At 38.5% G+C, this 72,089-nt stretch overlaps 2 protein-coding genes across 2 annotated transcripts; both read left to right on the top strand.

Annotated features, from left to right (window-relative positions):
• The first annotated feature begins 34,294 nt into the window (after positions 1–34,294).
• Positions 34,295–42,332, top strand: LOC136229051 (zinc finger CCCH domain-containing protein 3-like). Its single transcript, XM_066017601.1, has 7 exons — positions 34,295–34,821; positions 35,497–35,666; positions 35,812–35,865; positions 38,255–38,371; positions 38,502–38,813; positions 41,100–41,360; positions 41,672–42,332. The coding sequence occupies exons 1-7, from the start codon at positions 34,725–34,727 to the stop codon at positions 42,026–42,028; spliced, it is 1,368 nt and encodes a 455-aa protein (XP_065873673.1). The 5' UTR covers positions 34,295–34,724; the 3' UTR covers positions 42,029–42,332.
• Positions 42,333–43,268: 936 nt separating this feature from the next.
• Positions 43,269–58,498, top strand: LOC136229759 (uncharacterized). Its single transcript, XM_066018653.1, is given in 14 exon segments — positions 43,269–43,534; positions 43,804–43,876; positions 44,732–44,796; positions 45,040–45,149; positions 49,142–49,253; positions 53,505–53,544; positions 53,547–53,614; positions 53,697–53,837; positions 53,927–54,037; positions 54,458–54,563; positions 55,461–55,477; positions 57,248–57,655; positions 57,817–58,065; positions 58,403–58,498. Coding segments are annotated over 14 exon segments (1,713 nt in total). The 5' UTR covers positions 43,269–43,417.
• The last annotated feature ends 13,591 nt before the right edge of the window (positions 58,499–72,089 follow it).

Raw genomic sequence — 72,089 nt, 5'->3', positions numbered from 1 at the left:
TTCGCCACTACTTCAGGTTTGTGAAACTGAGCTATTAATAGGTCCATCTTCTCAGTCAGTGCTGTAATCTGTGGATCAGGTTCTGCAGATGTACTTGGGGCAGCGACTGCAAACACTCCCCTCCTCTGACTTGGCTTCTCTATCTGCCAATGTGCACTTCTCTCGGCCAGCTCTTTTACTAGACTGTAAGCTTGAGTTGCCGTCTTGTTGAACAGATTACCTCACGCTGCGGCATCCAGTGAAGCTCTGCTAGCAGAAGTGATACCTGAATAGAACATGTCAACAAGATGGTGCACCTCGAAACCGTGGTGGGGGCACTTCCTCAACAACTTTTGAAATCTCTCCCAGGCCAGATGCATGTTCTCACTCTCAAACTACCGGAACGAAGTGATGTCGCTCTTGAACTGTGCAGTCTTTGATGGCGGGAAGAATGCGGCCATTGTGACATTCCAATCCATCAAAGAACCCGGTGCTAGTGAGCTCAGCCAGTCTGCAACATCTTCCTTCAGAGAAAATATGAACAGCTTCATGAAGACTTGTTCAGGTGTAACATCTTTGTACTTGAAGGTGCCACAATACTCCATAAATTTGTTGAGGTGTGCGTTGGGATCTTCATGGTAATCCCCACCAAACTGACCCGAGTTCTGGATCATCTGTATCATCATCGGTTTGATCTCAAAGGAAGCCGCCGTGATCTCGGGATCAAGGATGCTTGAGGTCGCAGCCGGCCTCTATGCCTTGAGCAGCTGCATAATCGACCTATCTGCCATTTGTTCCTCTTCACAAACCTCCTCTGGGATTGTTGTGTTGAATTTCTCGCCGGCTCTTTGTCTAAGCAACGCTGCCTGGCGTTCTTTCCTTAACATGCAAGAAAGACGATCTATATCAGGATCAAACCGTAATTGAGAATGACTCCGAGAACGTCGGTTCATGGTAAGCTAAACACACAAAATATACCAATCAAAAGTAAACTAATCAAAATTTATAGTAGTCCCCGACAACGGCGCTAAAAACTTGATGCTCACAAAAGATATAACAATAAATAGGACAAGTGTATCCTATCGCAACAAGTAATACAGTGCTTAAGCACGAGATCGAACCACAAGGACTACTAACCTAATTAGTTTAATTAATTGGCAATCTATCTGTTTAGCAAGGTTAAAAAGCAATTTGGAGTTTAAAACTAGTAAAATAAATAACTAAACTAAGAAAACAGTAAACAGAACTAGCCGCAGGGTGGATTGTGGTTAATGGTAGGCACAACCTAGAAAGGGGAATCCATTGGTTAATCTCTATGAATGAGCTTATAGGGGTTCAGGTTCAAGTTCGACTAAAGATTGAAGGTAATTGGCCTAAGTGAAGGACTAATGTGATCAGTATTGCCATTCCTATTCATATGCATTCGGGTGACGGCTTGATTAGGCATATACCCTAGGTCATGCAAAGCATTAGGTTTATTGGCAACAAAGGCTAAAGTTGTAGCCCAGCCACAAAGCCTCATTCCTAGTGGTCTCTAGTGAAGTTAGGTTAATGCAGATTCGGTATAGATTATTCCATGGTCAAGAATCCATCTATCTATTATCTAGCTAATGTCAGGGTTACAGGCATTAGGCACATTATATACATAAACATGCTAGTTGATCATTATCAATGCTCATTCTAGCGATTAATCCTGTTCCTAACATTACCTAGGCATAAAGCATGCATAAACTGATCGAATCAAAAGCCAATTCTCAAAGCCTAAACCCTAAACATTCATAGCAATTAAACCAATTTCATCCCCATCCTAGATTGGATGGGGATTAGTTCATAGACAAACTCATCACAATTATAATGCAAAAGGGAATAAATGAAGGCATACATTGATTAATACGTAAATTGAGATAAAGGGAAGGAGAAAGAAATTCTAAAACCCGTTTTCTGATTACAGTATAACAAAGCAGGTAGACCCTCCACCCGTTGAGCTGTTCTTCAACAAAATTAAATCTAACTACGAAGTTTAACTGAAATCTAAAGCTAAAACTATGTAGAACTGATACAAGAAAATAATACGGTGTGTAATCCCCAAAAACTGAGTTAAGCTGCCTATTTATAGTCGCAGGCAGCTAACCTAGGTTTTCTGGGGGTAAAAATGTATTTTCCCGCGCTAAATAAATGTAAATAGGGCTTTAAGCTCGAGTTTCCAGCTGGGGAGAGGCGTTTTTGTGCCTCTCCCACCTCGTCTCGTCGAGACAGAGGCTGTGTCTCGACGAGACAGGCAACCTGAGGGGCAAAAAGATCGGCTTTTCTCTGTTTTGGTCCTTGGGCTTTCGAATTCCGCTCTAATGGTCTCTGATGAATCCCAAAAGTGCTCCGACGGTCCTTGATTTGTCCGAAATTGCTCCATAAGGCTCGGGTCTGGTTCAGGAATACTCGAATAAGCCTAAAAACACCTGAAAACACAGAAAATGCCATAAATACTCGAAATTACGTATTTTAACTAAAAGCTAACAAAACGATAAGAAACCCAAAAGGAAATAAAGCGAAAATAAACTAAAAGAGGTCTAAAAACCCTATACAAATGGGAGCTATCACTACCCCAAGTCCGTCCTTGCACGATTGTTTTCACATCCGGTTCACAGTATTTGGCTTGGTCTGGGTGAAGTTGATCATGAATAATTAGAGAAATATTACACATAAAGGTTTGGTCGCTTTTATCAACCTGATCAACCAAAGAGTGGAAGTATCTCTAATCCTTATACCCCTCCTGATACTGTATGTTGTCATCAGTGTCAACACAACTAATGACAAATGTCTTCCAAAAGACATGGATACTCTCAACACTGATCGGGGTACGAGAATCTATCGCTTCTCTTATCTCACATGCACATGGGATCTTATGAGAGGTTCTCAACATACAACCACAACGTTCATACACTTCATCACTCAAAACCTGTTATGCGCTTGTACTCATCACTAATCAACTACAAATAGTGGTGGGACACTTTTCACATCAGGTAGTTCAGTGGAAATTCGGAGTACATGACTCCTTTACGGTGTCTTGACTCTTTAAAATTGTACATGATAAGAAGAAAAACATACTATCTGTCAAAATATATATTAATAAATACAAATTAAATAACAACAGTAAAAAAATTGAATAAACTTATACCTGATCTTAGTTAATTGCGATTCAATTTCCTTGTGAACCTTCATCCAGACCGTATCGAGGGCTCCAATGGAGGAATTAAGCCATTGCTTTAATTGCACATGTTTGCTCTCCACTCTACAAGTAGTTCTGTTGCCAAAATGTAGGACATTCTTCGTCCATGCAACAATGAACTTCTCCTTCTGGATAACCACGTCTCCTCAACATAAGAGAACATGATGTTGCCTCCTCATCGTATCCTTCATCTTGCTCACATTCTTCTCATATTCAGCTACATTTTGGGCTTCTATTATCATTCTCCATTTTCCATTCTTGAATTTACTAGCATATTCCTTAGCTTTACCTATTAGTATGTAGACTTTATCTTCTACATCCTTGTTTATATGCCAAGTACATAACATGTGTGGTGTATATGGAAAAACCTCTTTGATCGGCCTCATCAACCCCAACTCCCGATCAGTCACAATAGCTGTTGGGTTCACATCAAACTTGATCAAATTTCTTAGCCTCTCCATGACCCAATGATAGCGCCACTCAGTCTCATCTTTAATAATAACATAAGTTATCTTGCCGTTGTTGTTACATGGAGTCATCCCAACAATTTCGACAAATGACATTTTGTACTTGTTAGTTTTGTACATTGAATCAATGCTAATGTACCAGTAGTAGGTCCTCAATAATTCCACTGAGTCTGGATGTGCCATAAATGCATACATCAACACACTAGACTCCGAATCAGCAAGGGTCGAATGAACATACCTGTTCTCGATAGCTAGATGGAAGAATTGACTAGCCATGTCTCTACCCTCAAACCCATCTTTCTTCAACCGATCCATGTAATTGTACACATGTTTTATTATTGGGTTGTCTGCTGGATCCTTTTCCTGAATTGATGCCAATATAGCACACGACTTTGCTTGAGCCGAACTCATGTCGCACACAATTTTTTTAAATATGGGACTGACTTCGCTTGTTTATCGGTATCCCTCCAGATAAACAGCCAAATGCATGATTGTGCATACCCTTTACCCCTTCCTTAACTAGTATCCCCCAACCAGAAAAGTCTTGATATTTAACGACTTTAAGCTGGAATTTACAATCACACGCTTTAGTTTTACTTTTCCTTCTTAAAGACTCTTCAACAATTTTCATAACTCCTCTATAGCATTCACTACGTGAACACCTCAAGAGCTTTTGCTTTCCTCCATGTTTGTACGAAGAAATTATAAGCTCCAAACCATTTTAAATCGCAACGTTTTTAGCCTATGCAATTGCTTCGGAACTTATCGGGAAAAGGGTGTTCGTAATGAAACGGTTATTTTAATCAATCCCGTCGGCAACCCAATCTTCTAATGGCTCCTAAAAATAAATGAAATTCATAAGAATTGTTAAAAATGCCAATCAAATGACATAAAACATGCAAAAAAGTACGTTTCAGCCCCCCGTAAAGGGAGGCAGGTCAGTCACCCGCCTGCCCCAGGACAAACGGGTAGAATACCTGTCTTTCCTATAGGCAAATGGGTGAAATGCCCACCTACCGTTAGGGCAGGCGGGCATTTCATCCTGCCTGCCCATAGGGCAAGTAGATGAACTACCTGTTTTCCCCTAGGGCTAAACTGGTTCTTCACCCGCCTACCCTATGGGTAGGAAGGATCTTCACCCGCACAGTGTATATTCATACGAAATTAATTTTAAATTTACAAAAAAATCGGTAATTTCAGTTGTTCTCGGGTTGATTTGTTACCTCGTGTTCGAAATCGTCTATTTCCGGAGTTCTCAGGTCCATTTTTTTAGAATTTCAGCTTCTTGCTTGGGAGAGCGAGGATTTTAAGTTTTTGTTCAAAATTCTGAAAATGGCGAAAATGTCCAAGAGGGGGCGATGATAAGTAATTTAGGAGCGGTATTTAGCAACTCTCTAAAAAACCCAGTGGCTTCTCAAAATGCATTTTTTCCTAATAATATTTTATCGGTTTGCATAATAATATAAAATTAATTTCTAAGATGATTTGCAAAGCAAGATTGATTTTAAGGCTAATTACAAGTAGATGAAATGTGGTCAGACGGATTTACAGATGGATACCTATGGTATTTTTCTTTACAAACGCTATCCTGTCGTTTGCAAAATTTTGCATTTTTTTACTTTGCCAAATTTGGCCGATAACGACCTCAAGATGAAAATTTTCAAGAATTAAATTTGTTTAGTATAATAACAAAAATGCTTGCAAATCGATTGAAATTGGTTCTAGATACTTTGGTTTCACAAGCACAGAGTGCTTTTGTACCCAAAAGATCCATCACGGATAATGTAATGTTGGCATTTGAAGCGGGTCATCCTCCCAGACTTGGTAAGGGAGGCAAGAAAGGCTTTGCAGCTCTAAAGATGGATATGTCAAAGGCTTATGACACAATTGAATGGGATTTTCTCAGGGCCGTTCTGGTTAGAATGCAGTTTCCCAGACATCTTGTAGATTTAATCATGCTCTGTGTAACATCAGTTGAATATCAAATTCTGAATAGAAATGCCTCTTTTCCTTCATTCAAACCCTCAAGAGGCCTCAGACAGGGCGATCCTCTCTCCCCCTACATATTTATTCTCTGCACCGAGGTTCTCACTTCCCTTCTCAGACAAGCTGAGGAATCAAACAGTATTCATAGGTGCCGAGTTTACTGAGGAGCTCCAGATATCTCTCACTTATTATTTGCCGACGATAGCTATTTCTTCTTCCGAGCCACTGTTGAGGAATGTGGAGTAATTTGACATATTTTCCAGGTATATGAAAGCGCCTCTAGATAGAAGATTAACTTTGAAAAATCTAAAATTATGTTCAGCGCTAAAGTACCCGCCCCCCGCATGACAGAATTAGCACAGCTACTCGGCGTTTAGATGGTAGACTGTCAAGATATCTACCTAGGCTTACCGTCAACTGTTAGGAGAAGTCGCACAACTACTTTTTCCTATATACTTGATCATCTGCGGAAAAAATTGAGGGGGTGGCAGGGGAAGAAGATATCCCAGGGTGGTAAAGAGATTTTAATCAAAGTGGTTGCCCAATCGTTGCCCTCATATATTATGTAGGTATTTTCTTTGCCAAAATCTGTCTATGAAAAAATGGAAGTGCTTCTGAATGCATACTGGTGGGGACGTGGTATAAAATGGAAAGCTTGGAAATTTCTATGTAAAAGAAAGGTGTGGGGTGGCATGAATTTTTGACTATTTCATGAGTTTAATATGGCTTTTCTAGGCAAACAAGCATGGAAATTCATCACCCGTCCGGAGACCTTAGTGTCACAAGCCTTTAAAGATCGATACTTCCCCAATACGGGCTTTAGAGAAGCGAGCATCGGCTACAATCCTAGCGTTATTTGGCCAAGCATCTTCAAAAGCCGAGAGCTTCTCATTGCGGGTACCCGTAATCGAATTGGAAATGGTTGTCGAACACATGTATGGCAAGACTTGTGGTTCGACTCAGAAGTGGGGGGTCCTAATCGTGTGGCAGTCACGAATCTGACATGGACGGTTGATAGACTAATGCACGAGGGTCAGTGGAATTAGAACATCATCTCTGAAGTTTTCTCACAAGAGGATTGGTTATGCATTCTAAGCATTCCGCTCCCTTTGAGTGAAAGAGAAGATAGAGTATGTTGGCGGTGGGAGAAGAAAGGTAATTACAGTGTAAAAATGGCTTATTACGCCTTAACGGATTCTCACCCTAGAGTAAGCTATGACAACTGCCTTGTCCCCTGAAAGTTAAAAACTTCCTATGGCGTGCAGCATGGAATATTCTCCCAACAACTGATAATCTTCAACTTCATAAGGTTAGTGTCGATCCTATTTTTCCTCTCTGTCAAAATACAACGGAATCTATCAGCCATTTATTTCTCGTATGCCCTGCTACTTCAGACATAAGACGCCAAACTACTGCAACGACATCTATACATACCCTGGAGGAACGAAACTTTCATGGAGAATGGCAAAGAATTCTCCGCGAGCATCCACCCGAGACCGCGAGTCACTGGGTCATGCGTCTTTGGTACTACATGTTTGGTAGAAATAAACTGGTTTGGGAAAAGTTACAGTTCACAGCGGCAAGTATTGTGTCTAGAGCAGACATATTTCTAAACGAGTGGAAATAGGCACAATTACAAGGAAATTCAGGTTGTCTGCCTTGGGTGAGTCGACATAGCCGCTGGTCGCGTCCGGATTCAGGTATAAAAATCAACTTCGACACAGCAGTGAACCTGGTCAGTAATCGAATGGGAATTGGCGTTGTAATTAGAGATTTTATGGGTTCGTTTGTGGCAAGCAGATTTACTGCAACTGAAGGTTATTTTACTCATGTCCTAGCCGAAGCCATGTTCTTCCGTGAGGCCCTCAGTTGGATCAAAACCCGTGGTGATGATTGTAAGCGTGGAGGGCGATTCACAAACTATCATTAACGCGTTACGAAGAGAAATTGAAGACGGAGAGGAATAGGATAATTCGGTTTTAGGAGTAGTGTTAGCAGATTGTCGTGAGCTTGCTAACTTCATCCCATATTGTAGTTTTCTTTTCACCCCGAGAGAAGCCAATAAAGTTGCCGACGAGGCTGCTAAGTTGGGCCTTCGGTCTGTTTCTTTAACTGTAACCGATCTTATTCCTCCATCGTTTATAAGCCTTATGGCTATTGATTAAATTTATTCAATTCATTTTTTCATTAAAAAAATTGTTTAGCATCATATTTACTAGGGTAATTAGTATAGATGGACACAAAAGTTTGGATAATGTCCTTAAAAGGTCACAAAAGTTTAAAATATCTAAATAAAATCACTTAAGTTTGCTTTTGTTCCAATAAAATCATTTTAAAGATTTTTCAGTCATTTTTCATTGAAATTGCTGACGTGATATCTCAACATTACGTCAACACAATCTGACATTAAAAAAAATGTAACTACACATTTTAATTGACAATCGATATGCCACGTGAGTTAATTTATAATTAAAATTTTAATTGAAAATTCTTATTTGCTTGAATTAATTTATGGTTAATTTTTTTTATTATGCCACATAACGTTGAGACATGTGATTAGATGTCACGTAATCAATTCCGATGGAAAAAATGATCGAAAAACGTCCAAAGTGACTTTATTGAGACAAAAGCAAACTTAAGTTATTTTATTTAGACAAATTAAATTTTGGTGACATTGTCCAAACTTTTATGACCACCGGTGCTAATTTTTCTATTTTTTTTTTTTTGGTAGAAAAGGAAAAGAAAAACGAACAACAACAAACTACCCAGGAATTAGCCTAGGGAAGCTAACCCCAATCCTATCTTCTAAGAGAAGATGACAGATGAAACTAGGGGAAACAGGAAGGGTAGTAACGCCTAACGTCCCTTCATGGCCCGCCGCCGCCAAGCGATCAGCAACACGATTCTGCTCTCTAAAAATGTGTCTGAACTCTACGAACTCAAAGGAGGAGCAAAGCCTTATAATAGCTTTGATGAGGTTGCGACTGTTAAGACCCATAGAATGATTCTCAGAAATCATTTTGATTGCTTCCAAATTATCAGACTCCACAGAGAGCCTCTTAACACCCAGCCTTTTAGCAAGATTGATTCCAGTAAGAATAGCCCAGAGCTCCGCAGAAAAGGAAGAACCCAACCCTAAATTCTGGGAGAACCCAGAAAGCCAGACGCCCCCTACATCTCTAAGCACACCTCCAGCCGCAATCTTACCGTTACTGAGGCAGGAACCATCAGTATTCAGCTTCACAACCCCCTCTCTTGGCCTGCTCCATCCCACGAGATGGACATCACAACACTGAGAGGCTCTGGCAAGGGACTCTCCTTTGAAACTATCGATAATAGAGAAAAGTTTTTTCGAGAAGAAATCAGCTAAGTTTGTCATAAAAACAGTTTTATCTCCAAAAATCTCCTCGTTTCTCCATTTCCAAACTTGGTGACAGATAATAGCAAAGAAAATGTCACCATGCTCCATGTATGGAAGCAACTTTCCTCTAACACCATCAGAGAACCAGTCGACCTCAGAATGTGCCATGAAGGAAGAGAAAATATGGTGTGGGAGAATTTTCCTCCAAACCTCTTTACTATTAGAGCAATCTCTAAGAGCATGGCACAAAGTCTCAACATGGCCTCTGCATCTACTGCAAGCTCCAGAATCAGCCAAGTGCCTTCTGTGCCTATCCGAATTAGTAAGAAGCCTGTCCTTAACGCCCAGCCACAGGAAACTCCTAATACGGAAAGGAACTTTAAGGGTCCAAATCGACTTCCACACATCCGAGGGAGGATCAGATCTAAAGAGAGAGAAAGCTTCAAAGGCCGATTTGCAAGAATAAACTCCATTGTTAGTCAGCGCCAACAGTGCCTATCCAAGTCTTCCTCTTGATTACTCACCTTCACTCCCCGCATTCTAAGGAGAGTCTCAAGGCTAAAGAAAGTATCAAACTTTGACCAGATCCAGTCCCCTTCCGAGTCAACCACATCGGCAATCCTCCAGTTGCGTATATCACTAGGCGGGGGGGAAGAACACACCTCAATTAACGGTTTATCCCCAATCCAGTTATCAAACCAGAAACTAATGGACTTACCATTCCCCACCTCCAGGCCAACTCCCGAGCAGAACTCATCAAACACAACACTAAGTCCTTTCCAGAGGAAGGAACAATTAGCAACTCTCTCTTTCGGGCCCCCGAAGATTTTGTCTTTCCGATACTTACCACAAAGGAGGCGAACCCAAAGAGAGGAGGGGTTTTGCCACATACGCCAAAGGAGTTTCATTAATAAAACTTTATTATTGTCCTTTGCTTTCCTAATACCCAGACCCCCAGAATCTTTAGGCTGGAAAACCTCACTCCAAGGCACAAGATGGATCTTCCTGCCCTCCGCAGCTTCCCCCCATAGGAACCTACGGTTAATCTTGTCAAGATCATTAAGCACAGGATCCGGAAGCTTACAAGCCTGCATGATGTGATTGGGAGCAGCACAATTAACAGATTGAATTAACGTGAGGCGGCCAGCGAGAGACAGAGTCTTGGCTTTCCAAGTGGCACACTTCGAATTAGCTTTATCCAAAGTCTCTTTGAAGGAGCCTTTAGACACACGCTCACTATGGAGGGGAACGCCCAAATACTTCCCAAGAGAATCAGTAAGAGGAATACCTGAGAGATCACTTAATCTCTTACAGACTCTCTGATTCATATTCTTAGAGCACATCATCCTAGATTTCTGGATATTAAGCTTCTGCCCAAAGGCCGAACAAAAACAATCCAGAATATCCATAATGACTCTCAACTGCTCCTCATTACCCTCAAGAAAGATAAGGACATCATCTGCAAAGAATAAGTGAGTCACCTGGGGACAGAAGCTGTTGATCGCCACAAGGTGGAAACTCCCATTATCAATCGCATCCTGAATCAGGTGAGAGAGCCTCTCCATAGCAATAACAAAAAGGAAAGGGCTCATAGGATCCCCCTGATGGATTCCTCTGCCCGGGGAAAATTCCTCCGACATATCCCCATTGACCATAACTTGAAACACAGGAGAAGAAATACATACCTTAATTAAACTTCTCCAGCTGTCCGGGATTCTAGCTCTCTCAAGGCTCTCCATCAAGAAATCCCAATTAATTCGATCATAGGCCTTCTCTAAATCCAGCTTCAGAGCCACAATGCCTTTCCTCCCCTTCCTAATCTTCATCGTGTGGACCATCTCTTGGGCGATCACCACATTATCCATCATTTGTCTACCAGGCACAAAGCTACCCTGATTCTGACAAATGATCGCAGGAAGAATGCCACGGATTCTATTAGCCACAATCTTTGTAACAGTTTTGTAAAGAACATTACAAAGACTGATAGGTCTCATATGCAAAAAGGAAGAAGGCTTATCAATCTTAGGAATCAGAACCAGGAGGGTTCTATTAACCAGCTCAATATCCTTCGAACCACTGAACACCCCCAAGACAAAATTATAGATGCCTTCCTTCACGACATCCCAATGCTTATGGTAAAAGCCCGCCGGAAGACCATCAATCCCAGGAGCTTTAGAAGCCCCAATGCTGAAGATAGCTTGGTCAATCTCTTTTCGGGAAATAGGTTGAAAGGCCTCCTGACTACAATCCTCACTGATTAAAGGAAATGTAGCAATAGAGTGAGCCCTCTCCAAAAGAACAGGTTCCTCTTTGAACAGCTCTCTGTAGAAATCCAGGGCTAAGTTCCGAATAACCTCATCTTCATAAACCCAATCACCATTAGAATCCTTAATGGCCTCAATTCTATTTCTCTGCCTTCTGATCAGGGTAGAGAGATGGAAGTATTTGGTATTACGATCCCCATCTCTAATCCAGGACTTCCGAGACTTCTGGAACCAAAGGAACTCCTCCTGCCTAAGCACAGCCTCCAGCTCCTTCTGAAGGGTTCTGAGGAGGCCCTCAAGGCTATGATCAAACCTCCCCTCCAACCTGCGTTGAATGCCCTCCATCCTCTTTAATAACTTGTTCTTCCTTCTGATAATATGCCCAAACACATTCCTATTCCACCCCTGCACCTTATTCCTGAACCCTTCAGCAGCTTGCAGTACATACGAATGAGGTCTCCAACTCTCATGAACGAACTCTTTAAACTTAGGATGGGACTCCCAAGCCAACTGATACCGGAACGGTCTCTTACCCCTAGGATGCTTACCTCTCAAAAGTCTAAACAAAATAGGACAATGATCCGAATGACGGAACGGGAGGTTCAACACAGAGCACTCGGGGAAGGAAGTTAGAGCTAAAACATTAGCGTAGACTTTGTCCAATCGAACAAAAGTATTATTACGCTTCCAAGTGAATTTATGACCAGAAGCCCCCAGATCGGAAAGCCCACATAAATCCATACTATTCTTATGATGCAGACAGCGATTAACATAATGATTGGATCCCCCTCTCTGATCACTCATAAAGGCGATATCATTGAAGTCACCCGCCACAAACCAGGGCTCCGAAATGCTGACACTCATAGAATAGAGAACCTCCCAGAGCCGTTTTCGATTAGACAAGATAGGGTCAGCATACACAAGGGTAATAAAAAAGGGAGTATTGCCGGAAATACTCACTTTACAATGAATGAACTGCTTATCCATGCTAAGAATATCAAAATGAATCCGATCTGGCCTCCAAAAAAGCCAAATCCCCCCAGCCCGGCCAGTTGCCTCCGATCTAACACAGTGCCAGTTCTTAAACTTCTTAACCACCTCATCTGCTTTCTCACCACTAATCTTAGTTTCCAAAAGAGCAAAACAAGATGGATTAAACTGCTTAATAAGATCATTAATATGGATACGGGTAGCCTTGCTAGCCGCACCCCTAACATTCCAAAATAACAAATCCATAGAAAGGAGGACAACTGACCACACCCCTACCCTAAGCTAGGTATTTACTAGGGGCTCCTGAGAGCCTTACCGAGGTACCCCCGGGCCCCCTCTTATCTGGAAACGCCAAAGTGTTAAGGCCACTTTTTTGTTTTCCTTTAAGCTTTTTCATATTAGTTTTGTTAACTCCCATAGATTTCCCAATCCCAGGATCAATACCAGGAACAGGAATACTAACCTCATTTGAATTCTTCATCCTTCTAGCTGCAAGGGTCAGGGTCCCCCCCTGGGCTTCATCCTTAGAGACAAAAAGCGGGTTCACATATTCAACCACCTTCTCGACTGGATCTACAGACTCCAATCCTGGAATACTCTCATCCATATGATTCTCATCTTGGTCTGACTCTTGAACTTCCTCAATCATCAGGGCCCCAAATCTGGACCCAGGCAAGGCTACTGAAGAAACCCCAGCCTCCTTTCTAGCTTTGAGGACAGGCTTCTCCTTGACATTTGGAATAACAGTAGCTTTAGGAGAAAGGGACTTAGAATTTGTGTTGATATCAGGAGGACGATTGTGAACCACTGCAGGTTGATTCCTACGTCTAGCGGGCCTCTTTGCCACCATCCAGGGACCAAAGTTCCCTTCATACCCCTGGTTCCCTCCAGTAATCCGCACACTACTCTCAACCCTCTCTATAACAACCCTCTCCCTTTTAGGGCAACCCTCCTGAGAATGACCATACATGCCACAATCATAACAGATGTTATGTAAACCTTCACACTCAATAAAGAACACTTTATCCTGAACACAGAACTTAGAAAGTAAAGGTTTAGCCAGATCAACATCTATACATACCCTAGCAAACTTACCCCTAATGGCCCCAATTGTAGTCTTGTCCACATGGTGGACCTTACCAACCAAACCTCCTATTTTACTCAAAAAGTTTTCACTGTAGTACTCAATGGGAAGGCCCGGGAATCTTACCCAAGTCAAGATCCTGTTAACCGAACAGTCGTGAGGATTAAAATTAGGAACCCAAGGCCTTAAGGCCAAAACATGATTGGAAATGATATATGGGCCTCCCTTGATAACCGAATTATAATCCTCAACCCTAGTAAATTTAATGACATAGTAGTCATTTTCCAGGTCAGTAATACTGACTTTACCTTTCCTTGCCCACTGCTCTTGTATTCTTTGGGCAAAATAGTTAAAACTAATTCGCTTACCCAGGACAGTAACAATCAAAGACACCTTCCACTTCTCTCTAAGCTCACGCTTCTCTGGAGCGGAAAGTCTAATGACCGGACAGAGAGGATCCTCCTGGCCATTATCTTCCTCATCAGAATCCGAGAACATATCATCAGAATCTCCCACCATTAAAACTTCCTCTAAAACCGGCTCTTCCTCAGCCACCCCCATGACCGTGTCCTTCCAAGAGTTTTTACCAATCTCGCTCATCTGAACCCTAGGTCTGGGGGAGACCGTCTTCCCATGAGCTACTCCTACAACACCCACCCTTCCCGAATTATTAGAAACATCCAGACTCGAGGCAGCCTGCCTCCCCGTCGTAGCCCCTGCCTGCCCCTCACAGCCCGGAGGAGAGGATCCCGCGCAAGGCACTGCGCCGACAGCCCCAGCCCACTGCCCGACCGAGGAGCCGGCAGTGCCTGGGCAGTGCCCGGCACTATCGGCGCATAGCCCTGCGCCAGGCACCCCCCGCCCCACTTCTCCCCCCGAGATTGGGGGAGCCTTACCCCCGGCATCAGAAAACCCAGCCGCTCGTATCTCCCATTGATCCGCACCCAGCCGCGACAACCTTGTCGAATCTGCCGCCTGTGGATCGCAAAGATCCGTCCCCAGCCGCACGGGCGGCGCCCGCGAGAACCCTGCCGACGCACCATCCATGCCCACGAGATCCCTACCGACGCCCCTGGATTCCCCTGCCTCCACCCCGCCAAGCGCCCCGCCCCGATCTACACCAGGTGCACGCTCGCCGCCAACAAAACTTGCCTCACCCTTCTCGCCCCAAACCACCAGGCCACCGCCCCCTTCCTTGCCGCAAATCCCCTCCAGATCCGACCCCCCCTCGCCGGCCACAGCCCCCCTCTCCCTAGATCTATCCCTAACACGCTTTACCATGAACCCTAGCCGAGAGAGAGAGAGAGAGAGAGAGAGAGAGAGAGAGAGGAGATAGATCTAAAAGAGAGAAAAAGATCTAAAAGAGAGAAAAAGATATAAAAGAGAGAAAAATGATTATAATATAATTTTCTAACTTGCTTATATTAGACTTTGAATATGTGTGAATTTGGGGTTGCTAATTTTTCTATTTACTATGGAACTATATTTTTAATTTTTCAAAATCGTATTCTTTTCGGGTCTAAACATTAACTTTCTTTCTCATAAAAAACAATACCTAAATGACCTCAAACCTAAAAAATTAAAGAATTAAACTTGCTTAAAATATCATTTAACTCTTGAAAGTTTTCATTTCGGGGTTGTTATCGGCCAAATTCTGATAAAGTGAACCCAAATATAAAATATTGCAAACCATAGGGTTGCGTTTGAAAAAAAAAAAAAAATATCACAAATACCCATATACAAATCGGTGAAACTACATGATGTAATTAACCCTTGATTTTATCCTTATGGTTTGATGTGGGGGTTAACAAGTGAAAAAATACATGGCAACTTTACTAATTGAGAGATGATTAGGAATGTAAATATCTGGTACTCTAATTCAAGTATTGATATCTGGATTACCATGCCATTAAATGAATCCTCTTTGTTTAGATCAAATGTTGAGTTCGCCATCTAGAAACGACATTCATTCTCGATTACTTCAACTCTAATTAAGATGTTGGGCAGGTGTAATTATCTACTATAAACGCGGAGTACTATCTCTTTAAGGATTCTTTCTAGATAGATTACAGTCAATTCATTCCTATTTAAAGGATCCTACTCCCTTAAAAGTTACATTTTTACACACATTACTTCTCGCATAATATTATTCTTGTTATTGATATCTACTTTTCTTTACTTTTTAAAGTAATATGTTGGAGAGTCTAGACAAACTTTGTCTGTATCTTACAGGAATGCGATAGTAGCTTTCAACTGGATCTTCCACGAAGGTCTGTAAGGAAATTTTACACTTGTTTATCATTAATATATAGTGAGCATGGACCTGAGAAGTCAGAATGAGTTCATCCGGTCTCTTTTCAAAATAGAATACTAATGTTCCAATTGCAAGCAAATTAAAAGATGTAGCTGAACAAAAAGGATTATGTGCCACCACTAAGGATCCCTAGATAAGAAGACTAGAGTGAAAGAGGGAAAAGAAGTCACCTATGAATGGCACGATTCTCTAAATCGCCTTTTTCTCATCTCTTAATCCTATACTTGAACCACATACAAATGCTTTGGTCATCAAAACAAGCATGGAAAGATGTCTGGTTAAGAGAATCTTAATAGACATTAGAAGCATGGAAAGATTTCATTCGAAAGATTAAAATCAAACCAAATAGGATAGGATAGACCCTCTCTCTACAAATACATATGGTGGAATGGAATTAGGTGGTTGGAGAGTGCGTGTAAAAGGTCAAGTTAGCCTGAGCTAAGGATCACAAGTAGCGTGCGGTTTGTGAGTTCATAATGGTAGACATGGCTTTAGTTTATAATGTTACAGTGGGAAAAGAATTCTTATCAGCATCATCTAAATCCGACATTTGGCCTTGTGAATCATAGTAGGCAGTGACTGTATGGGATCCACAAGACCCCGAGGAAGTCTATGTAGCCGACCTACAAAGGGAAGCTAAAAAATATGACGAAGAAGAACCCATGGGTAAGATTCAAACAATTGCCGTGCCCGTGGGAGAAGGACGAGTCATTTGAAAAACCTAAGGAGAAGATAGAGCAAGAAACTATTGAGCTCTTGAGAAAAAAGCATGATGTATTCACTTGGAAAATGGGGGTATCTAAGGGGTATATCCTAAAATAATCCCCCATAGTGTTAACTTAGATCCTTATATGAAGCTAGTGGTATTGAAGAAAAGAAAATAGGCTCCAGATAGATGGTGGAGAAAAGAAAACTTCATCCAACAAGTGCATTACCCGGAATGACTGGAAAATATGATCTTGGTAAAGAATCCTAATGGGTCCTACCAGATGTGTATTAACTTCAAACAATTCAACAAAGTATGTTCCAAGTATTGGTAACTTCTACCCAATATTGATCAAATGGTGGAATCTACCGCGGGCCACGAGGGTTACTCTTTATATAGATGTGAAAGTCGAATGTTATCGTAATTCTTGATGATCGATCATTGGCTAATCTTTCGGTCACCTGAAAATCACAATAGACGTCAGAAAAGGGACCGGAGTTCCGATGAACCCTCTTCGATACTAAAGTCAATGATATTATGGAGTATATCGGGCTAACAAACTATAGAAATAGATTTCTGATCATTAAAGTTAAGATACATGGGGTTTTGGAATGCCTCTACTATTTATAGATAATTTGAGATGCACTTTGGACACGTGGCAGCTCGTCATAGGCCTTGAGACCCTATCTTTGCGTGCCAATGTATTTCTGAAAGTGAGGATCGTGTGTTTGGAATCCAAGATGTTGATTGGTCCATGTGTCCTCAAATATTCCTCCGAAGACGGCCTTCAGCCCTTTTAAGATGCCCGAAGCTTTGACCTTGGTCAAGCTTCGACCAAGACTAACCATTATAACAATCTTGAATGGGCCAAGGCCCCTCTGAGGTCTTCGGGTCATGATAGGGATTTCTAATAAAAGCCTAAATGACTTAATACCGTATCAAATGTCCCCCCCCCCCCCACAGTGAAATTATGAAACGCCTTTAGGTTTTTCCTGAATGACACGCGGAGTGTTCCTTCTGCAGAAATGATGTCATCGTCACTATTACAGAGCCGTCATATTTAAAAACTCATAATAATGACTGACGCGTTTGCTTATATTCCCAAGATAACGCTTGAACTGCTTTTACTTCTGAACTTATAAATCATTTTCATACTTCAAGAGCTCGTCTTCTCCGATTTCTTGCCATCCTTGCCTTTCCTGCAACCTGTAAGTTTCTTAGTCTTTCTTTTGAATTTAATTATTTTTCTTTGAAATGACTTCCTCCTCTAAGCATGGGACCATGAATGTTCGTAGATCCCTTCATTGTAGTACCAAAACCCTTCATGAACCTGTAGAAACTTCTAATGAATCAACTGAATCCGTAGAAAATCCTCATAGGAATAACGATACTGAAATGGTTGAAATTCCAAAAAATTCAGATGAAAACTCCGTTGATGAGGAAATAGCCAAACCTAGGAACATTAATCCCAAAGTTTTTGACTAGCCCTTCTTAATTTTTGAATATCGTTTGAGAATTCTTCCAGACATTTATCCATGGCTTCAAGAGATGACTCTTACATTGCCTGAAGAGAATGAAAAGGCACATCTTCCCCCCTATCCACCAAAATAGGCATATTTACCCAATTCTTAGAATGGGAGATGAAATTCCCTCTTCCCCCCTGGCATATTAGCCGTCGTGAATGAGTTTAATCTCTGCCCCTGCCAAATATCTCGAAACGCTTGGCTAGAACTACTCACTTTTGATAAGATCTGTAGTGATCTTAACATTCGGCTCTCAAGAGCTCTATTCCGACATTTCTAGCGTCCTGTGAAAAAGCACGAAGAAGACTTCATCTACTGGATCCAATCAAAGAAAAGACGCCCTTTTCTAAAGAAGAAAGTTCAGAGTATAAAAGATTTTAAACCAACAGTGGTTATAGATAGAACCTAATAGAGCGAACCCGAATCACACCTATGCCCGAGGATTTCCCTTTGCTAACAAGTGGATTGAAGAACCGAAAGAATCCCAAACATGGAAACCTGCCCGGGTGCTAACCCCTAAAGAAGAGCTACGGGCCCACCAAATAAGCTTCTATGAGTTTGAATGGCAATATCCAACGTTTATGAAAATCTTCTGAAGCGGAGGATGAACAAGATTCTTTAGCAAAAAACATGGGATTATTTATCCCAATGCTAAACATTTTACAGGTGTGTCAGGTATTTTTTTTATCGTTCTTGCATTTATACTTCTCTTTCTTCTTGCAAGCATTTCTGATCATGTATTTTGTTCGTGATAATATGATAGCTCAACTGAACAAACTGAAGCAAGAACATACAAATCCGAAGACGAAGACAAACTCAACCATTCTTATTGATGTTGAAGATGACTCCTCTCAACATCCCTCCACCGAAGCCACAACTTCAGTTGCTGCAATTCCTTCCTCTGACGCCCCAACTTCGAACGAAGTTGTGCCTTCGCAAGAAGAGGATCTCCAAGTTGAGACAAGTCTTTGAGCTCATTCGCCTAAGAAAACACCAAAACCCAATGCTCACAATGAAGAGATTCCTCTCTGCTCCACCACACTTGCGGTGGAGATTAACTTATCGGCTGATGGTGACATTTCATCGCCAGGTGGTTTTGGTCTTAACGCTGAGGATTACTTTGAAGACAATTCCAACCAATCTCCAACTCCATCTCTATCCTCATAGAATACTAAACGGCCCGTAAACCCTAACTCATATAAGGTTACGGACATTAACCTGTTTAATCCATTAATTCCTACAATTTGATATATTATGATCATGTTTGGAAAATGTCTATTATCTGTTAGTTGATTACATTAGTTGTTCGCTGATTACCTTTTTTATTAGTTCATTCGACTAGCGGATTTGACTAAATGTTTGTGTTAACTTATTTGGTAAAACTTAGCTGATTGCTAATAGCTCTTTGCATAAAATGACAAATAAGGGCATTGATATTTTATGGGTATTATTTTCTTTTTTAATAATGCACATTCTTAATTACATTCTAAAAAAATGGCATATACACATACTATAACTTAGGTCTTTATAATATATAAAAATATATTTAAACAATGAAATTATTTTTAGGTTTTTACTAATAAAAGTAAGATTTTCATCTATGATCATAAATGTTTGATAAAAAAACTTAGTGTATGGATAAATAGAGTAAACGGACTTTGGCCCATTTACTGGTCCATTTATGGTTCGCCCGTAACCTAGTATGATTAAGACTAGGGTTAGGGTCAGGGTTTAACCTAGCTATAAATAGATAGCTAGGGAGGCTAAAACCCCAGCACAAGTTAAGACAACATAATAGAAAAAAGACACACACACACACACTCTCTCTCCTATTTGTCTTTGAGTTTCGTTCTTAGTTCATGAATAAAGGGTGATTACTTCTTTGGTGTGGTAACCTCCTAGATCGGTGATGAACCAAGGTCAATTACTTCCGCTGCTATTCAACGGATCTCATTAGTTAGAGAAATTCATTAGGCTTCTCCATTGAAGCTTTCACTTAGAATTAGAGTGTTAATATTAGCTTAGATCTTATATAATATATTTTCTAATATATACAAATTAATTTATAATTTAATATTTTACTAAAACAAAAACCTAATATTTTATATTCTCCTCAAAGTTTTTAATAATATTCATTAGTTTAATTATTAATTCTAATTAATATAATTATGAATAGAAATATAATTTCCAAAAATATAATAGTAAATTTAGATTTATTAATTGGCATTTACCACTAAAATATAGTTAGATGAATATGTTTATAATGTTATTAGTTTTTTTTTTGGTATAAATGAAAAAACTAACATTTGATTAAATAAAAGTTATTATAAGGCTTTGCTCCTCCTTTGAGTTCGTAGAGTTCAGACACATTTTTAGAGAGCAGAATCGTGTTGCTGATCGCTTGGCGGCGGCGGGCCATGAAGGGACGTTAGGCGTTACTACCCTTCCTGTTTCCCCTAGTTTCATCTCTCATCTTCTCTTAGAAGATAGGATTGGGGTTAGCTTCCCTAGGCTAATTCCTGGGTAGTTTGTTGTTATTCGTTTTTCTTTTCCTTTTCTACCAAAAAAAAAAATAAAAGTTAATAATTAGAGTGGTGAAGCTCTTATCCCGTTGGTTGAGAACTTACCTATGACTGTAAAGGTCATGGGTTCGAATCACTGGGTGGGGTGGGTGGGAGGTTGTAAGTTTTCTTTGTTTAAAGTAAGTGCATTACGCACGGTAAAAAGTTTTTTTTTTTTTTGATAAAGGAGTCTTTATATAAAATTAAGAGATATCTCGAGTTACAAATGGTAATAAGAAACTAGGGGTTCTTCTACAAGAATAGTAGTTTCCACTAGTGGCGGAGCCAGAGCTCAAAGTCCGGAGGGGCTCCATTGCATGGAGATTTTTTTTCTTAATAACGACTTAAGACTTTGATTCATAGTAGTTAAATCAAAATTTTCAAAATTTTGATAATATAAGGGTAAATTTGATCATAATTGGAAACATTAAGGTACAAAACAACTGAGATTCAATATAAAGTAAGGATAAGGTGCAAAAATACTCTAATATTTATACCTAAAAACAATTTTACCCCTAACGTCTAAAATGGTGCAATTTTACCCTTAACGTTGGTAGCCAAGAGCAATTTTATCCTAACGTTGACAAGTTTGGTCAATTGGAGAAATTATTCATCAAATTGTCTTCTCGGTCATGAATTTTGTAACTAAGAAAATACAATTAAAAATAATAAAGGAGAATGAGGTTAATAATGATTAAAAATTAAAATGAGATAAAAAGTGAAGAGAGGGAGATTCAAACATAGACCCAATTGGATGTAGAGATTTCTTTAATTATCACTACAACCTACTATGCAAACTTAGTTTTATGTCATATAATCACACATTCTACATTATAAGTACTAATTTTAACTCTTTTGAGGGCTGCTCGGGACTGAACCACTGTTCGTCAAAGGTGTTCCGGAGGGTCGGGAGACCCTCCCCTACCCCCCTAGCTCCGCCCCTGGTTTCCACACACCTAGATCCCCAACTAGCTAACTCATATGCATGCTTATTACATTCTATTCTGATAAAAGAAAATTGCAGTTGTTGGAAGCCTCTTCCTATTTCTAAGACATCCTCCAAAAGAAACTTCAAATCTGCCGCAGCTTCATGTCTCCCTAACAGAGAATCAATAACGACCTTCGCATCAAGCTCAACCATCAAACTCTCAAACCCGACTTCACTAGCGATTTGTAGGCTTTCCCTTAAGGTGATTGTTTCTATTGCTAGCACTGATATACATATGCTTAGTGGCATCCCAATGACAAGCATAACTTCTCCCTTATTGTTTCTAATTATTTCTCCAGTCCCACACTGCTCCCTTTCCTTTCCAAAAGAAGCATCGACGTTCATCTTAAGTCTTCCTAGGGGCGACAGATGCCACTTCTCCACCACACTGCTTCCGCCAGCACTTCCAGGATCATATGTAATCTTATCAAAGCCATGCCAATCATTCAATAGACTCCTAGCACGCTCAATTGTACTCATTTCCCCTTTAACCTCTAATCTATGATGATGTTGGTTTCGATCATACCATATCAGTTAGAGTGTGATAGTAAATAGACGAGCTTCTTCTTTAGACAGATTGTGCATCACATTTTCTATCCATATAAGAGCCTTGGCTCCCAAGATTTTATCCACACGTCTCCTATTGGGGAATTCTTTCATTGCTCATTGGCTTTCACACAAAACTTCAATGCATGAATTTCGGACTCCACCGCAGCACCACACCCATAACATCACGTCTCCATTGCCACATGTCGTTTAACTAGATTGACCACACACGATAACGTCCCTTTACAACAACGCTATAGGAAATGTTTCACTTTTGCTGGGACCAGGAGCTTCCAAACCATCTTCCATATGCTCGAAGCTCCTGTTGAGGTCGATGCCCATGATCCACATCCACGCCGAATCTGTTCTGCCAAGTGGTAGCCTGACTTAACTAGATATTCCCTAATTTTTGTGTAAGTCCACAACATGTGGGCAGATTTTGGTGGAAACCAGAAGAAACTGTCAGACAATACACTGAACTTCTTGGCAGAAACTGTCAGACAATCAAAACAGCTCATCAGATATGTTAGAATCGCTTGAGCTACCGTTTTGATCAACACATCTTTCCCCCCTTTCAATAGCATTCTCTCTGACCAGCCATTGACTTTTTTGATCAATTGATCTTTGAGAAATCCAAAAATCTCTCATTTGGACCTTCCCACTACTGTTGGAATCCACATGTATTTCGGAAAGCTCCCTACCTCTTGGGCCGAGAATATATCCTTCAATCGAGCCTTAGCCTAGTGGGGGACATGAACACTGAAGGACAATTCAGACTTGTCAAAGTTGGCACATTACCCTATAGCCTTTTCATAAACTTTTAGCAATTTCTGAACCTCTTGTCCCTCCCCCGTGTTCGTCTTGCCAAAAATAATTGCATCATCTGCAAAAAAAAAAAGTGTGAGATAGAAGAGCATGCCCAAGCAATTTTGATACCTGTAATTAAATTACGCCTCTCAACATCCTGAAGGATGGATGAAAGGCCCTCAACACAACAGGAATGAGTATGGGGAAATGGGGTCTCCCTATCTCAATCCGCGGTCCGAGGTAACCATTCCTCTCAATTGACCATTCACCATAAATGAAAAAGACACTGTGGAGATACATTGCATAATCAGAAATCGATAGAGATATGGGAACTCCAATTTTTCTATGTCCTTATCCAGGAACTACCATTCCATTCAATCGTATATCTTACTCATATCCAATATTAACGCAAAATGTTCGATTTTACCTTTTTTTTTGTTTTCATGGAGTGGAAGGTCTCAAAAGCTACCAGAGCATTATCCGTAATCAAACATCCCATCACAAAAAGCACTTTGAGAGTGGTGAATTATACTTGGGAGGACTCCCTTCAGCCTATTTGCCAAGACCTTAGAGATGACTTTATATAAGACATTGCATAGGCTGATTGGTCTGAGATCCTTCATTGAGCTAGTTTTTTAACATTCAAAATCAGCATAATAATCGTATGGTTGAGGTCTTTCGGCATGGCTCCACTCCTCAAGAATTCCATCACGAACTCCACCACATCCTCTCCCACTGTCTCCTAATTCGACTGATAAAACATACCAGTCATCTCGTCTGATCCTAGAGCCTTCGACGGATTCATGGCCTTGACAATTTCCACCACTTCCTCCCTATTGAATGGTGTTGCTAGCTTCTCAATCCCCTCAGCATCCAGCTTACAATTCATAGTCGCAAGGACCTCCTCCATCATGTCGGGTTTGAACTTGTAAACATGGATGTGAAGTATTGAGTGATTAGATCTGTCAGCTGGTCGTCCCCTTGAGTCCAACTTTCCGCTTCATCCTGCAAAGAGGTCAAATGGTTCGTTTGTCTATGGGTAGTCAGCTTTGAGTGAAAAAAATGTCATGTTGGCATCTCCTTTCTTCAACCACTCTACCCGAGTTCGCTGCTTCCACATCACTTCCTCGCGTTTTAATAACTCTGATAATTCGGCAGACAATGTCCTTACTTTCTCTTCCATCCCCGACTCATCTCGTCTATGTTTTACTTCCAATAGGGCTTGTTTTTTCTGTTTTATCAGCCACTCTACATACCAAACTCCTCTCTGTTCCATTTATGTAGTTGATTTACACAAGCCTGGATTTTGTGTTCGACATCTACATTGGGTCCCATCCATCCCCAAGCATCTTTTATTACCTCGTGACATTGTTTATCCCGAAGCCACATTGCTTCAAACCAGAATCTTCTTCTTCTCCTCCTAGCCCGCTTAGACTCCCTCCGGTGTCTAGCAGAATTGGAAGGTGGTCTGATTGGGTGCTAATCAGATGTTTTACTTCAGCTGCAAAGAACAATGCGAGCCACCTCGAGTCAGCTAGGAATCTATCCAATCGTTCCAGTACCCATTGATCTTCTTCCCTACCATTGTTATATGTAAACTTAGTCCCCGAGAAGCCTAAGTCTTTAACCTGACATGTCTCAATACATGTTTGGAACGCTTCCACACTTCTCATCTCCTTGCTACGACCTCCGAACTTCTCAGATGGAGTTAATATTTCGTTGAAATCTCCAAATTTGAGGAGAGGGAAGTTTTCTAAGTTAGCCAAAAAAGTCATCAACTCCTAGATTATGTGTTTTGATCCCCTCTCCGCCACCCATTAATCCCAATCCCTCACTATTTAATTATCTTATCCTGAAGAAAGTGGAAATAAATGCAATGTGTTGAGAAGCGTTGAATATGTATCTCTTGGGACTTCCTCCAACCTAGGATTAGAGCCCCTGCTCTTCGTACTGCATCAACCCTAAACAAATACTACTCTCCAAGTCCTCTTCCTAATTTCTACACTTCTCCTTTATGTAGCCTGGTCTCCATAAGGAAGAAGACATATGGGAAATTAACCCTTAACTCATGTTTATGGGCTCGGAACGTCATTGGATTACCCAAACCTTGGACGTTCCAACTCAAGATTTTCATTGATGGAGCCGCTATGCGGACTCCACCCACTAGTCAATATATGTCTCCATCTCCACATCCATGCAAGCCTTTTTTTTCCGCCTCCCCATTCCCTCTCACTGGCTCTAGTCACTTTTCGTTTACCTCCCATTCTTGAATTCAATTGGATAGGGACTGATACCAGATGGCCTCTGCTAAGATTTGAGGCGTTTCTTCCAATCTTTCTATTTTCCATTCGTGCTCCCCTTCTCAGTTTTTTGGATGGTCCTGCTGTAGAAGTAAAGAGGAAAGAAAGATATCATGTCGATATTGATAACTTGGGGAAAAATCCTTGATCGGAGCACTTCCCTGTGAGGCGCCGTTGGGATCGGCCGGGGACACTCCGATGCCAAAGTCAGTAATATTTCTGAGAATAAACTGTACTCACAAAAGTAGAGAATCAGTAAGTGTACCTTTGATCCTAGGAAGCTGGGGTATTTATATAGGTTTTTGTAACCTTCAGCATTAATGGGGAAGCAGGTGAAGAGTTGTGTCATTACTCATCTTTAATTGCTATCAATTCTCCATTAATCCCAGCATTTATCATTAAAACCCTCAGAGTTGAGGTATTCGAACAGTCAAGTTTTTATTCCCTTTTAATGGCTATTAATTGTCATTTAATTGTATTTATTCCCATTCATGGATGGTAATAAAGGCGCCTTTTGGTATTCTTGGATCCGTCAAGGCGTATGTACGCTCTCCTTGAGAACAATGGCGGGTCTCCATTACTCGCTCTCATCGGGCGTATCTCGTTATGGCGTATCTCGCCATGGTCCACGTGGTGTGGCATAATGCTAGAAACTCCTTCCTTTTCCTCATTATTTGCATATTCACCCCTGCATTAATTATCATTAATTCCACATTAATCATGCATAAATATCTCTTTTAGAAGAAATAATGGTTTGTCATTATCTCTATTAATTTTCCCTTATTCCTTATTCAAGAATAATTTGGGTTGTTATCAGAAGCCCCCCCTAATGGTATAAAAAGCTCTTTAGGGCTGTCTAAATGGTGTTTTATTTTTCTATCTTGGAGGAAAGTGGACCCGCCCTAGATGGGGGATCATATATGGAAATGATGCGCCTTTTGGGGCTTCCTTATGCTGGATCTTATGAACAAGATCCGCCCTATGTGGGATCCTATATGGATATGATGCACTTTTAGGGGCTTTTGCTTCCTTGTGGATAGGTGGCCAACCGTATCCATTGTTATCCTCTAGGGGCTTCTTGAGAGTTATATTTCCCTTAGAAAGGGAATAACCCGCCCTTTATGGGACCATTTGTTCCTATGACATAGGATTATGATTCGCCTTAGGGACTTCTTTTGTTCAGTTCTGCCATATTGAGGAGAATGACCCGCACTTAGGGATCAGTAAGAATGATCAGCCATTTAGGGACTTTTGTGCATTTTGTGGAGGCGAGACTTTGTTATTTCTATGATGAAGATGAGGATTCATTACGAGACTTCATTGTTTGGATAAAGACGAGACTTCATTAATTGGATGAAGACGAGGCTTCATTGATTGGATGAAGACGAGGCTTCATGAATTGGATGAAGACGAGGCTTCATGAATTGGATGAAGACGATGCTTCATGAATTTGATGAAGACGAGGCTTCATTGTTTGGAGATGAAGACGAGGCTTCATTGTTTGGAGATGAAGACGAGGCTTCATTACTTGGAGATGAAGACGAGGCTTCATTACTTGGAGATGAAGACGAGGCTTCATTATTTTGATGATGAAGACGAGGCTTCATTATTTGGAGATGAAGATGAGGCTTCATTAGTTGGATGAACCCTTTGCTTTCCAGAACTATTTTTACTAATGCATTATATCTTTTAGCAAGTAATTTTCTAGAATCTGGTTTAGGATTTCTCTGATTGTTTAGGGTAGGTGGCCAGCCGTACCCCAATATGTGAACCTTTGTGAAGGTTTAGAAGCTTTTATTCCTGGTGAGGAAGTTAAGCTGCCTTAGGCGATCGATTTACTTCCTATCTTTGAGGTGAATCGATCCGCCGCCAGGTCTTGAGACTCTTCTTTGGGAAGAGTATTTGAGAGTGTAAAGTTCTCACGTCTGAGAAATGTTTTAACTCTGTCTCTGACGGCAATCAATTGTTTCCTATCTTTGAGGTAGATCGATCCGCCGCTGAGATTATTGTCCGATTGTTTGTAAAACTTAAGTACAATTGTTTTAATCCTTATGGTCGCCATTTACTTTTACGTTTGCGTAAGTAAATATATAAGTTTGTAGGATTTAATATGGAGTAGGTGGCCAGCCATACTCCATTGTGTGAACCTTTGTGAAGGTTTGAAGCTGTTCTATTCCTTCTAGAGGAAGTAAAGCTGCCTAGGGGATCAACTTGCTACCTATCTTTGAGGTGAAGCGATCCGCCCGTAGGACTTGTGAACCCTTCTTTGGGAAGGGAGTGAGAGAGTGTAAAGTCCTTGCGTCCAAGGAATGTTTTAACTCTTTCTCGAATGGTGATCATCTAAAGATGGATCCGCCCATGAGAGTGTTCTCCTATCTTTGAGGAGAAAGTTGAGGGTGTAATGATCTCATGTTTGAGACGATTTTAACCCGCTTTTGATGGTGGTCAATCCTTTTCCTGTCTTTGAGGAGAGAGTTGAGCTCATTTGAAAGCTCTTGAGGGTCTGTGCTTCTTAGCTTTATGGAAAAGGGATCCGCCCGTGATGGGATCAATTGTCCTATCTTTGAGGTAATTGATCCACCTGTGGAACTTTTCATTCGCCAGCCACTGGGCGTATATCAGTACTAAAAGCTAGGCAAATGAATATAAGAAGTATGACGAGAAAGAATAAATTATAAAATATAGGATACTATAACAGTTTAATGCACATATAAGAATATGTAAAAATACTGATTTTTAGGCCCATGGTTCCGTCTTTTCTGAGCAACTAGAACCGCGTCCTCAATGATGTTTAACTTATGAGCAATCACATCTGGGCTTACTCCTGTGGGGATCTCATTCTCCTATGTAAATACGCTTTCAGACTCATTGAGAACTTTTTTAACATCCTCTTTGATCTCAAGTTTTAATCCTTTGGCGATCCGCACCCGCTTTCCATCAGCAATAAGGAGCGTTTCTGTGTCGGCCAAAGCTGTAGTGACAAGTTAATATTTCTCACCTTCGCCCTCTTTGGATTGTGGGCGAATTGATAGTGACGCCGAGTATAAGTCTCTTTAGCCACCTTTTGGTTCCCACTAATCATTACTCCTCCTTTGCTGGTGGGAATGTACATTGTCAGACGACGGATGGAAATTAGGGCTGCAAACTCTGGCCCTTGGTATGGATAGTGTGACTCATCACTCCAATGATGTCAACAATGGTTGTTTCTATTTGGATCGGATCAACCTTTAGTTTGGTAAATGCACCTTTGGTGATGATATTGCGAGAACTGCCCGTGTCTTTACTCGCTTTATTTTATCTCCCATCCTTGAATTTCCATTGTTACTACCAATGCATCTGCATGTGGAGAGATTACTGGACCTGTTTCTGCAAAAGGAGCAATGGAGGGATGTTTTATCCAGAGCGGATATTTTTGCTTTTTCCACGGGTGGCTGATACACTGGTCCATCTGCTATGACATTAATGACACTTTTGAATTTATTTTTGGGATCTGTCTTCTGCTTGTCATCTTGTTATTTGTTATTCTGGACAAAGCTATCTAGTTTGCCAGCTCCCAGCAAGCTTCAGTGTGGTGGCCAACCTGTAGTACGCTTTGGCGTTTCTTCCAACGGTTACATGCTCCCCTCCTTTGGGTTCGGGATATGTAATGTCCAGCTTATATTGAATCTTTTCTTTTATATTGTGGCAAGTTGGAAGCTTTAAACATTCTGTCCGCTTCGTACCCCAGGATCCGTGCTGTGAATGGCGAATTCATGTTAACTTGATGGCGTACCTTTCTGCATTGTTCTCTTATCTATATAGAGCGGTATGCCCTCGTCTTTCAATCTCATCATCCGTGTGTTCAATGTTGAATCATGATGGTGAAGCCGGCTCTTGATCTTGATCTCGATCATGTTGAGGTTATGCTTGGAGCTATGGTTTAACGCGGATGGATGTTGTCACAACCGTGGGAGCCATTTTATCTAGCTTCGAATATCTTGTCTCCGCATCCTTCAACATTTTGCTAACATAATAGATGGAGAACTGCTGACCTTCTTTTTCTTGAATAACCACGGTGCATATAGCTTTATCCATGACAGATTGATACAAATGCAGGTCTCCCCTTCAGATTGGTCTGCTCATCAAGGGTGGTTCTGCTAGGAATTGTTTTATACCTTGATATGCTTGTTGACAATCTTTCTAGTATGATGATCCGCCCGTTCAACCTCTAGATCTTTCTCACCCATTGTGGGGTTTTCATTTAGGCGCTCTTTTCACCTTTTTCCTCGCATGGCTTTTATTTAGGCGCTCTTTTCACCTTTTTCCTCGCAAGGCTTTTATTTTATCTGGATTTGCTCTAACTCCTTTTTGGCCGATGACATAGTCAAGGATTTTTCTGAAGTGACTCTGCATATACACTTCTTTGGATTGAGCTTTATTTTTCATATCAGTGTTTGCACTGGTTGTAGTATTAGCAACTCCCTTGTACCTGTGGGTTAGCACTGAAAGAACTCCAGAAGTGGGGCATACTCTGTCCATTATTAAAAGATTGTGGTAAGGCATAAAAGTTATATTCACTTACCTTGGGGATCAATGGCTTGATCCATGGAACATACTTCATAGCAAAAGAATGTTTGCATTGGCCTTGTTGGCAAATATCATGTATGATGCAATTCTCTTTATGGAATTTTTAGTTCATCTTGGAATCAACTTAATAATTCCTTCACGTTGGTCACTGCCTCTAGAATGAACTTAGTCAAAGGATAAAACCGAGTAAATATTATATGTCAAACAAATTCATAATAGAATTTTAATCGTGCTTGTTTTAGTAATAATATCACGTATAACGGTCATAACCATAAAGATTGCTACTGCACATGAATATCATAATGAATTCTTAATAAATAACCATAATGAGAATGGTTTAAGAATAATGTCCTTTTGTATTTCAATGCGCATTAATATCCAAGATAGCATATTTATTTTAAACGTCATAAAAGTTATGACATTCTATATTGGGTAAGATATCTTACATAGTTGCTATTTACTTGCAATTAATATTGTGCATCCGTACATTAATGGCATTTAGAGATCATTAATGCCTCGTTTGGATGAAATATAATTAAAGTAAGGTAAGTGATGGTTTAATAATGTAGTTATATATGAAATTACTCTTATATCATTTCATTTGTATAAATAAAATAAATACAAAGGGTAATTTTGGAAGAAAAAATACATGTACCATGATTCTCCTCCAATTCGAGGTGTATGGAAAATTACCCAAAATTCATCCTCACATACCTTCATATACCATCATCCAAACAATCTCTAAGGAATTATCATGCATATCCTAAGAATTTTACATAAATTAATGTTCTGATCCAAAACTGACACTTGCACTATTTTGTAGTTAGCTCAGGGTATGAAAGTTTTGTTTATCCAATTTGGTAATTCATCAGCCCATAATGGCCTTAATAGTTAGGGACAATTACAGGATAATTACAAATAGACTCAATATTTTCAAGTCTCTTGTGTTGGTAACAGAAATTCTAACAATGTCAAATAAACAGTTTTTATATGAATAGACACATCCTTGTAAAAAAGGGAATGAAATAACTGTTTGACAAAACAATATTCAAAAATATGAATTTCTGATATTAAAAGTACTATATAGGAGAAAAGCCATATATAGATGGTGAATTGTACAAGGAAAAACCAAATATGATTTTTTTTGTAATTTCTTCTAATAGTTATATGCATGTTCATCCAAAAGACCGACCATATCTAAATCATATGTAATTACATGAGCCCTTTTATGATATTTTAATATCAAATGACAAAATCACATTGAATGGATGAATTTTTTTTTGTAAATCCCAAGATTACGGGTCTTATACATGTGTTTTGTACTAATTCAATGATAATATCATATTACACTTGTCATGCATAAAAATATGAGGGCATAGTAAGCATGCAAGATTTAATGAAAGATTTGTGTCCATGACTTCATCTTTCATAGTTTATTAGATTTATCATAATAACATGTAACGATATTCATAGCACTTGATAAAGGTAAGAAATTTCAATTTTCTTTAATTAAAAATGGAATAAGAAAGGGTAGGAAACTTATCTTATTTATCATAAAACTCCAGATTTAATGTAGAAAACTCTTTCCCACCAATCTATAGAGAAGCCTATCTTTGGATAGATTTGATGTATTGATTGAGCCAAAGTTTGAGATTGAGATTTCTATTCCATTGACTCCATTATTTTGTTCTTTGTGAAACTCTATACAATCAAGATTTTGTGATCTTCTGTTTGTTAGAGGTCCACGTTCACCGCACCAATTGATAACTTGGGGAAAAATTCTTGATCGGAGCACTTCCCTGTAAGGCGCCGTTGGGATCGGCCGGGGACACTCCGATGCCAAAGTCAGTAATATTTCTGAGAATAAACTGTACTCACAAAAGTAGAGAATCAGTAAGTGTACCTTTGATCCTAGGAAGCTGGGGTATTTATATAGGTTTTTGTAACCTTCAGCATTAATGGGGAAGCAGGTGAAGAGTTGTGTCATTACTCATCTTTAATTGCTATCAATTCTCCATTAATCCCAGCATTTATCATTAAAACCCTCAGAGTTGAGGTATTCGAACAGTCAAGTTTTTATTCCCTTTTAATGGTTATTAATTGACATTTAATTGTATTTATTCCCATTCATGGATGGTAATAAAGGCGCCTTTTGGTATTCTTGGATCCGTCAAGGCGTATGTACGCTCTCCTTGAGAACAATGGCGGATCTCCATTACTCGCTCTCATCGGGCGTATCTCGTTATGGCGTATCTCGCCATGGTCCACGTGGTGTGACATAATGCTAGAAACTCCTTCATTTTCCTCATTATTTGCATATTCACCCCTGCATTAATTATCATTAATTCCACATTAATCATGCATAAATATCTCTTTTAGAAGAAATAATGGTTTGTCATTATCTCTATTAATTTTCCCTTATTCCTTATTCAAGAATAATTTGGGTTGTTATCAGATATTATATCCTTTATCGCCTTTTCTCTGTTGCCATCCTCCGGATAGGTCGACTCCACATATATGATTTCATGCTCATTCACCTTAGGCCCCACCACATATTCCCCCGTGTCCATCCTATTTTCATCTTCTTCAATACCACATCCTTCATGTGACCTTTCCTGGTTAATCCCTCACTTGGCGACTCCATGACCAGACTTTGTTTCGGGCCTATCCCTTCTCCATTCTCCCATTATCCTTTGCTAATCTCCACCTTCTTTGGAAAATCTTGCCCAAAGGATCGTAGTTTATATGTTGAGGCTCTCATAGCTGGTCCGTACGGCCAATCCATCTCCTCCGACTCCTCAATCTCATTATTTACTTCCTTCTCACAGTCATCGAGCATGTGGTCGATCAGGCCGCATTGGTAACAATAGTTAGGTAATCTCTCATACCGGAAGTACACCCAACTAGTCCCCGCCATCCCGGTGATAATAGTCAGCCCCATGTGTAAAGATTTTATGATACGAAGTGCAATCCAAACCCTAACATATTGGCCCATGAGCCAATTTCCCCCTCCTCTATACGAAGAGGCTTTCCGATCCGAGCAGCCAACATCCATATCACCTTTGGCATTGAGAGGAAGGTCATACCACGTGTCACAGGGCCAACTAATTGACACCGTGTGGCACTTGTTTCTTCCCCAAAAGCTAAGGCAACCAAGAGTTACACCTTACAATATCTGCAATAGGCACATATACGGGTTAGGGACATGTCATATATCAATTAGATAAAAAGGACAAGCATCACAGTAACATCACACAGACAATCCGCACCAGTCACATATAACAGTAAGCAACAATATATAGAAAGGAACACAATATATGAATAATGCACGGAGGCATTTATTAATCATAAGGCAACCATATTACACCCTCGACATCCTAACGCTAGCAGTAGAGGGAGACAGGGATATCCTAGGCCAATCCTAGTGTCAAATCTCGGGGAGGATAATCCCTCCTTCATATAGTGTTTCTTATGCCAAGTCTGGACCCAGGGGCAGTGGACGTTACAACGTCTCATTCACCACTACCCCAAATGCCTTGGCACACTCCCCCACTCTTTGCCCTATTACATAGTCACTCCCCCACTCTTTCCCCCATTACACCAATTCACTCTCACTCTCCCCATTACAACGCTTATTATTACAACAAATCCCCACATTACACTCGCTCAACTCGCCCCCTCCTAACACTCTCCCCCACTCAGAGGTTCGACGTCCCCGTTGAATGAGCCTTGACGAAGTCTTCGATCCGCACCCAGAAGTCACTATGGTCAAGTTTGACATTCGAAGGTTGTTCGCTCCCCTGGAATTTTGCAAGGATAACCAGGTTTCGATCAAAGTTCCATGGACCCTCCTGCAACACCCTCTCTCGATCCCTATCAGATTGAAACTTGACAACAAAAGTGCCATTACCATAGTCCCTCACTTTGAAAGCTTTATGAACATGCCATAATCCTTTGAACGCTTGATACAGAGCCCGAACATTAAGAGGTTTCGGCGAGAGCAGTCTTCCCACCAAAGCAAATCTATCTGCCTTAACCTCCTTCACCACCTCGCTCAAATCAACCGCAACATCTTCAGTATCTGTTAGAGCAAACTTTCGCCACAGTTGTTCCATATCACGATCCATAATGGTAGCTTGTCCACGAAGGTAAGAAACCCTAATCGCCAACGCGCGTGGAGAGTTCTGCTTGGGGTTTAATTGATACAATTGTGACAAAGAGCTTTTAATCTATCACCATATGTAATTATTTATTTTTTTTTCCGTTAATTTTTTTTTTTTTTTTTTGATAGAAATATATATTTTTTCCGTTAATTAGACGATGAAGAGTGATTTTTTTTACACATAAAACTGAAGGTCAATTCAGTAATATAAAGACAGAAGGGGTAATTCAGTAATATAAAGAAAGGAGGCAGTGTGGGGACCACAAATAGTACGGGAAAATTAAGGGGGACGGATGTTCTCTGCGAAAGCAATTAATGCAGCATTTGTTAATTTTTTCATAAAACAGTTAATAACCGAAATTAATTTTGTTAGGCACGCTTCAGGGGCAATTACGTAATTCAAAGAGTAGTAAATTATAATTTTATTTATTGGCATAGATCCGAAATTGCCCCCTTCTTCACTAGCCTCCTCCAATCCCATCCCATCCCAGTCGAGGAAAGAGAGAAAAGAACACCCCCCAAACCCAAAATATACAAATAAAAAAAATTAAAAAAAAAAAAATCGATGAATATAGGACGAAGAGAAAAGGAGATGAGAATTTAATCAAATTGGAATATTTTGCTGAGAATTTTACTATTGGATTCCTTCATCCATCTATTGCGCACATTGCTTTTCCTTTTTCTTCTCTTCAATTACACACAAATTGCCTCTGATCACATTTTCTTTTTTAACTTTTTTTTTCCCCTTCAAATCCCCTTCAAATCCCCTTTTTTGTTTTTTTATTTCTTCCTCGCTTTCATTTCTGTTGAGTAATCAACAATTTTTTATTGACTTTTTCGATTGTTGATTCCACGTTATAATCACCACCGGTTCTTATTTCGAATTTATTGTTTCCGATGCCGGATAACAGTAACAACAACAACATCAATAACAATATTAACAGGCAGCCAAAGAGCAATGCTGTGGCAAATCAGCCATCTGATAATATTGAAGGTACCATCCAATTTTTGTTCTGTTCCTTATTTCTTATGGAGCTCAGAAGATCTGCTGTATTTTCTTCTGCTTTTTATTATTTTCTCGGTTATGCTAAATGCAGATATTGTTTAATTATTTCATCATGGTTTTTTGCTTTGGTAATTGTTGATATCAAATATGACTTTGTGTATATGTTTCTTTTATTTATTTATTTATTTTTCTCTCACTGTGCTCACTGGTTTTTTAAACACCGTCTTGTTCGTGATCAATGTTGTATATTTTTAGATGTTTGATTAAGAAAGGCGGTATCTTCTTTGAATTGTGGTACTTTACAATCCTTTTTGTTGATTGTTTGGTTTCTTATTTTGAGAGCTTTCATCATCAAAGATGCATGTCAGGAAATTCGGTGGGTTAGAACTATACTGGTACGTGTTTGGACATTTGGGTTTTCTATTTTATCAGCTTTTTATGCATTCCGATGCAGTGTACATTAATACTTGTGAGGATTCTGGTTTATTGTTGCAATCAGATTTCATGATCTGCTTCTTTTTGGATGGAAATGCTTTAGACATTTGATGTTTGATCATACGTGGGTTTTCAGCTTTCAGAGCTTAACTGAATCACATGGTGCGTAGATAATATTTGGCTTTAAGCTGGTCCAGCTTGATCCATTTGCTTTATTCGTTCTTGCAGAAGCAATTTGGCGACTAAAAATCCATGATAATCAAGAGCAAGGTGGTATGGCTCCATCAAGCCCATACCCAGATCGTCCTGGTGAACCAGATTGTGTGTATTATCTAAGGACTGGACTATGTGGTTATGGAAGCAACTGTCGTTTTAATCATCCCCCTTATGCTGCACAGGTATTTTAAAAGTTATGTCTTTTATGTGCCTTTAAGTGGTTTGGTTAGGATAATGTAGAGAGAGGTGTTTGAAGTTAATAGTTTGATATTGTTTTTGTATTGTCTGCCTACCAGAGTTCTTTTCTGATTGTCATTCACTGTCCAGGGTGCTCAATTTAGAGAAGAACTTCCAGAAAGAATTGGGCAACCTGATTGTGGGGTAAAGTTTTCGTATTCTTTGTCTTAAATTATTTCTACTCGTGCTTGTGTTCTATGATAGTGGAATTTTCATCATATAAACAGCATCTTATCTTATCTTATCTAGTCTCATCTCATCTATTTATATATTTTGTTTATTATGGTATTCTCTATTTTATATCAACAAATAATGTAAATGGTAAAAAAAGAAAAGAAAACAAAAAAAGAACAGAGAAATCTGTTTTTGCAATCCTTACTAGACACATTAGTTTTAACCAGTTTAACAAAATTGAGGCAGCCATCATACTCCATGCGGACCAGAATTTGTAGAAGAATAAAACTTGTGGAAATATGCAAAATTAGTAGCACAACTAAGCAGCAAGGAAGTAACCAGTACTATGATCCAGCACATATATATTTGAGCTCTATGTCTGGCTTTCAACCTCCATCTCCCTGCCTTGCATTTGAGATGTAATCATGTTTGTGCTGCTGCTGAAGAACTAGCTGGTCGAAATACCAAACTGCTATTGTGATGCACAAATGAGAACTCAGGAGGATTCCATTCGTGGAAGTTGCTGTAACCCTTGAGTAGTCTGAATAATATAATTTGAAGATATACCAAGAGGAATTTTTCTTTTTTCTGTTTTGCTTTGCAAGGAATTAGCCCTGGAAATTTTGCTTCTGAAAATGCAGTTCAAATCTTCTTCTGATCATCTTGACAAAGATAATCACCTAGACAGGACCCTGAATGAAAGACTAATTAGTCTGCTCTTGCTTCTGGGTGATTTGTTTGCCCCTCTGAATCACTTCAATAATTTTTGGTTTGCTCAGGGGTGTCATACAGAACTCTTCTGCTTTATTTTGGAGGAAAAGGTTTCATAAGATGCCTATCATAAATATCTAAAAAGTGTTCTCTCCATCTTTTATGGAAAATAAAAGTATTTCTCTAATTTCATCTCCTGGTTCAGCGTTTTCCCTAAGCTACATACATTCCCTGGTTCATTAGGTGACTAAGAGATTTTGAAAATGCAGTATGCATTTGCTGAAGATATATATATATAGTTTGGTGTGTCTCAGCGTAACCTACTTTTGAGATTGTTGAAAAGATTATCCAAATACAGTTTTTACTACATGAGTCTTAATGAGCTAATGCAATTATTCTTTTGTTGTTATGTTTTTCTTTACCACTAATTGGTGTTAGTTCTCTGTTCTTTTTGTGGATGTGACTTTTCAAGTTCCTTGGTTTATAATGCATCTTTCTGGACATCTCATATCTATATTTGCCAATCAATTATGTGAGATGTAGAGCTGGGGTTATTGATAGCTACGAAAAGTCTTGGCTATCAAAGTTTCTAGGAATTACGATCATTTTCCACTTTCAGGTCATTGAAGTTCTCCATGGTTATTTTGGGAAATGTAGCTCCTTTACTTATCTAAATTTGTTCAATTTTCTCTTGTATTCTAATTTGGGATCTTTTAGCCCTTGCACTTTTATTTTTCACCTGCTTGAGCCCCTCACTCCTAAAATCTTAATTTGTTTCTGTTAAAGAACCAATTGACCTAAAAGCTAAAGATAATAGGTAGGACCCATGAATAGATTTTATTATTATATTTGGCACCTCCTCGTCCAAATGCCCATTGGGTTTGAAACATGCACAACACAAGCACACTTTACCATGTGCTGAAATTTAACAATAGATGGTGCAGCCAGGATTTGAACTTTCAATCTCTTGGTCTAAGAGGCTCTGATACCATGAAATAACCAATTAACCTAAAAGCTTAAGCTAATACGTGAGGCCAACAATAGGCTTTATTATTATATCTGAAAGTTTCGACTCATAAACTATCAATTATAGCTTAAAATGTGTGACCATATGTTTTCTTCTTTGAGTTGATGGGTTGAAACTGAAGAAGTAGAAGATTGCTACTATATAATTTTGACCTCCATATATGTTTATGCGATTATATCAAGTTAGGATTGATAAAAATGTTAATGAGGGGTTGGATTATGTAAAAAATAAAAGTAATAGGGACTAAAAGAGCCAAAATCAAGATATAAGGATCAATTGATAATTTATGTAGACCATATTTATGTAGACCATTTTGGTGAGTTTCTGAAAAAGAAAAGAAATTTATAAATGTGGAGATGCATAATAGTTTCTAATAATTTTCACCAAATTGCCATCTTAATTTGAGATCTGATATTTATGTATCCACCAACGGTTGGCCACTTGGCTATTGAGAAGCTGCTGATGCCAGTGCCATTTAGCACCTAGTTCTGCTGTTACAGTTGCATGTGCACATCTTTCTTTGGAATCTCTTTAATTCTTGATAGATAGCAAAGGATGATATGGTTAAAGTAAAGCTTCTGATATGGGCTTTATCATCTAATAGTTTGGAATTTGTTGCAGTATTATTTAAAGACAGGAACCTGCAAATATGGAGCAACATGTAAATATCATCATCCAAGAGACAGGAATGGTGCAGGACCAGTCTCATTCAACATTCTAGGCTATCCTATGCGGCAGGTGCTTATTCATCTAGACATCTGAACTAAATTTTGAGCTTCTTTTTCTTTTTCTTTTCCTTTTTTGTTTTTTGCTGTTTTATTAAATTCAGTTATATGGAACAAATGTAACTTTATTGTATGTATTCCAGGATGAAAAATCATGTCCATATTACATGCGGACTGGAGCATGTAAATTTGGTGTTGCATGCAAGTTCCACCATCCCCAGCCAACACCATTTGGAGCTGGCTTGACTGTAACCGGACCTGCTGCTTCTGGACCTATGGGATCACCAGCTGTGCCTTCATCGGGTCTACCTTATGCAGGTGGACTTCCAACATGGTCAATGCCAAGAGCACCATATGCATCTAGTCCCCGTGTACAGGGTCCCCAAGCATTCATGCCTGTTATGCTGTCTCCTTCTCAGGGTGTTGTTCCTGCACAAGGCTGGAACACCTATGTGGTAAGTAATCATCCCCAAGGTTTGCCTTTTGCTCTAATTTTGACATGCATGCATGAGGATGATACCATAAAGAGTATGGAAATTCATGGCAATATTTTCTTTCTATATTAGTTGATTAAGTGGATTGGTCCTTGATTAACTTGAATTGTAATTCAAATATCAAAAAACAAAAAGAGATAATTTGAATTTTCTATGAAGATATCTGTCACTTTGCATGAGATGAACAAAATTGTGGAAGCTTTAGTAGTGAATAGTTGTTACTTGTGACTCTGTTCTTCTTTCTGTTGTTTGACCTTCAAATTTATGTTCAATAAATAGTTTTCTTCTCTCTGTTTGAACTTCAAACTTGCATTGAATAATATGTTCTCTCTGTTGTTTGACCTTCAAGCATCTTTTTCTTTTAAGTATGATTTCATTGAAATTATTTATTTGCCGACTATACTATGAAATTTGAACCAGCATTGTTTGAATGTATAAAAAATATATCTAATCTTAAACTTGCATATGTTTTTTCTGCTCCCAGTTTCTTCTGTAGTGCTAAAATACTTGTGAGCTACAAAGCTGACACTTCGATTTTCTACATTGTGCACTAGCTTCCTTAAATTGGTGATGTTGCCAGAAATTTTCAGTGGTGGTAAAGTTGGTGGTTGGAGTCAGGTTTACACAACAACAACAACAACAAAGCCTTAGTCCCGAAATGATTCGGGGTCAGCTAACATGAACCATCATATAAAACCATGAAATCAAGTCATGTCAGCAACACAAATTCGCTCCCTCCATTCCGTCCTATCCACTACCATATTTTCCTCAATTCCCAGTAAACTCATATCACTCTCGATCACCCTCCTCCAAGTTTGCTTAGGTCTTCCCCTACCCCTCACCACTACATCCCTTTGCCACTCTTCGGTTCTCCTAACCGGCGCATCAAGCGCTCTACGTCTCACATGGCCAAACCACCTTAGTCGGTTTTCTCTCATTTTATTCTCAATAGATGTGACCCCTACTTTTGTCCTAATTATTTCATTACTCACCCGATCCTTTTTCGTATGACCACACATCCATCTCAACATACGCATCTCCGCCACCGACATCTTATGGATGTGGCAGTGTTTCACTGCCCAACACTCCGTACCATATAACAATGCAGGTTTACACACAAAGGAAATATTCTTTCTAGGATGAATGAAAATGTAAAAGAATAAAGGACTAAAATGTTTTGCCTGCTTTTTGTGATTGAATTTAATTTCTTTAAGATGCAAGAAGATAACAATTTTGAGATAGACAATTGCCTATGCATAATCACGAGGGAATTAAATAATTTACTGCGTATATGAATTGGTGTCATATGCTTACACTTAGATATGGTATAGAATTACGAAAGAGGAAAGAAAAATCAAGAACAGTAATGATTCAAAACTCAATATATGGTGGCTCAATTAATAATATCCCAAGTATTAACATCGAATGTTTATAGACACTGAATCATGAAAAAATAGCTGATCCATTTAGAAATTGGGGGAAAAAGAATAATGTTTAATGCTGATTGCAGTAAAGTTATAGAAATATGATGCAGGAAAACCCAAATAAAATTAACAATCAACTTTGAAATAATTTCCAATTTTCCTACAAATTGTTTGCAATATTACCTTACAGAAAATACTGGCCGTTGATCCATTTGTATTCTACATGTGTGGATAAGGCTGCATTTACTTACTATAGATTATTAATTGAAACTCATTTTGTTACCTTGCTTTCATTAGTTGCATCTTTATAGTTAGGCTTAATACCTCCGCCCCCCTGAACTTGTCCCATTTTATCATGTTGCCCCTCTACTTAGTGGCCAACCTATCAGCCCCCTCAACTCAACAATTGTCATACATTTGGCCCCTTCTGTGCCTACATGACAATGAGTACACCTCCCAAGACACCTTTTGCATCCTGATGTGAACCCTTTCTTCATTGCTTTAAAACAGACATAAAAACCTTAGGGGCACGAAGTTTTACATTTGGTGAGTTGAGGTGGCTAATAGGATGCACAAGATGAGTTGAGGGGGCTAATCAATGTCATGTAGGCATGTATAGGGGCACGAAGTGTTACATTTGTTGAGTTGAGGGGGCTGATAGGTTGGCCACTAAGTAGTGGGGGCTCAGTGACAAAATGGGACAAGTTCAGAGGGCGGCGGAGGTATTAAGCCTTGTAGTTATTACATTCTTTTTCAGTATGTGGTTAAATTCTGTAGGCAATGGCATTTTCCCTCTTACTTTGTTCACTTATTTTCAAAATAGGGAAGCTTGAGCCCTATGTCCTCTGCAAGTGTTGTTTACAACTCTAGGAATCAAAGTGAGTCGGGATCTAGTGAACAAGTACACTTACTGTCCACATCCAGCACTAATCTCCCTGAGAGACCTGATCAACCTGAATGCCGGTTTTTTATGAACACTGGGACCTGCAAATATGGATCTGACTGCAAGTACAATCATCCGAAAGAAAGAAGTGCACAACTAGCAACAAATCCTGTTGGCCCACTTCCTCTTCCCTCAAGACCTGTAAGTTTCAATTTGATTTCGTGTTTGTGTACAGATTGTCCCAATAGCATACCTTGCACATTTCATGAGTTTCAGAATTTACTTGAAGATATAATTAATGATGAAGTTCCAAATGGAGGCAACTATCTTCATTTGGATTATAGAACCCAGAAGTCCCATTGACTATGTGTGTTACCCGTAATAAATAAGGATTAAGATAATTTTGGTACTACATATTTCTAATGAAACATAATAGTATATATGGTTTTTTCCGATGTCCAACTGATCTTACTGAATGATTTTGCTATAACGTCTTGGTCTTTTACATGCAGGGACAACCTGTGTGTTCGACGTACAGTATGTACGGAATTTGCAAATTTGGGCCAACTTGCAGATTTGATCACCCTTTCACTGGATATCCTTACGGCTACGGTTTGAGCATGCAGCCTTTGTCTATACTTGATTCATCTCTCTTAACTTATCCAAGGATGTTGCCACCAGCTCTTTCATCTGAAAGTCCAGTCTCCCTATCATCAAAATATCCGGATTGGATTCGAAATTCTGATGGTGCAAGCAACAAGCATCAAAATTCAGATATAAATATAAAGATTTCTGAAGATCAATCTGAGCAGGCTGGTTCTCCACCGCCACACTCGTCACAGGATTCTTCAGAACCATCACATGATTAATTGCCAGTGACTGGTTTATTGAACATCAGAGGAGGTTTTTGTGCGATGTAGGTCCCTGCCCCTTCTTTCACCTGTGTTCGTTTTGATATCGATGAGCGATACGTTGGAGGGGTAATGGAAGCCATTTTTTTTTCCTTTTTTGGTTATGAATAAAGTGCAGGTGAAAATATGTAATATTCCTTGAATGTTCTCTCTGATATCCATTTTGTGATGAAGATTTTTCTGCATTCTCTTAGGTGATGAAGTTTCTGAAATTAGTCATACATGTCATTTGGTTTAAATCTACTGGGAGAAATTTGTTGTATTGTGCCTTGCATATGATAAGATTGAATTGAGTAGGAGAAACTCCTTTAAAGCCGGTTACAAAATGAACAAAACAACAATCTATAAAAATAGAATTATTATAAACTTCAAAAACTAAAATTTCCAAGCAGCAGATATGAATTTCATCTTAACTAAATAGATAGATCCGAATGTATTTCCGTTCGGACTGAATACAATGAAAGATAAATGTGGATCAGAGATTTAGAATTATAGTACAAATTTTTAAAAAAATATATTCATAAAATTAATTATGAGAGCATCTCCAATAGAGGGTGCCCAAAAGAGTACCAGGTTTGGCAACTTTTAAAGGGTGCCAACTATTGGAGTGATTGTGGGTGCCAAGGAAAGTTGCCAATTTTTGGCAACCTCTTGGCAACCTTGTTTAATTATTTTTTTAATATACTCTTCTAGAAATAATAAATCTGGAACATTTTATTTATAATAAAATAATAATTTGTAGGATTATAGTGGCAACTTTTCAAGCAACCTCTGTTGGAGCATTTTTTAAATTAAAGTTGCCAAAAATGATGTGGATGAAAGAGACAATAAAATACTATATTTTAGTAAGTTTTAGCACTCTTTTAGACACTTCTGAGCTACATATTTTTTGGTTTCCAAGGGTATCCCATTGCCAGCAGTGATTAGGGAAATTTCCGCGTTCCCAAAATTGAGATTTGAACCGGACCTATGGTTAAGGAAAGAGAAGCTTTTACCACTCATCTCCACCACAATGTCATGGTTAATTATCAGCTATTGATAGAGCTAAATTGAACTCAATCGATAAGTATTAAAATAATTCAGTTTTTGATCCAATTTATGTTTTTCTTTAACGTTCAATTTGAAATAAAATAAAAAAGAAAAGAAAAGAAAAATCTAACGGTGCATAATTGGTTTCTCCTTGGAGAGAAATCTGACGGCTGAAAAGCACATATGTTTGCATTCTGATACCTGTCCTGGGCTGAATTCGAAGGGAAACAATTCCCATCAAGGGCCTGTATTGCATATGAAATTCGCAAAGAAAGTCGACTACTCTGGTTGGTTGCGTCATACTGCGTAGAATGCATAATGCAGCGTCTCAGAGGCAAAGGGACCTCTCTTTTGGGTTCCTTCGCAGTTCCCCAATTGAAGAGGAAAGCTCTTAATTCATTATCTGCTGTCCAGGACTCTTGCCTCTCTGCCAAAGTAATTTTATTTTTCTATTACCATTTAGGTTTTTCTTATTGCTAAGTTTTCGTGAGTTTTGTTTGTTCCTTCCCTTTATCTTTGGTTTTATGATATATCTATGAGCTTTCTTCCTTTTGTTCCACTAGATTAATTTTTAATTTCATCCGAAGGTTTCTTCGTTTATGTGTTCTTGACTGTCTGATAAATTTGATCGGAGTCTTATTGATTTTGTCTATTTTTAATTTATATTTGTTAATTGTCTGGTTTTTCGGTGTTTCAATCTTTAGGACTTATTTGAGAGGCATAGGGTGGTGTTCACAATTGGAACTTCTGTTGCATCAGTGGCTACAGCGTGGGGTGGTAAGTTTTGTTTCCCTTTACATTTTGTTTTTTCCTTTAATATCTAAAAACCTCATCTTGGTGGTTGCTTATTTATTTATTGAAATGAGATTTTCCTGATATACTTGTCGAAAAATACATGTTACTATAATTTCACTTTATCTTACTTGTAGAAGTTAATTCACATAGATGTTGATAGTGCGAAATTAGAAATCTTTCAATGCATTATTGAGTTCTATAGGTTCGTCAATTATCAATCAATTTAAAGAGAGCTATTTGGAACTTTGGATCAAAACTTTGAGTTCAATCAATTTAGTTCAAAATTCATATTCATTTTTTTTTTCCTGTAAAGAAATAACTTGTGGTCTGTGAAGCTTCATCGTTGAAAGGCTTCTCCATTTGGTTTGGCTATATGCTTACTTTAAACTATTTTAGTAGGAATTTTACTCCACATATTTTCATTTCCCTTCTGCAAATAAAGAATTGATCTGGTAATCTGCTCAATCTAAGAATATGCCTGGATGTTTTACTTTGCAGTCCTATACTTAGGACTTCAAAACTCCTCTTTTTTTTTTTAATCCATATTTCCATCCATTATCATTCAAATCCTCTGAAAACTTATTTAAGATATAAAGCAATGCTATGTTACTGAAAATGTAAATATTTGTTGGGGTTTTTATTATTAATCTATAAAGCTATTGCTATTTGATGAGCAAAGATATGTTAATATGTGCTAATCATCAACCTTGGTGAAATGAATGTTCCACACTGTGTATTTATATTCATCTACATATAGGTTCTGCTAGTTAGTTCTATGGATTTTTTCAATTCTTTCTCAGGAACCAAAAACTTACAAAATTGAAAATGATTTTCCAGGTTATTGCTTACGTCATCTTTATGAATCAAAAGTTAACCAAAGGCTTGAAGCAATTGAAAAAGCGGTGAGTTTTACTGAAGAAATTTCAGATGTTCACGCTGCTTATATTTTCCATTATAACTCATATGTATGGTATTTACGTACTTGGTAATCATCCTGAGATGGAATGTTCTGGTTGCTGTTTTCTCCTATAGGTTTATTTCCTTTTTTGGGAAATTGTTATTCCCCATTAGACTTGGAAATGAAAATATATGTCTTACAGGATTTCCTGTTATGACTAATTGTAATGCTATGTGTAATGTGGCAGATGAAAAACAATATCCATATTGAACAAGAAGAACTTAAAAAGCTTGTTGATCCTGGGACTTCCAGTTATGCGAAAGTTTTTGCTACTGCTGGGACTACATTTGTGGTTGGGTTGGTCCCTCTCTTTTTCTCCTTCTTTTTTAATGCTTTATCCAACATTGATTAAAAAACCGGTAAACCATCTTGGTATTTTTCCAGTATGAGTGAATCTGATTTATATTTCACTTCCTAATTGGAAAGGATGAGTTCCCTGGTAATACATGCAGCTCAATTGTGAGATGATGGGCAGTTTGATATTGTGGCTACTAAAGAAATTAAATGCTTTTAACATCAATTAGTTTGCCCAACAAGATTTTTTAGCGTAATGTTGCTTCCATGAGATCAAGAAATTATGCATTCCCATGAAGTGGAACTACCAAAATAGCATATCACGGTTTATGTCTTGTCGTGGTATACTGCATCACCATCAATTAAAGAGCATGCAAGTATTGGCCCAGTCTGTCTTCAAAACATAAGTTTTTAATCAATCTTTTAACATCTGTTGATTGTGAGGAAGAGTTCTCGGCAGTATAGTTGTATATAAACTTAATTTACTTGCTTTGCGTCTTTGCACAATTTGAGGGGGGATTGCATCTCTTGTTCTGGAACTGAGGTTGGAGAGGTGTTATTCTCAATTTGTTGAGGAGAAATGTTTTTGCTTAAATCAGTGGATGGCTTACACATCCATACAACCAATTTAAGCAACCTAATGTTGACCATGTAGAAATTTTCAAGGGTTCCAAAAGTGTATATCATATGGTCCTTAGTTTTAATTACAGTGCCAAGGCGGTATGTGGTATTAAGCGCATAGAAACCGAGTAATGAGGAGAAGTGGCATTTGCCTTTCCTGAATCCAAGTAGACTACTAGCCAACTGAAACAGGTGTGTCCTTTCCATTTCTTATAAAAGTCAAACCCTAGCTTTTGTTCTTAGCAGTAGTTTTCTTAGTTTACATATTAGAATTGCTGCCTGTCGAGGCCACCTGATATCTTAGTGAATTTACATGTGAAGAAACATTTCTGTTTTATTTACTCGAGTGTGGCACTGCTAGTCATTATAAAATTGAATCTATAACTTTTAAGCCAATACAGCCTAAATAAGGATTTTAAGGTGGATATGAAACTATTAACATTGAAATGCAATGATCAATTTGTGTTATATAATAATTGCCGTTAGTAGGTTTTTATTGCAGGGGAGGGAGGAGGGTAAATAGCTTTTCCTTTTGTTTCAGTTCTTCCTTTTAAGGCCTGGATTAACTTTTAAAAATAAAAGTAACTAAAGAATTTACACCCAACACTCCCACTTAAGTTGGAGCATAGATATATATCATATCCAACTTGTTACAGATATAATTTACCCGAACCCATATAAGACTTTAGTGAAGATATCTCCAAGCTGCTCATTGCTGCCAATGTAGGCCAATGATGCTTTCTTCTAGCTTCTCACAAACAAAATGGGCAATATGCTTGATGTTCGATGCAATGTGAAGAGATGACGAATTCACATAACTTCACATACTGAGTGAGACATTGTTCAATACTCGGATTTTGCACTGTAGTGAGATACAACGTGTTGCTTCTTGCGCTTCCAAGAAACTAAATTTCCTCCAACAAAGACACAGTTTCCAGTAACGGATCTCCTATCATCCTTGTCTCCTACACAGTCTGCATTGGAGAAACATTCAATCTGAGTATGACCATGATTCTTGTAAAGTAATCCTCATCCAGGAGTCTCTTCTAAGTAAAATAAGATCTATTCAAGCGGAGTCTAGTGATCCATGGTGGAGCAGACATAAAGTGGTGACAGAACAGTTATATGAGGTCTAGTCACTATAAGATAATTCAGCTTTCCCCCAAACGCCTCTATCTTCCAGGATCTTCAAATAACTCTCCTTTCATGTAAGATGCGAATTCAGAGTCATAAGCGCACCGCTTGAAGTAACTCTAGATTTTCATGTTTCCGACAAGAAATCAAGAACATATTTTCTTTGAGACATGAAGATTCCTTTCTTACTTCTGAAAACCCCAATTCCCAAGAAGTACTTTAGAGCCCCCAGATCCTTGGTATGAAATCCTTGGTATGAAACTGACCATGATTCTTGTAAAGTAATCCTCGTCCACGAGTCTCTAAGTAAAATAAGATCTATTCTAGCGGAGTCTAGTGATCAATGGTGGGAGCAGACATGTAGTGGACACCGACAGAATAGGGTGTAGTCACTATAAGATAATTCAGCTTTCCCCCAAACCCCTATATCTTCCAGGATCTTCAAATAGCTCTCCGTTCATGTAAGATGCGAATTCAGAGTCATAGGCGCACTGGTTGGCTTAGCTCTAGATTTTCATGTTTCCGACAACAAATCAAGAATATATTTTCTTTGAGACATGAAGTATTTTAGAGCCCCAAAGGATTTTTGGGATGCTTCATTGCAAACGTCTCAACTGCTTGGCTAAACTTCCCAAACCATACTCGAGGATTTCGTTTCAATCCATATAGAGATTTGCGGAGACGGCAAACTTTGTCATGCTCCCCTGAGCAACAAACCCAAGTGGTTGCTCCATGTAAACTTCTTCTTGAAGGTCCCTATGTAGGAAAAACATTTTTTATATCCAGCTCATGCAAGGGCCAATTGGAACAAGCCGCCATTGAGATAAAAAGACGAACGAAAGTCATCTTAGTCACCAGAGAGAATAATCAACTCCATAAGTTTGAGCATAGCCCTTTGTAACAAGGCGAGCCTTTAAACAAGCAACTGAACCATTGGAGTTGACTTTCACAGTAAACACCCATCGACATCCAACAAATTTCTTTCAACAAGCAAATTTACCAAATCCCAAGCACCATTATTATCCAAAGCATTCATTTCATCTACCATGGCATTGCACCAACTCGGATATGATAAAGCCTCCGAGAAAGATTTAGGAACAATAGTAAAATCAAGTGAAGCAATAAAAGAACATGAAGGATAGGATAAATTGTCATAAGAAACAAAAGCATGACACTCAGATCTGATGGCGAAACCGTGACTAGCAGTAGATCAGTGGCTGTGAGGGTTGAGACTGAGGAATATGGTGGACTTGATAGACCATCACACTATCAACATCAATGTCGAAATTGGATGTATCAAAAGGTGGGGGATAAAAGGGAAGGCGCTCCTAAAATGTGACATCAGAAGACACAAGGTACTTATTAAGAAATGGGGAGAAACAACAATACCCTTTCTGAAGACGTAACCACGGAAGACACATTTGAGTGCTTTAGGAATCAGGATCAAGTTTGGTGACTTGTAGTCGAACATCTCGAACAAAGCAAGTGCTCCCGACAATTCGGGCTGACACAGGAACTAATGGTTTGTTCGGAAAGAGAGTACCGTAAGGAGTCTCACCTTATAAGAGGGCATGCGATTTATCAGAAAACACGCGGTCAAGATAGCTTCATCCCAAAAGTGTATAGGAACATGTGTCTGCTGGAGATCAGTTTGCAAAACATCATCGCCATTGAGATAAAAAGACGAGTAAAAGTCATCTTAGTCAACCGTAGATCGAGACGGTGGCAGATGCATCTCCATGCGCTGGCGCGTGGCAGATTAGTAGAATCTTCAGACGGTGATTGAGGATCATGCACGGCAGGAATGGCCATCAGACTTTCACGAAAATGTCGATCGGCAAAGTAGCTTCCTCCTGGTGATGGTGGTGAGACAAGGTGAAGTCTCAAACTTCACTCTAACGTCTGCTCTCAAGGACAGACTTAGGGCTAACCTGAAAAAAATGTATACAAATCCAATACTGCTCACAAGGGAAGTTATGATACCATGTAAAGAACAATAGAGTGATTGTTGGAAAATTTTGTTGTGTGTATCACTCATTAGCAATGCTAAACTAGGAAAGCTAATAAATTTACACCTATTGACTATTAACACCTATTCACACACATCTATTCAAGTCATATTTGAGATATATAACAACAATGATATTCTGTACCTATATCTTTTAACTGACGACTTTCAGTGTTAAGTTGAACGCACTATGAATTTTTTGAATACTAGTCTTGCTTTGGTTGAATTTCAGGTATGGCTTTGGTTGGCGAGGTGGAAGATGGTATGCAAATAGGAAGTTCAGAAAGGAGCAGATGAAATTGTTAGGGCAGGTGAAACCTAAAAGTTGGCAGTTGCTTGGACGAGTGAGACCTAGGGAATGGGAATTTCAATTTATTAAAAGAAGATTAAAAAGACATAAAGCACCTGAAAATGGTGTTAAAGAATCTGAAAAGGCACAGCACAATGTGTCTACATTGCAGAATCCTGGAAAATTACAGCAGTGTAGTTAGAACAAGAGTACTTACTCTTTTTAAAAAAAAAAAATTATCATGACATCCTGAAATCATGGAAAAGAGAGTATGGATAAATTTTTCATAAAGTTGTTGGGAATTGTTTTCTGTACTTGAACTTTTGGATGTAATATCATCCCTGTAGGAGGGAATTTATTAGATATCCTGGTTGTCTTAATACAAGTTTGTTTTCTTAGAATACATATGCACTTCAAATATATTTATTAATGATTTTTTCGCTTTAATCTTATTTTTTTAATAATCTAAAAGTTGTTCTTTAAGTTCTTTTTGAGGCACTAAGATCCAGGGCCGATCCTGAGATTTTAGAGGCCTAGGGGCGAGTTACCAAGTGGGATCCTAATAAACGATCTAATAAAAACATTTCATATGAAAAAAACATTTCATATGAAAAAACATTTTTTATTGCTTTAAGTACCCAAATTTTTTATACAAAATGATGTCTATGAGCATTTCTAGATGCAAAATTATCAAATTTAATAAATTATGAAATAATTCTAATAGATTTTATGCTCTTCAGGACACAAAGCATGATAACATAAAAATGAAAAACCAAATCTGAAAATCATCTCACTTAACGGGCTTTAGGGGCTAAGATTTTGATGGGTTTCTCCTAAATTGCCTCTGAAGACCAAGTAAATCAGAATCTGATAGAGTTTTTGAAAGACAAAAAAATGCTATTAGCAATTGAAAGTTTCACAATAAGGTGATTAGAGAACAAAATTGATTATATAGCTAATAAATTGAATATGAATTGAAGATGAAAGATAATATTATACCGTTCAATATTCTTTGGGATTGGAGTGTGATTAAAGAATTGGAAGATAAATTAGAAATTTTGTTATGATTGATGGGTGAGAGAGATAATTATGGAAAGACTTTGAGATAAATTAGGGAATTGATGTTCAATATTATTATTAGGAAATTTGGAAAGAATTGAGGTAAATTAGAAAATTGGTAATTATGCCCATGTTTTTAACAAGTACAATTATTATTTTTTGAATTTAATCTAATGTCAATGTTTTAATTTGGAAAGAATCTAATGACAATGTTTTTAATCAAAATACATTAAAATACATTTTAAGTATAGTTTAAAACCTTACTACAATACATTACTATAATTGGGCCCTCTCTCGTCCTGGGCAGACGCCCCTCCTGCCCATGCTCAGGGACGGGCCTGCTAAGATCTTGTCGTTGCTCTAGAATTTTTTTATCCACTATTCCTTGCTTAATATACTGAATCTAATTTGTTGTGATGGAAAAAATTGTGTGCTTAGATAAGTCAGTTGATTATTTCTGATTGGATATTAGCCTTGATCAATTGAATACTTGTGATAGTTTTGTTGAGGAGCAACAGTTTAGACATTTTCTATGCAGTTGCCGTAATAGCACCTTTAGTTTGTAATGGTGCCAATATGATCTGTACAAAGTGTTTTTTTTTTTTTTTTAATACAGATGTGCTTACGTATTGGTGGACAGAAGAAGTATGACAAGCAGTTAAGAGTAAGCGAGAATCCTATAAAATATTGGGGAAATGTAGGAGTGACGAGAACTACGAAAAATACAAAGAGGCTAAAAGGGAAGTAAAGAAGGTCATACGAGATGCTAGAGCAAAGGTGAATCGGGATCTGTATACAAGATTGGATACGAAAGAAGGGGAAAGAGACATATATAGAATTGCTCAGATGAGAGATAGGAAGACGCGAGATCTAGGAAAAGTTAAATGTGTGAAGGATGTGGACCAGAAAGTCCTAGTTGGAGATAAGGATATCAAGGAGCGATGGAGGTCCTATTTTGATGACTTATTTAATGGAGATCGCCAACAAGATGTTGGCGATATAAGTATCGCTCACGATATGATAAATCATGAATGCATGCGGAGAATTCAAAAGGGTGAAGTCAAAATGGCATTAAATAAGATGAGGTCGAAGAAAGCAGTAGGACCTGATGGCATCCCTATTGAGATTTGGAGATTTTTGGGAGAGAGAGGAATCGAATGGTTGACGACGTTCTTCAACAAAATTTGGAGAAACAATAAGATGCCATCAGAATGGAGGAAAAGTATCTTAATTCTTTTGTATAAGAACAAAGGCGATGTCCAAGATTGTGCCAACTATCGAGGAATCAAATTAATGAGTCACACTATGAAACTTTGGGAGCGAGTGATCGAACAAAGGCTAAGGAGGACGGTGAAGATCTCGGAAAACCAGTTTGGCTTTATGCCGAAAAGATGATCAACTATGGAAGCCATCCATCTAATGAGACAATTAATGGAGCACTATCGAAATAAGAAGAAAGACTTGCATATGGTTTTCATTGACTTGGAGAAAGCATATGATAAGGTACCAAGGGAAGTACTTTGGTGGGCCTTGATAAGAAAAGACATTTCATGGAAATATATTGACATCATAAAGGACATGTATGAGGGAGCATGCACGAGTGTACGTACTAGTGTTGGGAAGACTGAAGAGTTCCCTATTACGATTGGAGTGCATCAAGGTTCCGCACTAAGCCCATTTCTTTTTGCCATCGTTATGGATGAACTAACAAGTTCACTTCAAGATGGTATATTATGGTGCACGAGTGTACGTACTAGTGTTGGGAAGACTGAATAGTTCCCTATTACGATTGGAGTGCATCAAGGTTCCGCACTAAGCCCATTTCTTTTTGCCATCGTTATGGATGAACTAACAAGTTCACTTCAAGATGGTATATCATGGTGCATGTTGTTTGCAGATGATATTGTGTTGGTTGATGAGACGAAAGAAGGAGTGGAGAGGAAATTGGAACTATGGAGACAAACTCTAGAATCTAGAGGCTTTAAGTTGAGCCGAAGTAAGACAGAATATTTGGAGTGTAAGTTTAGCGGCCATAGGAGTAGGGAGGCAGGGACAATCACCCTAGATGGGAGAGTTGTTTAGGCATCGGATTGGTTCCGGTATTTAGGATCTATCATCCAAACGAATGGAGAAGTAGATGAAGATGTTGCTCATAGGATTAAATCTGGTTGGTCGAAGTGGAAGAGTGCTACAGGTTTCTTTTGGGATCCCGGCATGCCTAAAAGATTGAAGGGAAAATTCTACCGCGCGGCAATCAGACCAGCATTGTTATATGGTACGGAGTGTTGGGCAGTGAAACACTGTCGCATTCATAAGATGTCGGTGGCGGAGATGCGTATGTTGAGATGGATGTGTGGTCATACGAGAAAGGATCGGGTGAGTAATGAAATAATTAGGAGAAAAGTAGGGGTTACATCTATTAAGAATAAAATGAGAGAAAACCGACTAAGGTGGTTTGGCCATGTGAGACGTAGAGCGCTTGATGCGCCGGTTAGGAGGACCGAAGAGTGGCAAAGGGATGTAGTGGTGAGGGGTAGGGGAAGACCTAAACAAACGTGGAGGAGGGTGATCGAGAATGATATGAGTTTACTGGGAATTGAGGAAAATATGGTAGTGGATAGGACGGAGTGGAGGGAGCGAATTTGTGTCGCTGACATGACTTGATTTCACGGTTTTATATGATGGTTCATGTTAGCCGATCCCGAATCATTTCGGGACTAAGTCTCTGTTGTTATTGTTGTATGTGCTTACATATCTTACATGGTGGAATCTTCTATGTGAAAACTAGTGGCATTTCTTGTTAGGTTCTAGAATCTTCAGTTTATGTGAATTTTAAGTTTCATGGATGTGTTGCTGTTGGCTAATTTTGTAATTAGTGATCAGTTGCAAACCAGATGCTTTGAACAACCTGCTTGATTCTCATGTTCTACACCTCTATAAATTGTGCGATGAAAAAAGCATTTGGAACAGCAAAGCAAGCGCTTGAAGATGGAAAATGCGATAACCTCAATACTTGTACTGGCTCTTTTTTGTGGATCAGCATATGGAAAGAGAATGGAAGTACTTTCAGTAAAAGATCAGGATGTTGTGGCTGCATTGGCCCCATCTGCCAGTAATGAGATTTGTGCAAAACTGGTGGAGACAGAAGGCTATCCTTGTGAAGAACATACAGTAATTGCCTTTTGTTATGTAAAGTATATGAATTTATTGCTTAATTCGAGCTTATCATTGCCTATGATTGTTTTAGGTAACTACACAAGATGGATATATTCTTGGCATACAGAGAATTCTAGGGGCAAGTCTGGTAATGCTCCAGGAAACAAAATACGAGTTGTACTGCAGAATGGAATACTAATGGTAATTATTTTTGATTCGGGTAGCAGTAGTTGTTGATAAAGTAGGGAGTATGGATATACATAGCACATGAAAATTTTAGCAGGATGCAGCAGTGTGGGTGATGTTATCTCCAAGGCAATCTTTAGCATTCCTGTTAGCAGATAATGGGTATGATGTGTTGCTTCCCAATACAAGAGGAACTACATCTAGCAGTGCTCATACATCACTTGCTCCAGATAATCCGGTTATATTTCTTCTTGGACATGATGTTATTCTCTTATTTTGTTAATCGTTTTGAATGTCTTAATTATGATTCAGATTGTTTTTTCACAGGCTTTCTGGAATTGGTCATGGGATGAATTGGCAAGTTTTAATCTTCCTGCTACTTTTCAATATGTTCACAATCAAACTGGACAGCAAATGCACTATGTTGCTCATTCACTGGTATTTTCTTTCATTCTACTCGTTACGTTCTTTAAGGTACAATGTTGCCTTCATCATTTTTGCCTTTCTCTAGAGATTCCATTGGAGAATATGTTCGAAGTTATTGATTGAATCCAGTTTGAGCCATATTTACTTGAAAAAGCGCGAAAGGAGAACAACGATAACATAATAATGTAAGCATGGTATGGTCTTGTAGGTTTGTCTAGATATGTGTATTCTCCTTGAATGAAATATATATTCATATAGTTTTAGTCTATATGGTATCCCATGTTTTTCCAGTGTATTCACACGGTTTGTAACAGATAAGAGTAACATTGCACCCTCAGAAAGATTAAGTTAGTACGAATTATTTTTTACCCTTTTAAGTGAACTGTTTTACAGGGAACTTTGACGGCTCTGGCTGCTTTTTCTAAAGTCAAGCTGGTGGATGCAATGAGATCTGCGGTGTTACTCGGACCAGTTGTGTATTTGGGTGAGATAACATCTCCGGTTGGAAAAGTAGCTGCTGATATTTTTATTAGCCAATGTGATTACTAAACTTTTTACCTGTTACTCTAATCAGTCCTCAAGTTTTGTTCTGTTTAACAGCTGTTCATTTAAAATACTAATTTTTCCTTACTTCTTAGGGGTAAATTACATCTATGATACCTTAATTTTAGCCTGTTTTACATTTTGGTACGCAAACTTTAATTTTGTACTTAAAAATACTATTATTTTCAATATTGAAAATTGTTGTGATTATTGACAGTAGTTACTAACTTGAATGTATATCACATAAGTATGATAAAAAGCAAAGGTGATTTACATTTTAGCCTTCCAGTTAGGGGAGTGGTTACCTACATAAAAATAACGACATTATTGTTTGGTAGTAATGAAACAGGGTTCCGAGTACCACATTGATCAATGATATCTGCAACACCACAGGGGTCGACTGCTCTGATTTAATCTCTGCTTTCACTGGTACTAACATCACCCATATCATCTTCTCAATTATGGAATTAATTTATGTGATTAGAGGCTTTATTTATTTTTTTTCATTCAAATCAATATTAATTGTTGGGATTTATAATTGGATAAATAATTTATTGGTCTCCGACTTCTTATCTATTATTACACTAGTTAGTAGTACTCGGATTAATAAAAATATATTACAAGGTCTCTAAGCATTGTTCCCACTAACAGAGTTTAGTCACTCCTGTTCTGTTAGCCAAAGCTATGACTAACAAATTCTTCTTCTATGTTTACTATTAAATAACTTTGACTAACAAATTTTTGGATGCTTTAACATTAGTGACTTAACTGTTTACGAGAATAAAACTTAGTAACCTTATAGTGTATTTTTGTTAATACAAGGACCAACTATTATAATAGGTAAAAAGTTAGACTATGATACTCAGACTTTTCATTTTGGCTGTCATGCCAGTGTCGACACAGATATTGGTATGAAATCCGTGTCAAACACTGTTGTAGAACATAGGATACAGTTAATTTTTTTTAGAGAGCAGTTATTTTACAGCTACTTTTTTTAGAGCAGTTATTCTTTTTAAAGAATTTGAAGCGTATGTAACTTTGAAGAATTTGAAGCGTCTTGTACTTTGAGAATAAAAAAACAAATGGTAAAGTCTCTTAATTCTCCGACTCTTCCTCTTCCCTCCTAAACACTAATTGCTCTTACAGAATAAAATCTTCACCAAAAACAAAAAAATGTACTGCAGCAATTCGCAATTATCAAACCAAAAACCGTCAAACTCAATGTCACACCAACTAAGAACATGGGATTTGATGACACACCATTCTGGAGTCATGTTGAGGTTTTATGTACACATAGTGGCGGTGGAGGTGGATATAGGGCCTCTAGGTGCAAATATAGTAAGACAATAATCAGTTCTTATTCTAAAGTGAAAGCACATTTGTTGAAAATTCCCAACTAAGGTGTTCAAGCTTGCAAGTCATTGACAGATGACTTATATTGTTTTTTAATATATATATATATATATATATATTAATTCATGTATCCCCGTATCCATGTTCAAATTTAAGATTGTTTTCATGTCCAAAATTTTCAAGCTTGCCGTATTGGATACTCGGATCTGTATCAAGATCTGATATGAGTTCCAGAGACCATATAACATAGGAGTTAGAGACTAATAAATTATTTATCCTTTATAATTTGGTGCTATTTAAGTTCTAGTACTACTAGTTGATTCTCGCATTTGGTATGAGAAATTGACAACTTAAGCATTTTTTATTTTTAACTTTCTGAACTAAGCCATAACATGTTAATTTTTTTTAAGAGTATAGAACTTATCTTAAGTCTTCAATTGAACCTTTGGTTATTGTATCTTAAGACTTCACTTAATGTATGTAATATATTTTAATTGGGAGGAGAATTACTAAAGAGTGTGTCTGACCATGAATTAATTAGATTTACTTAAAAGAAATATATATATGAACAGGCCCTAGCTGCTTCTTGGACTTTTCTAAATTCGGTGTATTCATAGACCATGCGCCTCAGTCCACATCAACAAAGAATATGGTCTATTAGTCTCTGAGTAAGTTGATTTATAAATATAATAAAGGAAAATTATAAAACTGGGCTAAATTAGAGGTCCATTTACATATTAAGGCCAATTTGAAAACAACTTACATATCTAGATTGTTTCATTATGAATTATCTATAATATCTTTCATATATATATATAACAACTTAGCCAAATTTCCTTTCTTCTTCTTCATCCCTAACTTGCGAACTCAATCGATGTTTCATTTCCAATCTCTACGAATATCTAGTGTCATTGAATCTCTGCATCTCTTATCGTTTTTTATGTTTTTGCGATTTTGGATTAGAGTTTATGCTTTTGATGTGTTTTTTCGTTAGTTTATATCTACATTTTGTGAAATGAAACTTAGAAATAGTTCGAAACGGTTGTGACGACTTCATTTTGCAGAAATTACTATTTCGCACATATGATTTTGCTTTGTAGATTTCGCAATATGCGAAGAAAAATATATGTGTGAAGTAGTATTTTGTTTCGTAGATTCATAAATATGCAAAGATATAAGTAATCCGTGAATATGCATATTAGCTTCTGACTTCGCATATTGAGAATCTGCGAAGACATATGCACTAGATTTGCTTCGCATATCTTCAAATATGTGAAGTAGTATTTTATTCAATATTTGACTAATTTGAACTACTTTTTGTTGAAGGGTGATCATTCTAAAGCCGATTCCAAGAAAAGGAAGAGGACATCAAGTGAGAATAGTACCAAAAGCATCAAAGGCATCACCACTTTCAAGTACCCTTGTACCTGGAATACAAGAGCAACAATCATAGTGAGGGCTGAAATTGAGGTGACGAAGAAAGTGAAGCAAAAATTATCAACAGTGCACTTGGAAATGTTGAAGAAAATATGCTTTGCATTTGTTGGCATGGATATATGTATGTTGTCTACTCCTCTATTCCATGGGGTCCTTATGAGAAAGATTAAACCTGAAAATCTAAAACATAGAGAGATGTGGTTCAACATAAATGGGGTTGAACTGAAATTCGGGGAACGTGAATTCAGACTCATCACCGGGTTGAGCTTTGGTGATCCGGCACAAATTTTGAAGCGGGTGAGTCATTACACGAAGGCAAACAGATTGAGGAATCTGTACTCCGGAGGTAGCCCGAGCTTAACTCACAAACAAATATATGAGACATTCGAAGGAAGAAGTTGGGAAAATGAAAACAATGGTGATGTGGTCTTCATGACTATGTTGTTCATTATACATAGGCTCATATTTACCACCGATCTAGCAAAAAAAAGGTTGATGACAATATCATGTACCTCACTGATTTTCCCAAGCTGTTTGACTCGTTTCTATTGGGTGTGTATGCTTGGGATGAGACGTATAAGACTATGGCACATGCCTTATCCTCTCCAACTAGGAAGGAGGTATTTGAGGAGTTCCACAAGCAAAAGCAGGAGAAGAAGAAGAAGGCCATTTCACATCAGCTAGTTGGAATAGCACAAGCTTTTCAGGTATGTTTCGTATATTTATTTGATTTAATTGATGTTAGATTTCAACTGGATTGGTTTTAATTAAATACTTTATAGGTTTGGATACTTGAGCTATGGAGTGCCTAACACACCTAACGCATGGATGGACCAGCTTGATGCAGATGATGTGTTGATGTATGAGACTTGGAAAATGTCTCCGATGAAAAATCGTCAATATTGATTGGAAGGAGATACACTCTACAACCGGAAATGTCGTGGTTCATACAAATATAGACCACAAGTAAATATTGGGACGGAGAGGTAAGATTGATTTCAAATTAGAATTCTTATTTGTTTGTGATGAATGTCTTATTTATAGGTCTTTTTTCTTGAATTAGCACATCGATGCATTCCTTTGGCTGTTGAGGCGTCAGTCGGTGCAATCCGGATTAGCTGCGGATTGGACTACATGTGATAGCCAATTCATGGGATATGTACAATTGACAGACAATCCGGATATGAACCACGTATGCAAGATGATTAATGGTCTATAGGACATGTATATGAGACCTTGGAAGGATGTAAAGCGGGTATTCATGCCAATCAACATCAAAGAAAATCACTGGGTATTAGGAGTACTTATGACGATGAATATGCATATCTACATCTACGATAGTTGTATTCCTAATGACAATGATGAGAAACTAAAGGAAGTATTAGAGAAGCCCCATTTACACCCTTACCAAGGCCATTTCAAAAACTCTTTGGTTGGAAAGCTCACAATGCCATGAAATACCTAGATTGGACTAGGCTAGCGGAAACTCCACAACAGAGAACGGGCTCGAAAGATTGTGGGTATTTTTCTACCTTTTCACTCAACTTTCCACTTGTAGGCAAGTGTTAGCACTAATTCCAAATGATGGAGATTTCTTAAAATTTCGTGTTGTACTCAAGATTTTTCATCAAAAACTATATGTTTGATTATATACAGTTTATGTTTGAATGAATATTGTATATGATTGTATATTTTTTATATTTTTGAATGAATTTTGTATACAGTTTATGTTTGAATGAATGTTGTATATGTTTGAAGCCATTTTAACTTCGCATATGTATAAATCTGTGAAGTGGTATGTACATATACGAAATATTTACTTCGCAGATGTATAAAAATGCGAAGTGAAATGAAGTTTTGCGAAGTTCAATAACTTCGCAGATGATCATCTGTTTCGCAGTTTTAAACTACGAATTCGCATATCATGAAATTACGAATGTGGCTTACGTTCTACGAAGTGGATATAAGTTGAGATACACTACTTCAAATTTTTAACTTCAAATACACAAAACTAACTTCAACACATGAATATTGTTACAAAAACATTTCAACACATCAATATTCTTACAAAAACAGTTCAATTATTTATACAAAAACACTTCAATTATTTATACAAAAACACTTCAACACCCTTACAAACACACTCCAACACTTTTACATACACACTTTATGTCACTTGTATTTGGTAGCAGTTGATGACAACTCAACCTATTGTGGCCCGTATTCCCTCATCAGCTACATATTCTTGGACTTGGATCTTCAACTTGTGATGATCTTATGTTCTGACTTCTTGATTGCCCAACAGGTGTAAAACCTTTTATATGGAGGAGAACTTTCATTGGAGGATCACAGTTTGTCCATTCCGACTAGGGTCTGATTGAGTATATAGACTATGTGTAGGCTAAATTTAACCGCGTTGTTGGTGTAGTAACTATCCACCCATTGATATGCATTACTCAGATGATGCTCACACGTAACTTTGCATACATGTTTATAAGGAAACTGAGAAAGTTTTCATTTTCTACACGTGCAAGTGCTTGCATTTAAGTCAACAACTCCCCCTTTTATTCAATCTTTGATCTGAAATGTGTGTTCGTTTATTCCACAGAACGTACAAGGGATAGCTTTGGCAACATGACTCGTCATCTTCTTTTCAGCCTAATGCGACAAATGATGTTGTCGTGATCCTGGAATTCAAAGTTGTTATGTTAATATATTTATGTAGCATCCACTATTCAAAAGATATAATATCTAAATTTTTTACCAGCCAATTGTTGTCTCTCGTAAAACCATCGTTGGATAGTAGCTCTAATGTACTCTACTAACATTGTGATAGGTAAACGTCTTCCAACCACCATAACCGCGTTCCATGATTCTGTAATATTTATGGTTATTATGTTATACCGATGGGTATGAAAGCATGCATAAGGCCATTTCTCGATACTGACTTGCTCTAGATATTCTACTGCGGGGCCACGTAGTTGTCGAAGTCGAGAAAATGCTTCGTTCTAATTTTCTAAAATTTAGCTTTCACATTCATTCTCAAATGTTGACAACAACATCCATGTATCATATTTGGAAACACTAAATTCACGGCATAATCAATTCATTTGTGCCTATCCGAGATTATGGCGAAATCCTCTACATCCCCAATACATTCTTTAAGCTTGGTTATAAAACCAAGTCCATGTCTCATTGCTCTTATTTAGTCCAGCCCCAAAAGCAATAGGATAAATCTGGTCATTGCCATTTTTGCCAACTGCAATGTACAATTGGCCGAGATATTTACCTTTTAAGAACGCTCCATCAACACAAAGAACCTGGCGAATGTGTTCTTTAAACGCTCGAAGGAAGTGTTTGGTTGACTCATTTTTCATGTAGGAATGGGAATGTGAATGATTGATTTCCATTTTTATTGTTTGGTTTAATAAAAAAAATAGCATTAAATGGGAATCACATTCCCATACTTTTGGGAATCACTATTCCCACCTCTTTCCCCATTAATCAATATTGATTCCTCCTCTAATCCCATGAACTATTATTTTTATAATGATTTACTTACTTCACATTTGAACCCACGGTTTATCTTGCATTTATAATTATAAAGATTATTCCTACTTAAACAAAAAATTCATTACATACAAATTTTAAATGAATTAATTACTAGATAATTGGTTAGATTATTTAAACATGCGTAATTTGCGGTGATATCACGTTTTATTTATTTTATGTATACAATTTAAATTGAAAATTACTAATTCATATGAATCCAAATTTTATACCATTTCAATTTTATAATTCAAACTTGAAACATATAAATATACTAAAATAAGATAGTAGTAATAATAGTTAGCTTTGTTAAATTTTATTAATGTTATTAAAAAATATTTAATAAATTTGGTATTGATTTCGATTCCAGTTGTTATAGATCCAAACGACATTAATAGAATCTGATTCTGTTTCCATATTGAACCAAACAAAATAAATAAATAGTCATTCCTATTCCGATTCTATTACATTCTGATTCCGATTCCATTTTCGGAGTTTAAACCAAACGCCCCATAAGTGAAAGACCAAATGCCAGAAAGAATCGGTTTGAATATGTGTCACCGTACCTGGATTGCATTTTTTCAGGATCTCGAGTAGTCCGGTAACAACATAAATGACTCTTCCGATGAACCCATTGCATCTTTTAACGCCCAACATCTTGTTATCCAAGCTTGCATCTAAGACAAGTTGATTTTATACACTTTCTCAAAATCTTTCACAATGTCCTTTGGTCTATACACTCTATCCTCGAGATCAAACTTATCCGCAAGTAGTATTGCTGGCAACTTGTTTCCCCGTTTGCCTGGGATGTGGCAATATTTGATCTCTCGCACATATGTGTTTCTTCATTTCATCCATTCTTTGGAGCCTAAACATATCAGAATTGGGTATCGCAATACCTCTAACACTCTTTTTATATGTCTCATCATGCTTACATCTAACTTCAAACATGGACCTGTTAGACATGTACACTTTCTATCCGAACCTGTTCTTAACTGCGTATTTTCCGAGTGCATCTTGCAATGCTCATTTGTTTAAGAATATATCATGCACCTTTAAACCGACAACCCCTTTCGATGCACTAGCTTCAATAGGAAGCACATGTGCATCATGGACCTCTAGGAGCTATCGAAATGGATTGGCCCTCTTTCTTATTCTTTCTACATCATCCGCCTCATATGCTTGTCGATACATTGCTTTGGGGAACAGCTTCACGATGAGATTGTTTCTGAGGGATATGTTGTTCATCATTTACCATTTCTTCTGTGTCAAAATGACCCAAAATGTCTTCTTCGTATGTCGTTTCTTCCGAAAAGAAAACCGTATTCGAGCTAATATCATCTAAACCAAGGTTGGATGCAAGGTTCAAATCAATGATCTTTTATTTTCCTGGCCGTTGAGTTCTAACTTCAACGGTTGTGTCTACTTCAGCGGTTGTGTCTGTTGGAAATTAGGCTAAGGTATAGCAGCGGAAATATAAAAATTTTAACCTATTTCCATTTAACCACAAGATCCGTTAACCGTTATTTCATATAAAGAAGGATAAGAAGAAATACCTTTTAGAAGTTCTATCTACCGTTGCAAACGAAGTGCCCACAACTTCAAAAGAGATAGAAACTGTCTACCAATCTTCCCCTATCCGAAATAGATCTTCCAGACCTCTGAACGACAATCCCTTCGGTGGAAACGTGGAAGAATATGTCTAGAATCTCCTGTCCAAAAATCGCGATGATCCGACGGTTCAATCTCCGGGAATCCGCGAAATCGTGAACTGACCTGATGTAGGAGTAGTAAAACGAATTTCTCCCTTTTGTTTGTTTTTCTTCTTTGAGTTCCCAAACACGAAATAAAACACGGGAAGATTAATTTAGTATCAACCGTTGAATAGCAACCAAAGTAGATTGCCTCTAATTAATCAACACAAGATCAAGGATAAAAGAAATAGATGAAAATTAATTGATCAAACGAAGCCGTAGAGAAATCTCGTCCTCGAACTAGGGGTGTCGAATTTTCTCTCTCTTGGACTAGGTGAATTTCGAAAATCACAAGTAGGGTATGGCTTGCTTGGATTTCGAAAATCTCAAGGGAAGGGGTATTTATAATCTCTTGTATCTAATCCCTAGTTAGATAGAATTAGGTTACTGAATAGAAATTCTATTCGGAATAGAATTCTGAATTATTATCTCACTATATATCTAATATATTAAGGATAATAATAATAACCTTATTGGATAATAATAGGAGTATATTAATCTAATTAAAACTCCTAACTTAATTATCTCTTAATTAATTTAATTCATATTCCTAATCTAATTAGGATTAACAAAATCAAATTAATTATTCATGTATATCACTACATGAATTTCGACCCCCTTATGTCCATGGGCCTTATTGGGCTCAATTGGACTTCTATCAATTAATTAACATCTATCTCTCTTTTAGGTTTCAAGTCATATGTGTGATCCATTAGGTTCTTATCGCTTCTAGCTGTATGCAACGTTATTAAATTAATTTTCAAAGAATTATATTTAATCTTTGCATAACGGAATGATGTACAGAGTATGTGATTAGCAAGTCCGTAATAATTCCCCCAGAGCTATAAGAAGACAGGTTGATTCTGTCGTTAACCTTTCCGTATTAGTTACAGTATAATTCGATCCTTTATCAACTACATCCTTGAACTGAATCTTATGACTATGGGTGATGTCAAGTCACATATAGCGAGACGTTCGTTTTACTTGTACAGATCGAGTCAACTCAAAAAGATAGATTAAGTGAAATCTGTATTTCTTACTCTTAAGCTATCACCTTGCAAGGATTTAGAGTCGAGTCTTCCACAAGCGATCCATGGATGTATCTCCCATTTATCGGGAGTGATAAATGCTCAATCCAATATATAACGACTCCGCAATTACTTCCTGTGATACCCAGCGTCTACTATTCACACCCCAGAGTCATCTCTGTTAAGGATCGTGTTACACCAGAGTCAAAGCATCACATTCCGTAATCCAGAATACCAATTAATATTCCTTTGAGTCTGAGGATTAGTTATACCTATTAATACCAATGAGATGAACAGGTGACAAGGATGAATCTACCCATCCTGTTATCTCAAATCGGATCCCCAATCCTAATGAACAACGTTTCATCGGATCTATGTAACTGTCCAGATATCTGTATATATGAAGCTTGTGAGATCAGCTTTCTGTCGGATAGAAGACATTGTTACATACAAGTCTCAACAGTGATATGTCAATCCCAAACATATCACTTGACTTGGGGTGGTTTTAAGTTTATCAGTTTACTATAAAGTTTTGTCTCACTTCATGCTTGTATGAATACTTTATAATCACTTTAAATAAACTTACGGATTTCCTTTTATTAGACTTTATTTAGTGCTTAAAAGGGATTTCCTTTATATAGTTATAAAACATATATCTCATTAAACAAATGATATAAAGAACAATTCATTTATATTAAGTTTGTATCCAAGAACAATTATCTATAGGACACTAAACACCAACAGTGTCCACTTCAATGGTGGCATCACAACTTGATTGAATAACATTCTCTCTCTTTATAGCTCGTGGTTGGATTGTTCGTGATTCAAAATTAACATATAGTGGGATAACATCGCTTGGATTCATCCGACAATATTCTATGAAGCACTCAACATAACTTGAATCAACAATCAGAACTACTATCCCATGAACTTTGTTTGGATCGTATGTAGTTTTCATAGTTATACATACGTCAAATGATGTTGAATCAACACGTGCAGAAGTGTATACTATCTCTTGAAGCATTTCAAAGTTGATTTTCATTGACAGTTGTTAGGCATGAAATTGACTACGGTTAACTTGGTAATTTTAAGGGATTTGGGCGTTATTTATGCTATATTGCAAAGAATAAGGACTGATTTGTGTCTTTATGCAGATTAGTAAAGATAAGTGCTAAACTCGCTGGAAACAGCTTGTTTTGCTACGGTCAAAGAGGAGTGGAGCCTATATTATGTCCAGCGGTCAAACGCCGGATTATCCAATGACGGACAGCGACAGATCAGAGGTGGCAGAGGTAGAGACAGAGCAGCAGGTGGAGAAGTACAGAAGCGGCATTACCGAAAGAAGCATGATGACATGAAATATCAACCCCTTGAGTGTTCAAGGGTCAAACGATCTTTAATCATTTTAGTTATTTTTGTCTTAGTTTTTAGTTGATTTATTTTGTGGTAGGTACGAAGGTTGTACCATTTTTTCCCCTGTCTTTCTCCTTTAAGTAGACATAGCAAAGGAGAGATAGGGAGTTCGGAACTTTTATTAATTTTAAGAAGTAGAATAGTTGTCTGTAAAAAGAGCTCTAATGGAGTCTCTCAACGTTTCAAGAACTTCAGATTACTCTTTGCTCAATATGAGTGAGTAGTCTATTTTGAATGGGCACGGCCAGGCCGAGCCGGTAATGTAAGTTTTACATCGTTTTAATGAATATTAGTATTTTGTCAATGCTGTGATTGATGAGGATTTAACTTTCATGCTTCGGCATTTATGCATGTGTTAGATGGATGATAGGACACTGCTTACATCTACACTAATATCTCTATTAATCTCCCAACCTCGAAGCTGACCAGTTAGATGGTTGTGTCATGGGTTTTCTTAATTAGAAATGCAGTTTTGTTCTTAATGCAAGAAAGAACGGATCTTTAGGACGCTAAAGGTTCTAGTAACTCTTAGGAGCTTGAGAACACACGAAAGTTGACTCAAGCTCATGTCAAAACTGATACTTTGGCTTCATTGGCTTTATCTTGTATTCATTGGAATGTTGTAAGGCTTTGCACACCTGTTCAGCAGTGTCGAGCCTGTTCTATTTTCTAAATCATTACCAAGTTGTCTTATTTCCTACTGCATCAGCCCTCTTACATCTTACGAAACCAACATCACACAATCAACTTAAAAAGGAGAAAGCTTGTTCGACACACACACACGCTGTTTAGCAACAATTTCTGATATACATTTGAATCTCAATCCCTGTGGAGACGATACTTAACTTATCACTTTATTACTTGTATCTAGTGCACTTGCTAGAGTCTAATCGTAGGACAACAAGTTTTTGGCGCCGTTGCCGGGGATTGAAAGCAACAAATCTATCTGAAATTTCTGTGAAACAGGGTGTTTTTAATCCGTTTGCTTAGGCGTGCAGGAAACAAAGAAGTTCTTAACCTGTTTATGCGTAGAACTGGACCTCCTGTTTTTCCTATCGATCTCGAGTTAGAGAGAACGTGTAGATGAAACAGAGCGAGAGCTCGACGTGCTAGACAGAGAGAAAGACAACGAGAAAGAAGAATGGCTGCAAGGGTACCACCCGAACAACCAGTTCAACCAAACCAAGAAGAAGAAGGAGAGAATAACAACCCTCCTGTTATGCGAATCAGAGATTATTCGAGGCCAACCACAGAGGGACATTCATCATGTATCATGTTACCCAACGAGGGAAACAACATGTTCGAAGTGAAGGGGTCCATGATACAGATGATCCAGACCTCCGTACAATTTAATGGGTTTCAATCTGAAGATCCAAATGGGCATATTCAAGAATTCATCACGTTGTGCAACACATTCAGATCGAACAGAGGTGTTTCTGACGATGTGATCAGATTGAAGCTGTTTCCTTTTTCCCTGAGGGATAAAGCGAAGAACTGGCTAAGAAATTTACAGCCAGGAACAATCACAAGTTGGGAAGAGATGGCGCGAGCTTTTCTGATGAAATATTTCCCACCCCGACAAGCCATCAAGCTGAGAAATGAAGTGTCTCAGTTCATACAAGAAGAGGATGAGTCGCTGGCAGAAGCCTGGGAGAGATATAAAGAGTTGTTGAGGAGAGTCCCAAATCATGGTATCCCTATGTGGATGCAAGTGCAAAATTTCTACAATGGTGTGACCAGCATTTACAAAATTCAAATCGAATCCATTGCTAATGGTAATCCAGAAGATCTTGAATCGCAGGCTTTGTATGACCTTATTGAGAAGGTAGTCAGCACAAGTTACAACTGGCACTCAGCCAGAAGTGAAGAGGAGAAGATGGGAAATGATGATGTTGTGTCTAAACTAATAAGTCAGGTAGAACAGCTTGCTCGACAACTGGGAAAGATAAACGTGTCTTCGATACACAATGAACCACCATTCAATGACATTTGTGATTTTTGTGGAGGAGCTCATTTCAACATAAATTGTCCCGGAGATAAGTCATGAAAGGGCAAACAGGCTGAATGTGACTACGCAGGGTATAATCAAAGGAACCAGCCTAACCGTTATTTTAACACGTACAATTTTGAAACCAGGAACCATCCAAATTTTGGATGGATAGGCCAACCAGACCAGCTGGGACAACCACGGTATCAAGATCAACCAAGGTATCAATAACAGCAAGGAGGACAGTACCAACGGCAACCTCAGCAGCAATACAAGCAACTTGTGCCACAAAAGGAAGATGTCGAACCGGATATGAAAACAATGATGATGCAGTTCATGAAACAGACGTAGGCGTCGATCAAGAATCTGGAGACACAAGTTCACCAAATAGCCGCATCCACATCAAAAGGAAAGGGAATAATGCTAAGCAACACAGAGCCAAATCCTAAAGGCGACATCATGGCAATCACCCTAAGGTCTGGTAAGGAAACTCGACCAGTTGTTTTGACTGATAAGAATGTTGAGTGTGCAGGAACGTCCAAAGAAGCTGAAGGGGAACAGGAACAGGCTGTTCCTAGTAATGAAGAAACAAGGAAGGCTAACCAAGCAAGTAAGCCATATCAAGAGGAGGAGGAAAGAACGTATAAACCACCACCGCCGTATGTCCCACCTGTGCCATATCCAACGCGTCTAATCAACAAGAAGTTGGAAGAGCAGAATTCGAAGGTGTTGGATACCTTAAGGAAGTTACACATCAACATTCCTTTTGTGGAAGCACTGGCACAGATGCCGACATACGCCAAATTCCTCAAAGACATCCTATCGAACAAAAAGAAACTGGAGAACATTTCCATGATACAACTCAACAGAGATTGTTCGTCAATACTCCAAAACAAGCAGCAGCTGCCCAAGAAGCTAAAAGATCCAGGGAGTTTTTCGATTCCTTGTTCAATTGGAAAGCTAAATATTGAAAATGCACTGTGTGATCTAGGAGCTAGCATAAACCTCATACCATACTCTGTATATGCAAAACTTGGATTAGGAGAACCCCAACCTACTCGCATGTCTATTCAATTAGCTGATCGTTCAGTATGCTATCCTAGGGGGGTTGTGGAAGATGTGCTAGTTAAAGTAGGGAAATTTATTTTGCCCGTTGATTTCATTATAATGGACATAGATGAAGACTTACATGTTCCTATTATCATAGGTAGACCATTCTTAGCCACAGGAAAGGCATTGATAGACGTAGGTGAGGGACAATTATTTTTAAGAATTAATGGGGAAGAAGTCATCTTTAAGATGAACGAGGCAATGAGACGTGCAAATAATAATGATGACACATGCTGTTTCTTGGATGATTTTCAAAGTCTTTCTACTTTGCAGGAACAGAACACTTTAGAAACTTTATTGGGAGAAGAGGTGAACATATGCGAAGAAACAGGCTGTTCCATTGAATCCAGCTTACCGGCACCTCCTTTCGATCCTACTGTTCCTACTCATCAAGAACCACCGGAGATACCAACTGTGCCGGTGACTAAACCGGAATTGAAACCGTTGCCTGCACACCTCGAGTATGCATTCCTTGAACCACCCAGCGGAAGTCCGGTCATCATATCCTCAAAGTTAACTCATGATCAAAAGGCGCAACTCATGGCGGTCTTGTGAAGAAACAAGAATGCAATCGCATGGAAAATTGATGACATAAAAGGAATTAGTCCGGCAGTCTGTGTTCACAGAATCCTGATGGAAAAGGACCACAGACCGACTGTTCAACCGCAACGAAGGCTAAATCCCCACATGAAGGAGGTTGTGAGAAAAGAAGTGCTCAAGCTTCTCGATGCTGGCATTATTTACCCAATATCTGATAGTGTGTGGACAAGTCCTGTTCACGTTGTGCCAAAGAAGGGAGGAACGATAGTAGTTCTCAATGAGAAAAACGAGTTAGTGCCCACAAGAACGATTACAGGGTGGAGAGTTTGTGTTGATTACAGAAAGCTCAATGAAGCCACGAGGAAGGATCATTTCCCTTTGCCCTTCATTGATCAGATGCTGGAGCGTTTAGCAGGATATGCTTTCTACTGCTTTCCCGATGGTTACTCAGGATACAATCAGATCGCAATTCATTGCGAGGACCAGGAGAAAACAACGTTCACATGTCCATATGGGACTTATGCTTACAGAAGAATGTCGTTCGGGCTGTGCAATGCTCCTGCCACTTTTCAGCGATGTATGATGTCCATTTTTCATGACATGGTGGAGCGAACCGTAGAAATATTCATGGATGACTTCTTGGTTTATGGAAACTCTTTTTATAGTTGTCTAAACAACCTCGAAGCTGTGCTTGTGCGATGCAAGGAAACTAACTTGGTCTTAAATTGGGAGAAATGCCACTTCATGGTCACGGGAGGAATTGTCCTTGGGCATAAAATTTCAAAAAGAGGGATGGAAGTGGACAAAGCTAAAGTAGAGGTGATAGAAAAGCTTGCTGTGCCCACCAATGTAAAGGATGTGCAAAGTTTTTTGGGGCACGCAGGGTTTTATCGCAGGTTCATCAAGGATTTTTCAAAGATTGCACTTCCTTTGTCGGCTTTACTTCATAAGGAAGCCGAATTCTCTTTTGACGCAAACTGCGTAAAGGCTTTTGAGCTCCTAAAAACCAAGCTGATCAACTCACCTATACTGGCAGGACCGGACTGGGAGCAACCTTTTGAAATGATGTGCGACGCAAGCGATACTTGTGTGGGAGCTGTCCTTGGACAAAGGATTGAGAAGAAGTTCCGACCCATTTACTATGCAAGCAAGACATTAAATGAGGCCCAGCAGAACTACACAACTACCGAGAAGGAACTTCTTGCAGTTGTGTATGCCTTCGACAAATTCCGACCTTACTTAGTGCTATCCAAGGTTGTTGTTCACACAAACCATGCTGCGTTGCGATACTTGTTCGCTAAAAAGGATGCTAAGTCGAGGCTGATCCGATGGTTATTATTGCTTCAAGAGTTTGATCTAGAAATAAAGGATAAAAAGGGAACGGAGAATGTCGCAGCTGATCATTTGTCAAGAATTGATCACCAAGGCAGTCAGGAACAACCAGAGATTGTTGAAAGGTTTCCAGACAAACATCTATATACTACACAGTCTGCGCCATGGTTGCCGATATTGCCAATTACTTAGCAAGTTCGCTCAAGCCTCACAAACTGTCCACTAATCAGAGGAGAATTTTTTTTGCTGAAATTAAATATTACTTTTGGGATGACCCTTATCTTTTCAGGTTGTGCGCGGATCAAATTATTCGAAGATGTATATCGCAAGAAGAGGGACAGGATGTTCTAAGCCACTGTCATGACCGTGAAGCCGGAGGACACCATAGTGCTAGCAGAACTGCGGCGAAGGTTCTTCAATTAGGTTTTTTCTGGCCAACACTTTTTAAAGATGCCCATCTGTTCGTTAGCACTTGTAATGAGTGCCAGCGAACAGGCAACATCTCGGCTCGGAATGCTATGCCCCTCAACAACATAGTTGTGTGTGAAATTTTTGACATCTGGGGCATAGATTTTATAGGACCATTCCCTACATCCCTAGGAAATAAATACATCTTAGTGGCTGTAGATTATGTGAGCAAGTGGGTCGAAGCAATGGCTAGTCCCACCAATGACGCCCCTGTGGTAGTAAAATTCCTGAAAAGGCTGTTTGCCAGATTCGGTGTCCCACGAGCAATCATTAGTGACCAAGGAACCCACTTTTGCAATGCCAAATTCGAGAAGTTGATGGGAAAGCTTGGAGTCTCTCACAGAATTGCCACGCCTTACCATCCACAAACAAGTGGACAGGTAGAGATTTCCAATCGTGAAATCAAAAGAATTTTAGAGAAAACTGTTGGCAATTCTAGGAGAGACTGGGCGGACAAGCTTGACGATGCTCTTTGGGCATATAGGACTGCCTATAAAACACCAAATGGAATGTCTCCGTTTAGATTATCATACGAAAAATCTTGTCACCTTCCTGTTGAAATGGAACACAGGGCCTTCTGGGCTTTAACTTTCTTAAATTTTGAGCAACAGGCTGTTGGAGATCAGAGAAGACTTCAACTCTACGACATGGAAGAATTCAGGTTGTTCTCATATGATAATGCCGTGAATTACAAAAACAAGACTAAGCTATGGCATGATAGAAAACTCCAGACAAAAACGTTCCAAGAAGGTCAGAGAGTCCTCCTGTACAACTCAAGACTTAGGTTGTTTCCTGGGAAGCTAAAGTCAAGATGGACGGGACCTTATATGGTGCACAAGGTGTTTAGTCATGGAGCGGTTGAGATTGGCAGGGAAGGTAAGGAACCTTTCAAAGTGAACGGGCAGAGATTAAAGCCATATTTAGAGAACGATCACACAAGGAAGATTGATACCGTTCATTTCCAGGACCCCCCAAGCCAGTAAAAGAACAAAAAGGGTGTTCGCTACAAACACCAATTGTAGCACGAGTAATTTTGTATTTTTAATTATTTTAATTTAGTCAATTAGTGTCAAGCGTAGTAGGTTCATTTAACAAAGAACGGTGATTCGTAATATGTATCTCTTGAACAGGCACAGTGGTAAAACTCAAACCTTTTCCTAAAGGTGTAGTTTTACAAATGTACCTGTTCCGTAGGGGAGCAGTCTATTGGGAAAATTGGGCGATGGGTGGACACGTCCACTCCTATACCCATAGGCACTCATACCGCCTATTTTTCCTCGATAAGATCAAACGGATAGGGTGAAATAAACTCTAAATTAAAATCATGACCGTTCGTCGCCCCTAGTTCCAATTCGAAAATACGCGCCTTTATGCCAATCTGTCCAGGTGGCATAATCTGAATCGACCTAATAATGACAGATTAGCGAGAGGCCGTATCTATTTCCCCTACTTAAAGAAGATCTATCTCATTACGATCAGTCGTTCACCATACTTTTTTTCTTTTCTTTGATAGTTCGTTTCACAGACACACTTCATGCTCTGTGCCCTGT

This window comes from Euphorbia lathyris, chromosome 5 (genome assembly GCF_963576675.1).
Source record: "Euphorbia lathyris chromosome 5, ddEupLath1.1, whole genome shotgun sequence".
Lineage (NCBI taxonomy): Eukaryota > Viridiplantae > Streptophyta > Magnoliopsida > Malpighiales > Euphorbiaceae > Euphorbia > Euphorbia lathyris.
The sequence above is the reverse complement of the archived record's forward strand: the minus strand, read 5'-3'. Positions and strand labels throughout refer to the sequence as shown.

What these genes read in the sequence shown, in the direction of transcription:
- LOC136229051 (XM_066017601.1), top strand. Translation starts at nt 34,725, where the DNA reads ATGCCGGATAACAGTAACAACAACAACATCAATAACAATATTAACAGG. An exon ending in ATCCCCCTTATGCTGCACAG is followed by an intron (nt 35,667 to 35,811) that starts GTATTTTAAAAG and finishes TTCACTGTCCAG; the next exon opens with GGTGCTCAATTTAGAGAAGA. An exon ending in TAGGCTATCCTATGCGGCAG is followed by an intron (nt 38,372 to 38,501) that starts GTGCTTATTCAT and finishes TATGTATTCCAG; the next exon opens with GATGAAAAATCATGTCCATA.